Source organism: Bos mutus, chromosome 5, assembly GCF_027580195.1.
Source record: "Bos mutus isolate GX-2022 chromosome 5, NWIPB_WYAK_1.1, whole genome shotgun sequence".
Classification (NCBI taxonomy): Eukaryota; Metazoa; Chordata; class Mammalia; order Artiodactyla; family Bovidae; genus Bos; species Bos mutus.
This window is the reverse complement of record NC_091621.1, coordinates 26986660-27058748: the sequence shown is the minus strand read 5'-3', so window position 1 is coordinate 27058748 and position 72089 is coordinate 26986660. Positions and strand designations below refer to the sequence as shown.

The 72089-nt window shown below is 38.9% G+C and overlaps 1 protein-coding gene across 2 annotated transcripts; it reads left to right on the top strand.

The window, feature by feature from the left end:
• Window positions 1–40292: 40292 nt before the first annotated feature.
• MDM1 (Mdm1 nuclear protein) lies at window positions 40293–68697 on the top strand. Of its 2 annotated transcripts, XM_070370555.1 has the most exons (15): window positions 40293–40440; window positions 41487–41601; window positions 44549–44919; window positions 45980–46114; window positions 49898–50065; window positions 51340–51443; window positions 51543–51642; window positions 56597–56626; window positions 56962–57137; window positions 58151–58459; window positions 59264–59376; window positions 59474–59583; window positions 64438–64690; window positions 66583–66642; window positions 67873–68697. In XM_070370555.1, exons 1-15 carry the CDS (start codon window positions 40423–40425, stop codon window positions 67983–67985), a joined length of 2175 nt encoding a protein of 724 aa, XP_070226656.1. In that variant the 5' UTR covers window positions 40293–40422; the 3' UTR covers window positions 67986–68697. The 2 variants fall into 2 exon arrangements, with proteins under 2 accessions (XP_070226656.1, XP_070226657.1); XM_070370556.1 differs by lacking the exon at window positions 56597–56626.
• Window positions 68698–72089: the final 3392 nt, after the last annotated feature.

The following is a 72089-nucleotide window of genomic DNA, read 5'->3' as shown; positions in this document are numbered from 1 at the left end:
TACATATTTATTGTGAACTAACAAAAGTCATACAATTTGACATGTCCAGAGAATAACGAGTGAGTGAAAATGACTCAGTCGTGTCTGACTCTTTGCGACCCCATGGACTATACAGTCCATGGAATTCTCCAGCCCAGAATACTGGAGTGGATAGCCTTTCCCTTATCCAGGAGATCTTCCCAACCCAGGGATCGAACCCAGGTCTCCTGCATTGTGGGCAGATTCTTTACCAGCTGAGCCACAAGGGAAGCCCTGGAGAATAGAGTATCTTAATTAATTTTAATGTATTAGTACAATAGTTTAAAACCACTGATGCAGAAACTGCCTGTTTGAATGTTCTCTAATGACTAGGGGAGCTCTTTGGAAAATATGTACCACTTGAGTTTAAATAAGGATTGGCTAATTAGTGAAAAAAAATATTAAAAAATATGTCAGAACACACATGCAAATTAGTGTGCTTATTGAAAGCTGCTACTCTGGGAGACTGTATACTTTAATTGTCTCTGGGTTTATAAACCACCTATTACTATGGCTGCTGCTACATTTATTATTACTATTGCCACTACTACCAATATTACTGTTTATTTAGTAAATAGTATGTATCAGCACCATGGAAGTATTTTATGCACGTTATCTCATCTCATAGCAACATTATCAAGTAGGTATCATCACCATCTGCTTTTATAGATGAGGAAACTGAGACACAAAATGATTTCATAACTTGCTTATATCCACAAAGCTCATGCAATAGTGGAATGGGGGGGCACTGGGGCCCAGCTTGATTTCAAAGCACATACATCTGATCAATACTTCAAAGTCACATCTCATTTTTGACTAGAAATGGAGCATTCTTATTGATTAACCTTCCTCTTTGCCAGATTTAGTTCCAAATGATGTTTGATTCTATCAACAAATGAAATCCATCTTCAAAAAGAATAATGCTTTGTTAGCACGGTGGCTTTTCAAAAGATATTGTGTCAGTTGCTAAAGTAAATGTAAAGAGAGGAACTCCCAAAATGGTTTGCATCATTAAAATTAGTGATCAGCTTCCTAAGTTTTCTATTTTGAAATGGGTAATACCCATTTATGTGTGTATACATGCATGTTTTTTTTTTTTAATCCATCTTTACATTTATGGTCATGTCTCATGTATTCACTTAAATAACAGGGAACTTGCGGAGTTTCCCTTTAGAGTTTTATAATTAGAAAACACCAAATTGCTTGTATTTCTTCACATTTCATCACTGGGGCTTTATAATCCAGACAGTCCTAGGCAAATCTGTGAATTATGCAAAATGTATCTTGCCACATCCCTTTCTTTCAGCACTTCCTTTTAATTATTTCTCCATCTACTCTCTCCTCTCCTCACTCAAAAATGTTCAGTGAGCATCAGCAATCACATGTAGAGCAAGTTCAAGGTCCCACTCTGTCCTGTCCTTTCTGGGTGCTCCTTTCATGTGCTGCAAAGTTATCCATCTTTTTAGTTATCGGACCAAAATTCTATTCTTACAGGATCACCAATAGTAATTTTAGAAGAAAAGACAGCAGAGAAAAACTAATCCACAGCAAAGGGTGAATGACTGACAGCTAAATATGGACGTCGTGATAGTAGTACTGGCATTCAGAAAGAGAAATCTATTAGGCCAAGAGGAGTATATTCATTCTGGGTTAAATACCATTCTTGTCCTTCCTCAACTATAACAGATCCTACATGGGGACCTTTCTTGTCCTACCTCAACTAAAGCTTATCTTACATTTTTGGCTGGACATTAGCCTAGTCTAAGACGACCCTAGCTACTTGCTTCCACTTTTGGAGTCTTGTGAAGACACTTACTTGGGTTGGCAAAGGACACAGATGGAGAGGTGAGGGGATGCAAGTCTTCCAAGGAGACCTTCAGATGAGTCCATGAGAAACACACTGACTTTATTATTCTGTACAAGACTGTTTGTTGTGGTGGTCATGATTGTTTGTTCTGGTTTTTAATAGGGAGGAACTGACAACCTTAAATCGTCTTTACTTTGTTGCTTCTAACAATGCTTTTGACTTACTGGATGTCTGTGGTTCCCTGACACACCAACTTTTCTGCCAGTTTCAAAGTGAAATAGTATTTGGGGCATGCCACCTAGTGGTGATAGCTTTTGGTTGATTGCTCAATGGAAGAAAGGAAACCAAACCTTAGTCAGTTAGTCTCCTGGGCCTAAAGCCACATAGAGACCATCTGGGTCATCCTTTAGCTTTTATGTAAGCAGGCAAGTACATCACCTTTTCTATGGACCCGAGACATAAAAGACAGGCAGATCAAAGCTGCTGGGGCTCAGAAACCCACCGACTCCCAATTCCCTGGTGAGATTTAAACTTTGGCAGCCCGCCTGCCTGGGGACACTTATATCCTCACAGGTTTTTTGGCAGTCCCAGCAACAAATGCTAGGGAGACGACAAGTCTCTCTCTGAGTCTTAACCTCAACTTACTTCCTGTCCTCTCTCTGACCTCTTTTCTTTCCTCCCTCCCCTTACCCACCTTGGCTTGCTCCACATTCCCTTCTGTGTTTACTGCTTTTCTCCTTTGGTCATGGTTTATAGCCCTAAGAATCACCATATAATACTTTTAAAAACTTGCCATAATTTCCTTTTTAAATTGCATGTTTACTTTTTCTCCCTTTATTACATATCTGTTATGTTCTGTGTTCCTGCATAAGGCAGTTTTCATATTCATAATTACATTTAACTTTCATGGGGTCCCTTGACCACCTATGAAGCCCTATGATGTTATTTTGCAGAAGAAGGAATTGAGGTCTGAGAAGTTAAGCAGTTTGTCCAAGAATACACAATCTGTAAGGGGGACACAGAGAAAGAAAACTTTGATCCTTGGATCTACAGCCTTGTGGCCATGTCCTGATGTCTTCATAGATCCCAAGCATGAACATAGCTTCTCTTAGCACTTTTGTCTTCAAGATATGAATAAAGAGAACCCTCCACAAGGAGGCTAGTGTAAGCCTGAGAGCCAAGGTGAGAAATTTGAAATAGGGTATGAGAAAGTGGAAAGAGAACTAGCTAGGGAGGGACTCTTGGATTTTCATAGCCCCAAGAATAATAATTGCTAACTGCTCTGTATGTGAAAGTGAAAGTCACTCAGTTGTATCCAACTCTTTGAAACCCCATAGATTGTAGCCCTCTAGGCTCCTCTGTCCATGGAATTCTCCAGGCAAGAATACTGAGGGATTTTCCCGACCCAGGGGTCGGACCCAGGTCTCCTGCCTTGCAGGTAGATTCTTTACCATCTGAGCCTGTATACATTCTCCATTTTATTCTCATAAAATTCTGTGAAGTATATACTGATATCATCTTATTTTAAGGCTAGAGCAGTAGTTGGTCCAAGGTCATCCTGCTGGTAGGAAGCTGGGGAAGAATTAGAATCCAGTTTGTCTGACTCCAGAGTCTTCTCAACTGCTGTACAAACTTCCTTTCCATGTCAACTAGATCTAAGAATTTGATAGTGATATGGTCACAGGTCTTACCCCTGGTTTTGAAGGTATGTCTGCAGGGAACCATGGGACAGATGAATGAAGAGGGAGAGAATGGGACAGAATAGAAGACTAAAGTGAAACAAAGCTCGGGGAGGGGCAGGAAGCCTGAAAAAATGCCAGTTGCAATGAAAGTAACCTCTGGGAAAGATGGACTGATAATCTTCAATGCAAAAAGTTTTGAAGGAAATGTTGATACATTGAAAAGGTTAAAATTTGGGGTTTTCTTGTTTTGTTAGCAAAGGATAAATATATGAATTTATGTTCAGGTCAGTTCTGTCGCTCAGTCGTGTCCGACTCTTTGAGACCCCATGACCCGCAGAACTCCAGGCCTCCCTGTCCATCACCAACTCCCGGAGTCTACCCAAACCCATGTCCATTGAGTCGGTGATGCCATCCAACCATCTCATCCTCTGTTGTCCCCTTCTCTTCCTGCCTTCAATCTTTCCCAGCATCAGGGTCTTTTCAAATGAGTCAGTTCTTTGCATCAGGTGGCCAAAGTATTGGAGTTTCAGCTTCAACATCAGTCTTACCAATGAACACCCAGGACTGATCTTCTTTAGGATGGACTGGTTGGATCTCCTTGCAGTTGAAGGGACTCTCAAGAACCTTCTTCAACACCACAGTTCAAAAGCATCAATTCTTCGGCGCTCAGCTTTGTTTGTAGTCCAACTCTCACAACCATATATGACCACTGGAAAAACCATAGCCTTGACTAGACGGACCTTTGATGACAAAGTAATGTCTCTGCTTTTTAATATGCTGTCTAGGTTGGTGATAACTTTCCTTCCAAGGAGTAAGCGTTTTTTAATCTCATGGCTGCAATCACCATCTGCAGTGATTTTGGAAACCAGAAAAACAAAGTCAGCCACTGTTTCCCCATCTATTTGCCATGAAGTGATGGGACCGGATGCTATGATCTTAGTTTTCTGAATATTGAGCTTTAAGCCAACTTTTTCACTCATTTTTCAGTAATTGCTGAAATAGCTTTTCCTCCATACAATGCTAGTACATTTTCCAAACATGATTAACTCAAAATACTTGTATTATTTATCATAAAACCAAGTGAATAGTCTTTCACACTAATTATTTCACATATTTATGTAAGATGAGTAGAAATATTAATTTTCAGGGACTGTGTCCATTTAGACTGCTTCTGTCTTGGTTTCTTAATCACTGAAATAAAATAGATAATACTCTCTACTTCACAGGCATTGTGAAAATTAATGAATAAATACTAAGAACTTGGGGAGGAATTAAAGGAGTATGTCAGTATATGCTATTATTATACCCTCATTCCTATTCTGAAGTCATAATGCTCTGACGGTGACACTGATAGTCATCACCATGGAAACCAATGATATATGCTATCTTTTGCTCTGGGGCCTCTTTCCATCCTCCAGGCAGTTGCAGAGACTGCTGCAAAAATAAGATTAACTCCCTCTTCTTACTGTTTTTAAGTTCTTTCACCGGTTTACAAATGCCATCTCTACTAAACTTTTCCTTCAATGCTTCCCTATACTTCCACCACCATCTTTCTATTCTAGATTAGCCCCCACTCATTTCCGTGAGGGTAATTCTGGGCAGCATGCTTTTCTATTCCTTTGTTCTCTTCTATTTTAGTCTTCCTTTCCTCCTTGTAGGTGGGAACAACCTTTAATGATTCACCAAGTTGTCCTTTATCCCTATTAATGTTTGCATGGAGAAGCCAAGCCAACTTAAAGTTATGAACTTTGTTATTGTGGCTAGTTACTGAGATTTCAATGTCTGTGTGGTGTTTTGCTTCAGTTATTAAGAAACTACCATAAATAAATGGCTTAAATTCTTGAAGATGAGTACAATCAAATTAATAGTAGTTACTTCACCTATGGGGATATCCACCTTGATGGTTATTAGGTTGTCTCTATTAACATTTTATAAATGAGTTCAATTAGATTTTTGAAAATCTGATATTCTTTGTTTCTTGAGAGATTATTTGGCACATTAAAGTATTCTTATTACAACATTTAATCTGGAGCAATGAAACATATGAATTCCCTAGTGAATATTTCAAATGTTTTTCCATACTACCAAGTATTTTTCAGTTATCAAACTAATACAGTGAAACCTGACCCTACAGTAACAGAAAATGGTATCTTGCTTTGGAGAGAACATCCTGAACCACTTCTATTGAAACTTGCTGCCAGTAGTCATTTTTTCAGTGTTAAATTGAACCCCCGCCCCTTTTCCCTTCCCTCCTTTTGAGTCACTTAAGATGAAAAACAGGAAAAGAAGGTACGCTGATTTAATATTTTTCCCATCCTTCAGATAATCCTCTTTCAACCATTCTCTTTCACTTTAGTTTCTCCTTCCCAGCAGGCGGCTAGCAGCTAAGCGGCTGATGTCTTGCTATGGAGTAGCTTTGAGGATGTGAAAAGCACTACAAAACTGTAGGAGCCTCTGGCTAAGCCTCTTTGACAGGAAGGAAGGACTGGGCACTGGGCTGTGAAGTGTGTGCCCGGAGGACAAGTTTCCCTGTCTTTAAACTCTGTGCCTGGTGTGGTTCTCATTCCAGCAGGCCCCGGTAAAGAGCAGGCCTGTAAGTTTCATGAAGTTCCAGGCAGCCCCCGGTTCAGGGGGCCAGCGGGGATTGTCAGGCAGGATTTGAGGTGCTAACCTTCTCTTAGCTTGCCAATCTGGGACTGGAAGTGAAAGCCTTGAGTTGATATTTATGTCTGGCTTAACCCCCTGTGCCCATCGTACTTCCTCTCTCTCTCTGCCAGGTGACCTCCCTCTCACTGCTGGTTCTCATCTCAAATGCTAAGCTGAAGGTAGAATAGGTCACTGCTTTGTGCTACCATATCCCAGGATTTTCAGGGGGCAGGTAACCAGAGGCTAGCCTGGCTGAAGCCTCATTTAGTTCTTCTGGTTTTGAGGGCACAAACGAACCAGAATGAGTTGAACCTAAAGTTAAATTAAACTAGAGTACAGAAAGACATTTGCTTCGTGGTCTCTATGGTAACCTGCCCTGTTAGAATAAGGAACAAATGAGTGGAAGTGGCTCTCATGGCTCACAGTGGCCCCAAGTTCTTCAGCATTTTCTGTGTTTCCCTTCCGTCTCCTTTACTGGAATGAACCCTGTGACACTCCATGCCAGGCACTGTATTAAGTGCTTTACGTACATCTCAATGGCATACCTACAATAATTACTGTTATTAAGCACTATTATTATGTGTTGTTATTATTTCATTTTTACAGGTGAAACTGAGGTTCACTAACCATTTTGTAGCTCAGAGCTTGATACATATTGAGGGCTCAAGAATGTTTATTTAACTGAAATTTGACCAATTCTAAGGAGTTAGTCCCATCATGGTGGAAATCCTTGACTGGGATGAAAGCAAGTGTTTTTTTAAGACTGTCGAAATAGTGGAAATTCCCTGGCTTGGTGGTTCAGTGGTTAGGACTTGGCAGTTTTCACTGCAGGGGTCTAGTGGGAAACTAAGATCCCACATGGTGTGCAGTGTGAAAAAATTTTAAAAAATTATTTAAAAAAAGAGAGTATGGAGATATTGACTCATCACTAGTCTCTAGGAGTTTTGGTGAGGGGGTACTTTTTCTTGATCCTTTTAGAGTCCTTGGCTAGGTCTGAAAATTAAACTAAGACAGATGAACATACCAAAAAAATAAAAGCATTACAAATTTATTGAATGTAAGTTTCATGTGACATGGGAGCCTGTGATAATGAAAAGAAGATCTGAAGAAACAGACCTATGTAGTTTTATGCTGGGTTTGATGAAGTGTGGTCAGTGTAGAAATATGATAGGTTAGGGAGTATGAAGAAGCATGTATAGTAAACTGCAGCAGACTTAGCAAAGTGTATTTGTTGGGATTCTTTAAGGGTCCATTTGTCTTCAGAGATAATCATGCTTCTTTCCCCTGGGTATAGGGAAGGTACTTCTCACATAGGGTTTTATGACTTTTCCAGGGAGAAGGCTATGGAGAGAGAACGTCAGAGTGACTTTCTTGTTTGTTTTCTCAAACTCCCTTCAGCTGAAAATGTTCAATATACCAAGGTGCCATATATTGGGTTAGCAAGTCCTGAACCTCATCAGGGTCAATCAGCCTTCTTTTTGCTGCTACCTGATTATAGGGTGTCTGGAAAAATCCCTTCCAATTACTTTATAATGCTCAGATTTGTTAGGTTCTATTTCAGCATATCCCAACGTGTTCACAGGTGCAGCTTGTAAAGATATCTGTGTGGCCCAATACATTGGCTTCAATCAGGAAAGATGGTTTCTTCACTGTGGGGTGTCCTCCCACCTTTAATATGCTAACATGCATTGAAAATCTCCTTAAGGGGGACATAAATATTTCATCGATTCTAAGCAGCACTTTCCTCCCACATTTTATGGTCTCCAAAGCTAGGATGCTTCTCATGGACAGAGGCATCTTCCAGTGGCTGTTGGTCAAGCAGCAGTTGTTGGTGGAGGTCACTGTGTGGGCACATGTGAACTTGTCACAGCTGTTGTTGTCGTATGTCAGTTGAGTTAGGAACATTCTTAGAACAACATATGTACGTTTAATTGCTCTTTAAAATGTCTTTATAAAGATCACATCATGATTTGGCAATGGAATGAAATGTTACTGTATATGCCAGGAGGTTTGAAAACAGAGCGGTAGGGGTATACGTACGATGTTACAGCAGCCAAAATTCATCATACAGGGTTAAAAGTAATGCCACATTTTCTTGCAAAACAATAATCATGTGCTTGATAAAACTTAAAGGAAAATACCAAGTGGCGGAGGATATATTTTGTTACTGTGTTGTCCTTTCTGTTGAGTCACTAAGTTGTATCTGACTCTTTTGCAATCCCCCGGACTGTAGCCCACCAGGCTCTTCCATCTACAGTATTTTCCAGGAAGGAATACTGGAGTGGGTTGCCATTTCCTTCTCCAGGGGATCTTCCTGACCCAGGGATTGAACCCGTGTCTCCTGTATTGCAGGCAAATTCTTTACCATTTAGCTACCAGGGATTGAGGTAGGGGTAAAATGATTGCCCGCCACTTGCTGGAGAGCAATGCAACAAAATTCAGGAAAACTGCCAAATCCCTGGAAGAGCAGAATGGCCTGGTTTAATTGGCACTGCTTTTTCTTTTTTAGTGGTACATAAGCAATCCTTTATAGGTTTGATGAAATATGTTAATATGAAACATTTCCAATCTTATTCAACCACAGATTCTTGTTTCCTCAGGAACATCTCTTGGAACTCGTGTTCTGTGAACTATAATTCTAATAATATCTACCACTTATGATTGGCCAGTCACTATTTAAATACTTCACCTACATTAACAAAATGAATCCTCACTATCATCTCATGAGGCAGGAACTATTATCTCTATGTTGCAAATAGAGGAAAGCAAGGCATGGGGAGACTGAGAAACTTGCCTTAAATTACACAGCCAGTGTAGCAGAGCCACGATTCAAACACGGACAGGTGCCCAGTGTGTGAGTATTTTACTGCTGCTGCTGCTAAGTCGCTTCAGTCCTGTCTGACTCTGTGCGACCCCATAGACGGCAGCCCACCAGGCTCCCTGGGATTCTCCAGGCAAGAACACTGGAGTGGGTTGCCATTTTCTTCTCCAATGCATGAAAGTGAAAAGTGAAAGGGAAGTCAGTCGCTCAGTCGTGTCCGACTCTTTGCGACCCAGTGGACTGCAGCCCACCAGGCTCCTCCGTCCATGGGATTTTTCCAGGCAAGAGTACTGGAGTGGGGTGCCATCACCTTCTCCGGAGTATTTTACTACCACAGTATACAGTAGGGGAAACTGTCCTAGCCACAGACTGGAAGAGAAGAGTGCTGCCAATCTGACCCATGGTTAAAAAATGATTAAGTACCACAACTCCTACTGACTCTTAAAATATTCAGCAGGAATCTACAAGGAGAAAAGAAAGATTTCCTTGCTCCTTATTGATACTGTGAATACATTATTTCCTTTTGTATATACCTAGACAATCTGCAGTCCCCCCAGGTTATTAAGATTAAGAAAGAAAGTCACTATCAGTGGAAGATGGAAGCATTACAAATTTAACCTGAATAAAATACCAGGAACAAGACAAATAAATATCAGCCCCAATTCAGGTCATGTATGAATGCTCTGAAAGGGTCAATGGACCTTACAGGTTGCTGCTTCAATGAAGGGTAAGCTATTGCTTCTTTTTTACAAAGTTGGATGGTGAGGCAGGATTTTCAGAAGTTAGACTACTTTGTGCCACTCTTCCTGTCTTTTAACTAGCTACAATTTGTGAGATAAATTTCAGTGAACCAGATGGACTTGCTGATAGGTGTAACAATCTCCTAGTAGCTTAGCCCCTAGGGAAGAGGCAGGTGACAGAAGGATTTAGGCAGTGAAATGAAACCGAGAACAAAAGGTGGTGTCATTGCTTGGAGCCGTGATGCTGTTCAGGTCCAATCAGCTTAAGTTTTCCAGGCAGGTAGGTGACTGTGAGGATGATTCTGCATAATCCGTCTCCTAAGAGATTTTGCACTCTGCAATGGGTTTTCTCCACATGTGAGTTGCTTCCTGAGATTAGCTTGGCCTTCCTGAGATTGGTCTGGCCTTATAAAAGCAGCAAATGAATACAGCAACTGCTACCTTATGGTAATTTAAGGAAATTATACTCTTTAGGAGATAACATGCTATTCAGTTGCTATTTATCTGTGCCAGCTGGGTAAGAAAGGAAGATGATTCATAGCCAATCCAGTGGGACCAGTGAAAGGCTTGATTACACCTTGGTTCCAGGCTGTCTTGTGGAGCTAATGCCGTGGCATATGTGGGTTCCAGAAAGACCGGAATGATTACACACAGTCCAAGATTTAATGTGGGATTGAGTTTTCTGAGAGAGAACACACAGGTGTTAGGCTAGTTGTGGACAGATCTTTTCTGTTCATCAACCAAGGAGATGAAAGATGGATTCTACTTTAGTATGTGAATTGCAGCTCCAAAAGAAATCATATGGAGATAGCTATCTTTATGGCAGCTGGCTAAATGGCAGCTACCTAAATAAAAATGAAGGAGACATTACAATATCTGAGTTAAGAGAAAGCTTACAAATGGAAAATTCTAGTGTATTACAATAACTCATCCTTGTGTACAAGAGCTGCTCCATACATATATCATGATACAAACCAGTTGGTAATAAAATTTTGAGAGGGTTCATTACACTAAGTTTATAAACCAAGCTTCCAGGCTTACGCATTAGGGATACTCTTTGTTCTGGAAAGCTACAAACTAGAACGACTTGATAAGAAAGTACTAGAAAGTGTCCAGCTGTTAGCTATTATCATGTTTCCTTTGAACATACTATACAAAGCGTGTATAGTTGCAGGGAGAGTATCTGAGGAGATTAAAAACCATGGTTACATTAATGCACACCTGTCTCAGGGAAACTGCATTCACCTTTCTCTCACAATGTATGCTCCCTGCAGCTTCTCTGCATCATCCAGCAGGCTGCTTTTGGAATCTGTAGTGCCTCAAGTCACTTTCAGCACTGTTGGAGAATAGAAGCCATTAAAGCCGAACTGATGCTAGAGACAAGACAGTGAATAATCCATTTGAACGCCAGTCAAGAATGCGTATGGCAGCTCAAACCTCCTCAAGCACAAATATTTTTCCAGAGGTAGAATGACATCTAGATAACTACTGTTTCAAAGTGATGTTAATTGTCTTCAATAAAATGAAATTTGAGAGCTTCAGAAGATGGCGGAGGAGTAGGACAGAGAGAACACTTTCTCCCCACAAATTCATCAAAAGAGCATTTAAACGTCGTCAGTAAATTCCACAAAACAACTTCTGAATGCGGCAGAGGACATCAGGCACCCAGAAAAGCAATCAACTCTTGAAAGGAGGTAGGAAAAAATATAAAGACAAAAAAAGACAAAAAGAGGGAGGGATGGAGCTCCGTCCCGGGAAGGAGTCTTAAAAGAGAGAGTTTCCAAACACCAGGAAACCTTCTCACTGCGAATCTGTGCCGAGCTTTGGAAGCACAGAGGGCAACATAACAGGAAGAAAAATAAATAAACAATTAAAACTCGAAGATTGCAGTCCCTCACGGTAACTCCCCCAGTGGAGAAGCAAGCGCAGAGCGCCTGCAGGCGCCATTAACAAGCGGGGGCTGGGCAGGGGCGGCGCAGCGCGGGCTGCATCGCTTAGAGTAAGAATCTGGCCTGAATACCCTGAGCACTATCTGAGCGAAATAATTTGGGCTAACAAACCAGACTGTGGGATATCTACTACGAAAAGCCAGCCCCAACCTAAGACCACCAGGCCAGCGCATTGAACAGAGATAGCGGCTGCAGACCTTCCCCCGGTGATAGGCAGCCAGAGCCGGAAGGGCAATCGCAGCCCCAGAGACATTATCTATAAAACTGTAAGCAGGCTTCTTTGCTAACTAAAACTTCTTGGGGGTCTGGACGGTTAACATCTGCCTAAGAAGGTGCGCGGTTTTGCGCCCAGATAACCCGAGTGGTGGCGGGAGGCGATAAGTCGCAGCATTGGCGCTCGCCAAACACCTCATCACTTGAGCTGCTCGGACCTGGGAAGAGCACAATACTCAGGCCCAACTGAGTCTGCGCCTCTGAGGACTATCCGAGTGCCTGAACCTGGCGGCTTGGACCTGGGAGGTACATGCAACCCAGGGCCAGCCTCGGATTGTTCCCAGCGGAACAACCTAGAGCCCGAGCAGTGTGGGCAGGGGGAGGCTACACGCGCAGTGGCGGGGGCAGACCCAGTGTGGCTGAGGCACTGCGGCGCACGCCAGTGTTATTTGCTTGCAGCATCCTCCCCTCCTCCCCACAGCGCGACTGAACAAAGAGAAGAAATACAGTTCCACCCATCAGAACACTGACACAAGCTTCCTAACCAGGAAACCTTGACAAGCCACCTGTACAAACCCACACACAGTGAGAATAGCCACAATAAAGAGAACTCCACAAACTGCCAGAATACAGAAAGGACACCCCATACTCAGCAATTTAAACAAGATGAAGAGACAGAGGAATAGCCAGCAGATAAAGGAACAGGATAAATGCCCACCAAACCAAAGAAAAGAGGAAGAGATAGGGAATCTACCTGATAAAGAATTCCGAATAATGATAGTGAAATTGATCCAAAATCTAGAAATTAAAATGGAATCACAGATAAATAGCTTGGAGACAAGGATTGAGAAGATGCAAGAAAGGTTTAACAAGGACCTAGAAGAAATAAAAAAAGAGTCAATATACAATGAATAATGCAATAAATGAAATTAAAAACACTCTGGAGGCAACAAATAGTAGAATAACAGAGGCAGAAGATAGGATTAGTGAATTAGAAGATAGAATGGTAGAAATAAATGAATCAGAGAGAATAAAAGAAAAACGAATTAAAAGAAATGAGGACAATCTCAGAGACCTCCAGGACAATATTAAACACTACAACATTGAATCATAGGGGTTCCAGAAGAAGAAGACAAAAAGAAAGACCATGAGAAAATACTTGAGGAGATAATAGTTGAAAACTTCCCTAAACTGGGAAGGAAATAATCACCCAAGTCCAAGAAACCCAGAGAATCCCAAACAGGATAAACCCAAGGTGAAACACCCCAAGACACATATTACTCAAATTAACAAAGATCAAACACAAAGAACAAATATTAAAAGCAGCAAGGGAAAAACAACAAATAACACACAAGGGAATTCCCATAAGGATAACAGCTGATCTTTCAATAGAAACTCTTCAAGCCAGGAGGGAATGGCAAGACATACTTAAAATGATGAAAGAAAATAACCTACAGCCCAGATTATTGTACCCAGCAAGGATTTCATTCAAGTATGAAGGAGAAATCAAAAGCTTCTCAGATAAGCAAAAGCTGAGAGAATTCTGCACCACCAAACCAGCTCTACAACAAATACTAAAGGATATTCTCTAGACAGGAAACACAAAAATGGTGTATAAATTCAACCCCAAACAATAAAGTAAATGGCAGCGGGATCATACTTATCAGTAATTACCTTAAAACGTAAATGGGTTGAATGCCCCAACAAAAAGACAAAGACTGGCTGAATGGATACAAAAACAAGACCCTACATATGTTGTCTACAGGAGACCCACCTCAAAACAGGGACACATACAGACTGAAAGTGAAGGGCTGGAAAAAGATTTTCCATGCAAATAGGGACCAAAAGAAAGCAGGAGTAGCAATACTCATATCAGATAAAATAGACTTTAAAACAAAGGCTGTGAAAAGAGACAAAGAAGGTCACTACATAATGATCAAAGGATCAATCCAAGAAGAAGATATAACAATTATAAATATATATGCACCCAACAGGGAGCATCGCAGTATGTAAGACAAATGCTAACAAGTATGAAAGGAGAAATTAACAATAACACAATAATAGTGGGAGACTTTAATACCCCATTCACACCTATGGATAGATCAACTAAACAGAAAATTAATAAGGAAACACAAACTTTAAAAACGATACAATAGACCAGTTAGACCTAATTGATATCTATAGGACATTTCATCCCAAAACAATGAATTTCACCTTTTTCTCAAGCGCACATGGAACCTTCTCCAGGATAGATCACATCCTGGGCCATAAAAACTAGCCTTGGTAAATTCAAAAAAATAGAAATCATTCAAGCATCTTTTCTGACCACAATGCAGTAAGATTAGATCTCAATTACAGGAGAAAAACTATTAAAAATTCCAACATATGGAGGCTGAACAACACGCTGCTGAATAACCAACAAATCACAGAAGAAATCAAAAAAAGAAATCAAAATTTGCATAGAAACGAATGAAAATGAAAACACAACAACCCAAAACCTGTGGACACAGTAAAAGCAGTCCTAAGGGGAAAGTTCATAGCAATACAGGCACACCTCAAGAAACAAGAAAAAAGTCAAATAAATAACCTAACTCTACACCTCAAACAACTAGAAAAGGAAGAAATGAAGAACCCCAGGGTTAGTAGAAGGAAAGAAATCTTAAAAATTAGAGCAGAAATAAATGCAAAAGAAACAAAAGAGACCATAGCAAAAATCAACAAAGCCAAAAGCTGGTTCTTTGAAAGGATAAATAAAATTGACAAACCATTAGCCAGACTCATCAAGAAACAAAGGGAGAAAAATCAAATCAATAAAATTAGAAATGACAGTGGAGAGATCACAACAGACAATATAGAAATACAAAGGATCATAAGAGACTATTATCAACAATTATATGCCAATAAAATGGACAACGAGGAAGAAATGGACAAATTCTTAGAAAAGTACAACTTTCCAAAACTCGACCAGGAAGAAATAGAAAACCTTAACAGACCCATCACAAGCATGGAAATTGAAACTGTAATCAAAAATCTTCCAGCAAACAAAAGCCCAGGTCAGACGGCTTCACAGCTGAATTCTACCAAAAATTTAGAGAAGAGCTAACACCTATCCTGCTCAAACTCTTCCAGAAAATTGCAGAGGAAGGTAAACTTCCAAACTCATTCTATGAGGCCACCATCACCCTAATACAAAACCTGACAAAGATGCCACAAAAAAAAAAACTATAGGCCAATATCACTGATGAACATAGATGCAAAATCCTAAACAAAATTCTAGCAATCAGAATCAACAACACATTAAAAAGATCATACACCATGACCAAGTGGGCTTTATCCCAGGGATGCAAGGATTCTTCAATATCCATAAATCAATCAATGTAATACACCACATTAACAAATTGAAAAACAAAAACCATATGATTATCTCAATAGATGCAGAAAAGCCTTTGACAAAATTCAACACCCATTTATGATAAAAACTCTCAGAAAGCAGGAATAGAAGGAACATACCTCAACATAATAAAAGCTATATATGACAAACCCACAGCAAACATTATCCTCAATGGTGAAAAATTGAAAGCATTTCCTCTAAAGTCAGGAACAAAACAAGGGTGCCCACTTTCACCATTACTATTCAACATAGTTTTGGAAGTTTTGGCTACAGCAATCAGAGCAGAAAAAGAAATAAAAGGAATCAAATTGGAAAAGAAGAAGTAAAACTCTCACTATTTGCAGATGACATGATCCTCCGCATAGAAAACCCTAAAGACTCCACCAGAAAATTACTAGAACTAATCAATGATTATAGTAAAGTTGCAGGATATAAAATCAACACACAGAAATCCCTTGCATTCCTATACACTAATAATGAGAAAACAGAAAGAGAAATTAAGGAAACAATTCCATTCACCATTGCAAATAAAAAGAATAAAATACTTAGGAATATATCTACCTAAAGAAACTAAAGACCTATATATAGAAAACTATAAAACACTGGTGAAAGAAATCAAAGAGGACACTAATAGATGGAGAAATATACCATGTTCATGGATTGGAAGAATCAATATAGTGAAAATGAGTATACTACCCAAAAGCAATTTATAGATTCAATGCAATCCCTATCAAGCTACCAACAGTATTCTTCACAGAGCTAGAACAAATAATTTCACAATTTGTATGGAAATACAAAAAACCTCGAATAGCCAAAGCGATCTTGAGAAAGAAAAATGGAACTGGAGGAATCAACCTACCTGACTTCAGGCTCTACTACAAAGCCACAGTTATCAAGACAGTATGGTACTGGCACAAAGACAGAAATATAGATCAATGGAACAAAATAGAAAGCCCAGAGATAAATCCACGCACATATGGACACCTTATCTTTGACAAAGGAGGCAAGAATATACAGTGGATTAAAGACAATCTCTTTAACAAGTGGTGCTGGGAAATCTGGTCAACCACTTGTAAAAGAATGAAACTAGAACACTTTCTAACACCATATACAAAAATAAACTCAAAATGGATTAAAGATCTCAACATAAGACCAGAAACTATAAAACTCCTAGAGGAGAACATAGGCAAAACACTCTCTGACATACATCACAGCAGGATCCTCTATGACCCACCTCCCAGAATATTGGAAATAAAAGCAAAAATAAACAAATGGGACCTAATTAAACTTAAAAGCTTCTGCACATCAAAGGAAACTATTAGCAAGGTGAAAAGACAGCCTTCAGAATGGGAGAAAATAATAGCAAATGAAGCAACCGACAAACAACTAATCTCAAAAATATACAAGCAACTCCTACAGCTCAACTCCAGAAAAATAAATGACCCAATCAAAAAATGGGCCAAAGATCTAAATAGACATTTCTCAAAGAAGACATACAGATGGCTAACAAACACTTGAAAAGATGTTCAACATCACTCTTTATCAGAGAAATGCAAATCAAAACCACTATGAGTACCATTTCACACCAGTCAGAATGGCTGCGATCAAAAGTCTACAAATAATAAATGCTGGAGAGGGTGTGGAGAAAAGGGACCCTCTTACACTGTTGGTGGGAATGCAAATTAGTACAGCCACTATGGAGAACAGTGTGGAGATTCCTTAAAAAACTGGAAATAGAACTGCCTTATGATCCAGCAATCCCACTGCTGGGCATACACACTGAGAAACCAGAAGGGAAAGAGACACGTGTACCCCAATGTTCATCGCAGCACTGTTTATAATAGCCAGGACATGGAAGCAACCTAGATGTCCATCAGCAGATGAATGGATAAGAAAGCTGTGGTACATATACACAATGGAGTATTACTCAGCCATTAAAAAGAATACATTTGAATCAGTTCTAATGAGGTGGATGAAACTGGAGACTATTATACAGAGTGAAGTAAGCCAGAAGGAAAAACATAAATACAGTATACTAACATGTATATGGAATTTAGAAAGATGGTAACGATAACCCTGTGTACGAGACAGCAAAGAGACACTGATGTATAGAACAGTCTTATGGACTCTGTGGGAGAGGTGGGAAGATTTGGGAGAATGTCATTGAAACATGTGAAATGTCATGTATGAAACGAGATGCCAGTCCAGGTTCAGTGCGATGCTGGATGCTTGGGGCTGGTGCGCTGGGGAAGGCCCAGGGGGATGGTATGGGGAGGTTTAGTTGTGTGCTGGAAACAATCTGCAGTCTTTGGCAGAGTTTTCTGACAACAGGAGGTGATGAGGGAGGGATTCCTACTTAGGCCAAGGGGAGTTCAACCTCACCACCTTAGTTGTGTGGAAATGGTCTTTGCTTCAGTGATGAGGGTTGGGGGAAGGGGAGAGCCTAGCTTCAGGAAATGGTGCTTTCAGTGTTAAGAGTAAGGGCTGTTCGGCCAGTCATAAAGGAACCACTCAGCCCTGTTGTGTTCTTCTGGAGTGAAGACCTGGAGTCCAGGTAGGTGTGGATGAGATGTTATTCACGGGGAATACTTAACTGATTTTCAAACAGACAAAGTTAATACAGCACTTCATTATTTGGATATGTCCAAACTGTTCCTCTTGGCAAGATAAAGAAGAGAGTAAGTAACTTTCACAGCACATCATGGAACATGGATCTCCTTCTAGGGCAAGGCAGTTGCCAATTTACACAGATGCTTATTTCATAATGACTGATGGTTATGGTTGGGTGAACTCTCAAAGCAATCCTAGTGACCTCACTTATAAAATGGGAGTGGGGAGGTGGAAGGTGGGATGAGATGTTTTTTAGGTCTCTTCTGTGATTCATTTAGAATTGAAGAAATAAAGGGAAGACAAATTGCTTCTTTTTATTTAAGTGATCCCTTATTTATCCCTTTCCCTTCACATCCCAGAAATGAAGTTTTTGCATAACTGAAGTGAGGATGAATGGATGAATCTTAGAATTTCTTTTCTTGGGTACTCAATATATTTTCTATAATATAATCTTCCTAGATTATATTCTGCATTCTTTCACATATCTCCATATGTGAAGATTACTCTGGGTCAGCAATCAATCATGAGCATGTTCTTAATCCCTCTGTGCCTCAGTTTTCTTGGCAATAAAATGGTAATAATATTTCTACTTTATAAAGTTATCGTGAGGATTAAAAAAGTTAATAAATGTAAAACTCCTTAGATGAGTACTTGGCATATAGTATAGTGTGCATTATTATTATTACTATTATTTTATATTATCAGAGTTTTCTGAATCTTTACAATTTACTTATGACTTCCCTAGGAGTGCAGTAGGGGATAGATGGGGCAGGAACACTGCAGTTTAGGAAACATTGCAACCTTCCAGGATCTTATAATCTAATACACACAAGAAATGACATATTTAAAACTACATGGAGTAACATGCTACAATAAGTAATCAGAATCAAATGCTGGTTTCAGTAGCAGCAGTAAAGAATGAGATTAAATGGGTTTATGCTCTTCAGGGAGAAGGTTGAGTTTGAGCTGAGTGGAAGAACAGGTAGAATGAGTTGGACAAAGCAAAGTGAGGAGGGCATTCCAGGTGAGAACAACATGCAAGAAAGCAGAGAGACCAGAAAGAGTGTGAGTTGGTCTTGGGGCAGTGGGAGACAGAGCTGGCAAGGCAGGTGAGTGGAACAGAATGGAGCTTCATTATGGTAGTTCCAGAAAGTCCTCTGTACTTAGAGGATTCTCTACCTTATGGAGTGGAAACAGAGGAGAACAGCAAATTTCTGAGTGAAGAACAGAACAACAGACAAAGACTTTGAGAAGATTTTCATAGTTCAGAGGTTGGAGGCTAAGTCTGTGAAGACCACTGAGGAGGTGGTTGCTCTGGCTGTAGTGGTGTGAGGAGATGGGGGCCAGTATGGGGCATGGCAGAGGGAAGAAGAGGAAAGAAAAAGACTGAAGTGGCATTTTGAGGAAAAATTAGGCAAGTTAGCAAGGCCTATCTGTTAACTGACTGGACTGAGGAAATGAAGTAGAGGTAAGTCAAAGGTTATTACAAATATTCAAATCTCGAGATCTGGGAATTAGAGATCCCACAGAAAACTGGAGGAGAATTGATTAAAAGAGGAGAGAAGCAAATGAGGAGCCTGGTGTTGTATAAATATAGTTGGCAATGACAATATGACCTCCAATAATGATAGCTGATACTTGTCATTTACTGTGTACTAGACACTATGTGTTTTACACTGTAAATTCATTTAATCCTCATGGAAACTGTTTGCGATAGGTACTTTTATTATCCCCCTTTTATGAAGGACAAGAGGATGAATAGTTAATACAGTTTATGCAGTTGGACTGGGATTTAAACCCAAGCCATCTGATTCTAGTGCTTGCGCTAGACCACCACTGTGCTTAGTTCTCTCAGGAAGTCCAAACTCTGACAGGAAGTGAAGACTGAAAACAACAGTTGGGATTGTCAGCATAGAGGTGTTAATTGCAGTTATGAGAGTGGATTAGCTTTCTGAAGCAGAAAGCAGGCAGACAGGAGAGCAGATGGCCAAGAATGCATCCTGGGGGAGGCCCACACTGAGAAGTCGAGCACTGGAACATGCAGAGCGTGCAGAGCCTCCGTGAGGGTGAACAGACCAGAGAACAGGCTGCTGGCTTAGCCTTGAAAGGACTGGTTCAGGGATGGGTCTAGGGATAGAAATCAGGGCTAAGGAGAAAAAGGCTCCTCAGAGACTAAATGGAGAAATGATAGTTTTGTCAGGGAAATGAAGAAGAAAGGGCAGGATGGTCAAGTGAAAGGATTTCTTTTCTTTTTTTCCAAAATAAGAGAGACTAATAAGAGAGACTTATACTTCAAGAGGGTTTCCCTGGCAGCCCAGCTGGTAAAGAATCCACCTGCCATGCAGGAGACCCCAGTTTGATTCCTGGATTGGGAAGATCCCCTGGGGAAGATAGGCTACTCTCTCCAGTACTCTTGGGCTTCCCTGGTGGCTCAGCTGGTACAGAATCTGCCTGCAATGTGGGAGACCTGGGTTTGATCCCTGGGTTGGGAAGATCCCCTGGAGAAGGGAAAGGCTACCCACCCCAGTATTCTGGCCTGGAGAATTCCATGGACTATGTAGTCCATGGGGTTACAAAGAGTAGGACACGACTGAGCGACTTTCATTTTCATACTTCAAGAAGCCAGAGGCAATAAGAAGAATGTAATGTGGAAAAGGAAGGGCATACACATAGGGAAGAAAAGATCCTACAGGAGTTTTAAAAGAAGAGAATCAATGGCTTTTACTTAAGTGTGAGGAGAGGACTATTGGATTGTCAAGTCTCAGGACTGGAAATGGTCCTTAAAATCTGGTCACTTGTCTAGTCCTTGAGATAGATGCAGGGTATTGAGGAAGATAAACTTGAACATGCCACACCCCTCCCCAAATTTATTTATTTAACAGAGAAATATATGTGCTATCTCCACTTATATGTCTCTTCTTAGAGAGACATATATGTCTCTAAGTGGCACCCCACTCTAGTACTCTTGCCTGGAAAATCCCACGGATGGAGGAGCCTGGTGGGCTGCAGTCCATGGGGTCGCTAAGAGTCAGACACGACTGAGCAACTTCCCTTTCACTTTTCACTTTCACACAATGGAGTAGGCCATGGCAACCCACTCCAGTGTTCTTGCCTGGAGAATCCCAGGGACGGGGGGAGCCTGGTGGGCTTCCGTCTATGGGCTCACACAGAGTCGGACAGGACTGAAGTGACTTAGCAGTAGCAGTAGGCATCTTAATCAGAGAAGGCAATGGCACTCCACTCCAGTACTCTTGCCTGGAAAATCCCATGGACAGAGGAGCCTGGTGGGCTGCAGTCCATGGGGTCACGAAGAGTTAGGCAGGACTGAGCAACTTCCCTTTCACTTTTCACTTTCATGCATTGGAGAAGGAAATGGCAACCCACTCCAGTGTTCTTGCCTGGAGAATCCCAGGGACAAGGGAGCCTGGTGGGCTGCCGTCTATGGGGTCGCACAGAGTCGGACACGACTGAAATGACTTAGCAGCAGCAGCAGCAGGCATCTTAATATTAATAAATCCAAATGACCACCAATTTCTCACCCTTGCATCTAGTCCCTGCATGTGCACCTTGCATCTAAGAATTTCCTCCTCCATTCTTTTAGTTGTTTAGGCTAAAACCTTTGGCCTCACTTTAGTGTTTCTGTTCCTCTCACATATGGCCTCCAATATATCAGCGAGTCTTGTCCAATATATATTTAAGATTTATCAATAATCGGCTCATGTCTCACTATCTCCACTGATACTATCCTACTCTAAGCTACCGATGATGTTTGCCTGGACTTGCGTGGTCTCCTGGCTTCCACCCACCCTAGACCTTGTACAGTCTGTTTTCCTCACAGTAACAAGGGTAGTTCTTTAACAATGTCAACTGCATAATGATACTCTGATGTCTAGAATCCTACAATGGTTTCTTGTCTGTCTCAGAATAAATGCAAAGTCCTTGCCGTGCCTACAAGGTCACACCTATCATTTCCCCACAGGCTTCCTCTACTCCAGCTACACGGGCATTTCCGAAAAAAACCAAGGATGTTCTCATCTCAGGGCCTTTGCATATGCTGCTCCTATGCCTTGATTCATTCATTCAATTGTTTGGGTTCCTATTATTCTATTCAAGGTAACTGGGACTTATCATAAACAAATGGAAAAAGAATCTTGCCCTTGCTCTGCTTACATTTCCAACATGTCTGCACTTATCACTCCTTTGGCACAGCTTTGCTGACCACCTGATCTAAAACAGCAATCCCTTCCCACCACCCCATTGTTCCATATTCCTCTGTCCGCATTTTACTTAATAACACCTATACCCTTCTGATATATCATGTTATTATTTCATTGTTTATTACCTATCTCCTCCCAGTAGGATGCAAGCCCCTTGGCAAGAACTTTGCTTGTTTTAGTCTTTGCTGTAGTTCTAGAATATGACTAAGCTCATAAGATATTTTCAAATATTTGCTAAATAATTAATATATGCACTTTTAATTTATAAACCCGTATTTTCATTTCTGAAAATATTTCTAACATTTTTTTTCCTCTACATTTCTTCTCCTTTATTTCTTCTTTTCAACTCCTATATTATGTCAGATTTTGGACTTCTTTGATGACTGTAGATTTTTATGTCTTTTATATCATTTCATGGATTTTTCTTTTTGATCCAACTTCCAGGAGGTGTCCTCAATTTTATTTTCTAGCTCTTTATATGGCATTTTATGATTCTGCTATAATGTCTTGAGTTTCTATGAGTTCTTTATGTTCTCCCATTGTATTGGTATAATCATTTTACTTACAAGCTGGACTGAATAGGATAAAGCATAAATCAGGTTTATTCTTTCCCATTTCTTCCTGTTAAATCCTCTTTCTGGACAGAATATTCTTTCCCATTTCTTCCTGTTAAATCCTCTTTCTGGACAGAATCTCATCTAGGTCCCAAACTTTTTCAGTCACTCAGAAAAAAAATCCCTTGTTTGCTTTTAGTCACAAATCAGCCTCCAATGAGTGATTTTAAAGTTCTCACGAAATACAAAACTCTTATTCACTTCCCTTTTCCCTTCCTCCTGCCTCTCTCCACCCAGACATGTGCCTGACTGAGGAGAGATGCATAACTGATTTCTCTCCTTCAATGTTGTACCTTCTTTCCCTTCCTTATGTTCTAGATGCTGTTTCTGACCTTTTCAGGGCCAGGCCCAAAAGGAGAGAGGATTAAATGAAAAAAAAAAACCTTTTGTAGCTTGTGCAGTTTGTAACCTGATGATTTCCTCTGATGGAGCAGGTGCCCAATTGCAGGCTCTGTCCCTCAAGGGATGTACTGGAGGTGTGCCCACGTCTGACCACAGCTTTCTTGGTGCAGGTGGGGCTGTACAGCAGTAGCCACCGCAATACCACCCTCAGCGCCTGGACTTCTGGCCATCCACTGTTGGGTCACATTTCCCCTCCAATCTTAGGTAGGAGTGAACATGACGACTGTCAATTGGCTCCCTCTCATCTGTTCAACTTGGCTCACTATGAAACTCAAACAGTCTTGCCGTACTGTGGGCAGAAATGTAGTCTGTTCCTGACGCAGCTGCCTCTCATCATTCTGCCATTAAACCAGAAAACTTAACTGTAATCTTTCACTATTTTGTGTGTCCCAGGCAGGAATGAGACAATAGCCTTTCTGTGTCATAGAGTCCAAAGAGGCTCTCCACGTCAAGCTCTCCAAATGTTCCCTTGAAGCTCTTCTCACTCATCTTGAGGTAATGGAAAGCATTGCCTCTCTCCAAAAGCAGGTTCAAGGTACATTGTTTAGAGCATAGCATGTGGAGAAAACTGGAGAATTGAGTAACGTAGATATTATTTTTTCTCCAATCAGAAGAAGAAAAGAAAATTTCTGACAATGTAGTTCTGGAAGCTGCCTAGCAGTTCACTTGATACTGCAGCCAGGAGAAATGTCCCATTAGCCGCAAGGAGACAGGCAGCCCTGACACATCACTTTAGTTCTGAGATCTGTATCTCTTACCCACAATGTTTTAGACTAGGCATAACATATGCCTCCGGTACTCATACAGACAGGAAATAATACAAAAAGAAATATTATGACAGATAATCAGTATTTCTATTGATTTTTTGAGGGGCCATTAGAGAATAGTTATCAGAACAAACTTCCATTTGAGTTTTAGCTCTGCCACCTATTAGTATGTGACCTCAAGCAAATTACTGAGCATCTCATAATTGTTTGCTGTTGTTGTTCAGTTGCTAAGTTGTGTTTGATTCTTTGTGACCCCAATTTTAACTGCCCCTAGATGTTAGCAGCAATGTGTGCTTTGTAGATAATCCAGTAGTCTGTGTGCTGCATTGCCTATTGGTAAGTTGGCACCACGGACATCATTTTTATCTAAGGCTGGGAACTGCCTTTCCCAGAATCCCCCTTCCTAGTGGTTCCAGGTTAGAGTTTGTGAGACTTTGAGTTTGTGACTTGTGCAAGACTTGGAAGGTATATGAAGGGAGTCCATTGTTTTGGGGATAATAGTTGCCGAGGTTCATCAGGGCTTCACCAGACACAGGGGCTCACAGCCCTCTTCATGAGCTCGCACTCTGGGTTTTGGCAGCATTCTCAGAGCTCTCCCATGAGCTAAAATTCTCTACCCACACTCCAGGGCTTCAGGCTGAAGTCACCAGTGACTCTCCATTCCTACAGCTGCCACCTTCTAGACCTTTACTTCCCCAGCTCCTCTCTATTTATGTAAGCTGTCATTTCTATATGAAGTTCCTTATTCCTATACCACTTATAGTGGCTCTGTTTCCCTGACAGAACCATTCTGATACAGTATATATAGTCCTAAGACATGTATCAAGCACTCTAAATATTAGACAATAATAGTAACACTAATCATAAAGGGTATTGTTTACAATAAATTTGAGATGAACAGATTAATGATGTTAGAAATGGGTGAAGGGGGTCAAAAGTTACAATCTTCTAGTTATAAAATAAGTCATGGGGATGTGATGCACCATATGGCAACTATAATTAATAACACTATATTGCAATTTCAAAGCTGATAAAAGAGTAGTTCTTAAAAGATCTCATCATAAGATAAAAAATTTTGCAATTATGTATGGGGATGGATGTTAACTTATTGTGGTGATTGTCTTGCAGTACATACAGTTATCACATCATCATGTTGTACACCTAAAACTAATGTAATGTTATATGGCAATTACATATCAATAAGAAAAAAGAAAAATTGTTAAACCATGTGAGTTCTACTGTTTAGGAACAGCAAACATGAGCAGTTGTATAAAAGGAGACCATTCTTAATACCTAATAACAAAAACTGCTCATTTCTATAACACTTTTCAATTCACGACGTGTTTACACATACCTTACTGCATTTGTCTAAGATAAAGCATATATTTGAAACACTTACTTTCTTAACAGTAAAAGCTCATGATCAAGAGAATAGTACAACTACAATGACAGAGTGATTTATATTGGAAAAAGAACACTTATTTAAAACATGAATGTGTTCCACAGAGTTCTCTCTCATCAGAAGAGAATGAAGCTGCCCTCTGGCTCATGTGTTCCCTAGTGCTAGGGTGTGAGCCTTGGATCACAAGGAAGTAGTAACAAATACTAACAACTGTCTACAGAGTTGCAGAGTTTAGCTTTCCAATTAATATATTGAACACACACGTTATGACATGTATATGTGCTATTGTACTTCATGGTACTCAGTTGCTTCAGTCATGTTCAACTCTTTGCAATGCTATGGACTACAGCCCGCCAGCTCTTCTGTCTATGGGATTCTCCAGGCAAGAACACTGCTGTGGGTTGTCATGTCCTCCTCCAGGGGATCTTCCTGACCCAGGGATCAAACCCGCATCTCCTGTGGCTCCTGCATTGCAGGTGGATTCTTTACCGCTGAGTCACTGGGGAATTAGGCATAAATGGTAGTACAAGTTTATAAATGACTATAGTTGTAATTAATTTTAGAGAGCCAATATTTTTTCTCTTTTGGGCTCACTAATATTGATAATTTTCCTTAATGCTGTGGTTTACATACCTATAGGTAGAAAGATGAGTTCTGGGCCCAGATCTTCAGATTATTTCTGTTTTCCTTGCTCCCCTATAGAGTAGGGGTTCCTGTGCTCTTCTCATGTCTAATTCCCATCCTTCTTCTGCCTTTTGTCCAATTCCCCACATCAGAATGTCCTGCTGGCCCCTGGATCTGGCTTTCCTAATTGCCTTGCACCAACTCTGCTTGAATCTCTGGAAATACAAGGCTATGGGTGATATTCTGTGGAGGTCAAGTATAATACCATGCCACATGGTAAGGCAGGGGAGATCAGCATAGGGAATGAAAAGTGCACAGCAAAATCCAGGCCTAGTGCCTGAACGAAGGGAGCCAAGTGTTGGCAGGTACCCTTCTTCACTCCTGAAGGTTTGGGGTCTAAGACTCTAATAGCTGCACTGAGACTAGTTGTCAGTGGGAACAGACATTTTTTGGCCTATGGCTTCAAATATATGCTACTTGTTAGAACACTGACTATGTAGTGGGAAGATGCTTACAGTGATGCACTGTCCATATCCTGCTGCTATTGGCTGTGTTGAGCTTGGCTCAATAAATATAAAAAATATAATAATGTATAAAGTATCAGATCAGATCAGATCAGATCAGTCGCTCAGTCATGTCTGACTCTTTGCGACCCCATGAATCGCTGCACACCAGGCCTCCCTGTCCATCACCAACTCCCGGAGTTCACTCAGACTCATGTCCATCGAGTCAGTGATGCCATCCAGCCATCTCATCCTCTGTCGTCCCCTTCTCCTCTTGCCCCCAATCAAATAATTATATTTTAAATTAAAATAAAATTTATTTGAAATATAATTTATAAAATTATATTTTAAATTAAATTATAAAGTATTAATAATATAATAATAAAATAATACAATAATATAGCTCAGCAGGCTATATCCTGCTTTCAGCCCCATTAAGGATTACCTTCACTGCAGACAGCCACTGTGTCCAAGGCCATACACTTCCTAGGGAGGCCGATAGGGTCCAATGCAGGACAACTCTGATGGGCCATGCTAGTTTTGGACTCCCTATGGAGTTGGCTGAGGCTGTGGTGAGGCTGGTCTTGCAGCTGGACTTCTGCTCACTCCTGCTCCCTTGATCTCCCTCCACAGGTGTGGAACCCCAGGGCCCTCATTAATAAACATTTGACACACGTAACTACATCTCAGAGTCTGCTTCCCAGAGAACCCAGTCTGCCACAGACTGCTCTTCATATCACCAGTATTGTTGATATCTCTATTTCGCCATTGTTGCCTCTGCCTTTCTCTTTGACCTTTTCAGTTTATACCTGTTTTCCTCATTTACTGTCATTTTTTAGAGTTTTAAGAGGGACTGGAGATAAATGAGGATAAGGCAATGGCACCCCACTCCAGTACTCTTGCCTGGAAACTCCCATGGACAGAGGAGCCTGGTAGGCTGCAGTCCATGGGGTCGCTGCGAGTCAGACATGACTAAGCGGCTTTAATTTCACTTTTCACTTTCATGCACTGGAGAAGGAAATGGCAACCCACTCCAGTGTTCTTGCCTGGAGAATCCCAGGGATGGGGGAGCCTGGTGGGCTGCCGTCTATGGGGTCGCACAGTCAGACATGACTGAGGCGACTTAGCAGCAGCAGCAGCAGGAGATAAATGAAAGTGTCGAATCCACCACTGTGCAATTCGGAGTTAAATTGCAGAGAACATAATTTATTCTAGCAATTCAAAACAGAAAAAGTATTTTTAGTGCATTCAGTGTTGAGGCAGATTTATTGCAATGATGGCCCCAATTATTTCATTCCTCCTTTACAATGTGATTTTGTGACTCCTCACATCAAAGGATTGAGTCTGTTTCCTTCTCATTGAACTTTGCTTTGGCCTATGGAATGTGGTAGTAATGGTGTGCTGTTTCTAAGCCGAATCCTTAAGAGCCTTGTACACCTTGTTCTTTCTCTTGAAACTCCATGAGAACAATCCAGTCTAGGCTGCTAGAAGATGAGTGCCCACATGGGGCAGTGATGAGTTGTCCCAGCTGAGGCCATCTGAGACCAGTCAGCTTCTGGCTAGCCCATCAGCTGACCACAAACACGTGAGCAAGCTCAGTAAGATCAGCCAAGCTCAACCTGAACCAGTAGAACTGGCTAGCTGACTGATAGATTCATGCAATAATAACGGTTATTGTTTTAAGTTGCTGCATTTAGAAATAATTGCTATACAACATTATTATGGTGACAGATACAAGTGGCTTAAAGATTCACTGGGACATCTGAAGAAGTAGACTCTGGATCCATGCCACATGACAGATTCACTAAAGTCATGAAGTTGTAGAAGCAGGAGACTCCCTGCTAAATTAACAAGCCCCTGCTACAAACCCTGTTTCCAGAGCCCTGTCACCTCTCCTGTAATCAGGAAGCTGTTAACTCAGAATCATACCGCTGCTGTTACTGCCGTGATTTATGTCATGATAGCAGATGCCTATGTTTTCCCTTTCTTCTGCTTAATTCATCTTCTTCCATCGAATTCATTCAGATCAGATCAGTTGCTCAGTCGTGTCCAACTCTTTGCGACCCCATGAATCACAGCACGCCAGGCCTCCCTGTCCATCAGCAACTCCCGGAGTTCACTGAGACTCACGTCCATTGAGTCAGTGATGCCATCCAGCCATCTCATCCTCTGTCGTCCCCTTCTCCTCCTGCCCCCAATCCCTCCCAACATCAGAGTCTTTTCCAATGAGTCAACTCTTCACATGAGGTGGCCAAAGTACTGGAGTTTCAGACTTAAATTGAAGAAAGTAGGGAAAACCACTAGACCATTCAGGTATGACCTAAATCAAATCCCTTATGATTATACAGTGGAAGTGAGAAATAGATTTAAGGGCCTAGATCTGATAGATAGAGTGCCTGATGAACTATGGAATGAGGTTCGTGACATTGTACAGGAGACAGGGATCAAGACCATTCCCATAGAAAAGAAATGCAAAAAAGCAAAATGGCTGTCTGGGGAGGCCTTACAAATAGCTGTGAAAAGAAGAGAAGTGAAAAGCAAAGGAGAAAAGGAAAGATATAAACATCTGAATGCAGAGTTCCAAAGAATAGCAAGAAGAGATAAGAAAGCCTTCTTCAGCGATCAATGCAAAGAAATAGAGGAATACAACAGAATGGGAAAGACTAGAGATCTCTTCAAGAAAATCAGAGATACCATAGGAACATTTCATGCAAAGATGAGCTCGATAAAGGACAGAAATGGTATGGACCTAACAGAAGCAGAAGATATTAAGAAGAGATGGCAAGAATACACAGAAGACCTGTACAAAAAAGATCTTCATGACCCAGATAATCACGATGGTGTGATCACTGGCCTAGAGCCAGACATTCTAGAATGTGAAGTCAAGTGGGCCTTAGAAAGCATCACTACGAACAAAGCTAGTGGAGGTGATGGAATTCCAGTTGAGCTGTTCCAAATCCTGAAAGATGATGCTATGAAAGTGCTGCACTCAATATGCCAGCAAATTTGGAAAACTCAGCAGTGGCCACAGGACTGGAAATGGTCCGTTTTCATTCCAATCCCAAAGAAAGGCAATGCCAAAGAATGCTCAAACTACCGCACAATTGCACTCATCTCACACGCTAGTAAAGTAATGCTCAAAGTTCTCCAAGCCAGGCTTCAGCAGTATGTGAACCGTGAACTTCCTGATGTTCAAGCTGGTTTTAGAAAAGGCAGAGGAACCAGAGATCAAATTTCCAACATCTGCTGGATCATGGAAAAAGCAAGAGAGTTCCAGAAAAACATCTATTTCTGCTTTCTTGACTATGCCAAAGCCTTTGACTGTGTGGATCACAATAAACTGTGGAAAATTCTGAAAAAGATGGGCATACCAGACCACCTGATCTGCCTCTTGAGAAATTTGTATGCAGGTCAGGAAGCAACAGTTAGAACTGGACATGGAACAACAGACTGGTTCCAAATAGGAAAAGGAGTTCGTCAAGGCTGTATACTGTCACCCTGTTTATTTAACTTATATGCAGAGTACATCATGAGAAACACTGGACTGGAAGAAACACAAACTGGAATCAAGATTGCCGGGAGAAATATCAATAACCCCAGATATGCAGATGACACCACCCTTATGGCAGAAAGTGAAGAGGAACTCAAAAACCTCTTGATAAAAGTGAAAGTGGAGAGTGAAAAAGTTGGCTTAAAGCTCAACATTCAGAAAACGAAGAGCATGGCATCCGGTCCCATCACTTCATGGGAAATAGATGGGGAAACAGTGGAAACAGTGTCAGACTTTATTTTTCTGGGCTCCAAAATCACTACAGATGGTGACTGCAGCCATGAAATTAAAAGACGCTTACTCCTTGGAAGGAAAGTTATGACCAACCTAGATAGCATATTCAAAAGCAGAGACATTACTTTGCCAACAAAGGTTCGTCTAGTCAAGGCTATGGTTTTTCCTGTGGTCATGTATGGATGTGAGAGTTGGACTGTGAAGAAGGCTGAGTGCCAAAGAATTGATGCTTTTGAACTGTGGTGTTGGAGAAGACTCTTGAGAGTCCCTTGGACTGCAAGGAGATCCAACCCTGGGATTTCTTTGGAAGGAATGATGAAATGCTTTTTATGAGCAGAATGTAAATTTTAACTGGACTTCAGCTGCAAAGCCCTCTAAAGTGTTAGTCATTCAGTCGTGTCTGACTCTTTGTGACTCCATGAACTGTAGCCCGCCAGGCTCCTCTTCCCATGGGATTTTCCAGGCAAGAATACTGGAATGGGTAGACATTCCCTTCTCCAGTGGATCTTCTCAACTCAGGGATTGAATCTGGGTTCCCTGAATTTCAGACAAGCCATCTAAGGTCAAAGGGAGTTTTAGCTTTCTAGTTCTGCAGGACATGAGAGGGAGGCTGGAATGGACTTTGAGTAAGTCCTCCTGAGTGTCTGCCACAGCTATGACTAACTAAAGTGAGGATTATACAACTTATTTCTCAGGTAGTTCAATAATACTGAAACAACTTCTTTAAATTCAGGTAGTTCTCAATAATACTAAAACAACTTCTTTAAATTCAGTGTATTTCACAATTGGGCATATCACTCACTACACTGTCAATCACCATTAATTCAATAAACAGAAGTTAAGAGTAAAGGATGAACAACACAGTACCAAGAATTTGTGAACTCATTGCTTCAGCAAAATTCAAACACAATTTCTTAAGGGAACCAACAACTATCAGTCACTAAGGAGAGGAAAACTGATTTATGTGCTGAGAAATTCTTGATCCCTTATTGATACTTGATATAGCAATGCTAATAGAAAGAACAGTGATTTCAGAAACAATATTTGGTCTTGATCTGTAATTATCAAGGTATATACACAACTATGTGATAAAAGACCATTTCAAAGTTTATGTGGGCATAGACTAGAAATTTACAAGATTCTAAGGAAGGCAAGTGGGTAGCATCCTTCGATCTGATCTTTAAGATATGACATCTGGTTTAAGTGGTCAGAAAATTAAAGCTTCCAAATCTGCTGAATTAGCAACTCTAGAAAAATCTGTAGGGATGGTGACAAGACGATGAGTAATCAGTGAAGATAAGAGAAGGTAATTCTTAGATAACAGGATCTTAAACTGTGAAGGCTTTAAAATGGAAGGAATTTCATCCCCCCCCCATTTTGTTCTCTGCACCTTGTTCAGTGGAGGCACAATGTTATTATGGTATGTAAGGCTTGCAGTGGTTTATGCCTTACTGAGAATTACTGTACTCAGCCACAGCCTTGTATGGCAAGGAGTCCCTCAGGCTTTCACACACAAAAGTCTGTGTTGTTAGAAGAAACTGGAGTCCCTCCAAAAGGTGCCCCACTGATTCAAAAGCTAGACACTTCTTTGTCAACAAAGGCATACGGGGCTAAAAGTCTGAAGGGCATATTGCATTTGGCTCAGTCGTAAGCCTTAATCACAGACTGTTTATTTGGTTCTTGCTGACAAAAATCGTGAAGCATCAGCAATTTTGCTTCTAAGGCAGAATCCATTGACTTAATATTTTTTACTTTTTTTCAGTTGTGCAATCAGAAATTCATTCATATGAGGAAAAGGCAGTTAATACCTATGGGAAAATGCCAAAGAAAGCAGTAGTCAGACTGATTGCTTTTTGGCAAAGGCTGAGCTGATGCTGAGGCTGAAACTCCAATACTTTGGCCACTTCATGCAAAGAGTTGACTCATTGGAAAAGACCCTGATGCTGGGAGGGATTGGGGGCAGGAGGAGAAGGGGACGACAGAGGATGAGATGGCTGGATGGCATCACCGACTCGATGAACATGAATTTGGGTGAACTCCGGGAGTTGGTGATGGATAGGGAGGCCTGGCGTGCTGCGATTCATGGGGTCTCAAAGAGTCGGACACGACTGAGCGACTGAACTGAACTGAACTGAGCTCAAGATTTACCAAGGGAAGCCCTTGTAAGTGTGACCTGAGGGGAAGTTACAAGTGCCAGAGCATTGCTGAGCCTGGAAACTGGAATTTCAGCTACCTTGTAAGGTATTTCAGAGAAAATTACACACATACATATGTGAGGATGATGTCTCACCATGTTGCTAAAATGATGATTTCTAAACCAGTTTACTCTCATTTCTGAAGCAGTAAGAGAATAAAAGAGAGACAACAGACAGCAAGTAATTTACCTTTTGCGGCAAGAATCTTGAGCGAAAGTTAGTTAAAATCTTCCTGATCTCTGGCCTGGATTCAGCTCCCTGAGGGCATAACAAAAGAGAAAGCGAAACATCCTTTAGATCAGGTGTTGCCCATGATGGAATTTATTTATTTATTTATGAGTATTAAGTTCACAGATTTATTCATTTGTTTAATAAAATCCTTATTTTCCTGGGCAAGACCTACTTGTTTTAAGAGCAAACATTCTATGGCGGCTTGTTAAGTTATAATTTCAGATATTTTATAACACAAGGATTTATAAATTTTTAAAATTCTGGTCAGTTGAAAAAAACATTGTTTTAATATATTTCAACTGTGACTCATTCAGGGAATTTTTTTTTTTTGGTTTCTTTTTTTAAAAATTTATTTATTTTAATTGGAGGCTACCTACTTTACAATATTGTAGTGGTTTTTGCCATACATTGACATGAATCAGCCATGGGTGTACATGTATTCCCCATCCTGAACCTCCCTCCCCATCCCATCCCTCTGGGTCATCCCAGTGCACCGGCCCTGAGCACCCCGTCTCATACCTCAAACCTGGACTGGCGATCTGTTTCACATATGATAATATACATATTTCAATGTTATTCTCTCAGATCATCCCACCCTCACCTTCTCCCACAGAGTCCAATAGACTGTTCTATACATCTATGTCTCTTTTGCTGTCTCACATATAGGGTTAATGTTACCATCTTTCTAAATTCCATATATATGCGTTAGAATACCGCATTGGTGTTTTTCCTTCTGACTTACTTCACTCTGTATAATAGGCTCCAGTTTCATTCACCTCATTAGAACTTATTCAAATGTATTCTTTTTAATGGCTGAGTAATATTCCATTGTGTATATGTACCACAGCTTTCTTATCCATTTGTCTGCTGATGGATGTATAGGTTGTTTCCATGTCCTGGCTATTATAAACAGTGCTGCGATGAACACTGGGGTACACGTGTCTCTTTTAATTCTGGTTTCTTTGGTGTGTATGCCCAGCAGTGGGATTGCTGGGTCGTATGGCAGTTCTATTTCAGTTTTTTAAGGACTCTCCACACTGTTCTCCATAGTGGCTGTACTAGTTTGCATTCCCACCAACAGTGTAAGAGGGTTCCCTTTTCTCCACACCCTTTCCAGCATTTATTGTTTGTAGATTTTTGGATAGCAGCCATTCTGATGGGCATGAGATGGTACCTCGTTGTGGTTTTGATTTTCATTTTTCTAATAATGAGTGATGTTTCTTTTCATGTGTTGAGCATGATGAGCATCTTTTCATGTGTTTGTTAGCCATCTCTATGTCTTCTTTGGAGAAATGTCTGTTTAGTTCTTTGGCCCATTTTTTGATTGGGTCATTTATTTTTCTGGTATTGAGCTGTAGGAGTTGCTTGTATATTTTTGAGATTAATTCTTTGTCCGTTGCTTCGTTTGCTATTATTTTCTCCCATTCTGAAGGCTATCTTTTCACCTTGCTTATAGTTTCCTTCATTGTGCAAAAGCTTTTAAGTTTAATTAGGTCCCATTTGTTTATTTTTGCTTTTATTCTCATTACTCTGGGAAGTGGGTCACAGAGGATCCTGCTGTGATTTATGTCGGAGAGTGTTTTGCCTATGTTTTCCTCTAGGAGTTTTATAGTTTCCCGTCCTACGTTTAGATCTTTAATCCATGTTGAGTTTATTTTTGTGTATGGTTTTAGAAAGTGTTCTAGTTTCATTCTTTTACAAGTGGTTGACCAGTTTTTGCAGCACCACTTATAAAAGCAGCTTCCTTAGCCTGTCTGCTCTTTAGTTCCCAGTCTTAGATAAAAGTTTCTGGCTCTAGATTTATAAAGCATCTTCAGAATACCAGGGTGCTCACATTAGCCCCTTCCTAGCTTCCTTCTCTATCATTTCCTGTGGTCTTTGTATACATGTCTGTCCTACTGTGTCTTACTCATCTTTGTATCATTTTTCTTCAACTTCTGTTTTTTGTTTTGTCTTTCGTTTTGCTTGTAGATAATACATTTGTTGGTTAAATGAAAATAATAGTTAGAGGCAAATACAAATTCTCTAATGTTTCAATTGTTACCAAGAAAATGATGGGATGTTGCTAGCTTTGTGAAGATGATTGACTTCCTGTTCTTAGTAAAATGAGTAGCATATTTACACTTCAAGTACAAATAATTGCTTTAAACGATTTTGATATGTTTTTGTCTCCAAAAGAATCAAGAGCCGTATTGGGATAGATATAAATCAAAGTGACTCTAGAAAGGCTCAATGGAAAGAGTCATTTTAAGTAGAAGGATAGCCCTAACGATAGCTATCACTACCATAAAACTTCCGTATATTGAAAACTATGAATAAAACATTCATCTTCATAGCTGCTACTAATGGAGTTAGATTTGTGAAGAAAAAAGTGTTTATGAATGATACCATCTTTCTTTTTTTGTCCTTCTTTTATCCCAGTTAACAGGTATACCACACACACTCTTCTACAACTTGCCTTTTTTTGGTGAGGGGATGAGGGAGAATCATTCCAAGTCAGCTCAAAACAATGCTTATTTCTTTTTAAGAGTTGTATGGGAGTGTGTAAGTTAATAACTTTTGTCTCAATTCTAGTCTCACCCTTTGGAACCTATAGACCCTTTGGATTCTGCTAGTTCCCTGTTAGGTCTGCTAAGAGAGGACACTAGAGAAATAGGAAAATTCTCTTTTGCTACCTTTTCCTCTCTGCGGCTCCTTAACAATGACCTTTACCTCTGTGGTGGCAGTTGGTACAGTCTCTTTGTTTCCTTCCCTCTTTTTTTTGGCAGCCTCATTTTGTCCCCTCAGAGGCACCAGCACCAGCTAGGCAATGACTGTTTTTCAGCAGTCTGACCAACTCCCATGAAATTTCTCCAGCCAACCTGGAGCTGTGCCCCATTGTGTGTGTGTGTGTGTGTGTGTAAGTCGTTCAGTCACGTCTGATTTTGTGACCCCATGGACTGTAGCTCACCAGACTCCTCTGTTTATGGGATTCTCCAGGCAAGAATTCTGGAGTGGGTTACCATTCCCTTCTCCAGGGGATCTTCCTGACCCAGGGATCCAACCCATTTCTCCCACATTCCCGGCAGATTCTTTACTGTCTGAGCCACCAGGAAAACCCTATGCTCCAGTAACCTCAAAATTTTCCCTCTGTTCTTCCAGCTTCAGGATGTGAGGCACTTCCTGGAATTACCATGCTCTCATTCTCTTTTTAGATTTTTTAAGTTTTCCAATAACCCATAGCTTATATTTTCTCTGTTGAAATGCTCCTGGTAGTTTCTATTTTCCCTACCAGACCCTGACAGATACACATAATATCTACTTGACATCTGCTGAGTCAGAAAGCCAGAAGGAACACAGCAGCCTGAACTGCTGTGCAGACCTGTTACATGACCAGTTCCTGCTCTGGCCCTGGAGGACCCATAATGTATGTAACTAGTACCCTGCAGATGGACATATAAGTTGCTTCCAACTTTTGTTACTATAAACAATGCAGTAAACAACATTAAATGAATTGGTTTTTCACATATGGGTAAGTATATCTGTAAGATAATTTATAAAAGTGGAATTGCTGGGTGAAAAGCATCACCAAGTTGCCTTTTAAATTCCTGATGTTCAAGCTGGTTTTAGAAAAGGCAGAGGAACCAGATATCAAATCGCCAACATCCGCTGGATCATGGAAAAAGCAAGAGAGTTCCAGAAAAACATCTATTTCTGTTTTCTTGACTATGCCAAAGCCTTTGACTGTGTGGATCACAATAAACTGTGAAAAATTCTGAAAGAGATGGGAATACCAGACCACCTGATCTGCCTCTTGAGAAATTTGTATGCAGGTCAGGAAGCAACAGTTAGAACTGGACATGGAACAACAGACTGGTTCCAAATAGGAAAAGGAGTTCGTCAAGGCTGTATGTTGTCACCCTGTTTATTTAACTTATATGCAGAGTACATCATGAGAAACGCTGGACTGGAAGAAACACAAACTGGAATCAAGATTGCCCGGAGAAATATCAATCACCTCAGATATGCAGATGACACCACCCTTATGGCAGAAAGTGAAGAGGAACTCAAAAGCCTCTTGATGAAAGTGAAAGTGGAGAGTGAAAAAGTTGGCTTAAAGCTCAACATTCAGAAAACGAAGATCATGGCATCTGGTCCCATCACTTCATGGGAAACAGATGGGGAAACAGTGGAAACAGTGTCAGACTTTATTTTTCTGGGCTCCAAAATCACTACAGATGGTGACTGCAGCCATGAAATTAAAAGACGCTTACTCCTTGGAAGGAAAGTTATGACCAACCTAGATAGCATATTCAAAAGCAGAGACATTACTTTGCCAACAAGGGTTCGTCTAGTCAAGGCTATGGTTTTTCCTGTGGTCATGTATGGATGTGAGAGTTGGACTGTGAAGAAGGCTGAGTGCCGAAGAATTGATGCTTTTGAACTGTGGTGTTGGAGAAGACTCTTGAGAGTCCCTTGGACTGCAAGGAGATCCAACCAGTCCATTCTGAAGGAGATCAGCCCTGGGATTTCTTTGGAAGGAATGATGCTAAAGCTGAAACTCCAGTACTTTGGCCACCTCATGCGAAGAGTTGACTCATTGGAAAAGATTTTGATGCTGGGAGGGATTGGGGGCAGGAGGAGAAGGGGATGACAGAGGATGAGATGGCTGGATGGCATCACTGCCTCGATGGACGTGAGTCTGAGTGAACTCTGGGAGTTGGTGATGGACAGGGAGGCCTTGAGTGCTGCGATTCATGGGGTCGCAAGGAGTCGGACATGACTGAGCGACTGATCTGATCTGATTGGTTTAGTTGCTCATATGCAAAAACAGAATCTATCTGCAGGAGAAACAGAGAAATCAAGAAAGGGAAGAGGGAGCCAGCTGTGACACCCTTATCTTACTGAATGCTACCCATCCGTTAAAATAATTACTTTCTGGCCTAGATTTGAATTATGGACTTAACTTTGAGCCCTTTGGAGAGGAGGAAGGCTAAAACATAAGTGGAAGAATTCTGTAAGACACTTTGGTATTCCTTCAATAAGAGGGGTAACACAAAGTGTAGGGAGGTGCTTTGCCACAGATTGCCAGCAGGGCTGAGCAGGCCAAGGAAACTCCAAGCTGTCTGCCCAGTAGTGACTCAGTCCCCAGTAAATGTTAGTGTCTACAAGAAGAGTGACACCTAGAGATGTGTGACTATTGTAAGAAGTGACAGTGCTGCTGGGCAAATTACATGTGGTAGCTGTAAGCACATGTGAGACACTTCCTAGGGACTCCCCAGAACATATGGGTGGAACTTTGTAGGGAACTGGGTCTGCTGCCTGCAGCAGTGAAGTGTTAAAAGCTGGTAAAACAAAAAACTGGTTACAAAACTCTCATTTACTAAGGTTGTCCTTTTTTTCACGTCTATATCTTTGGCTCATAAACTGAAGTAGCTGTGCTGTGTGTGCTGTGCTTAGTCGCTTAGCGACTCTTCCCTTCTCCAGGGGATCTTTCTGACCCATGAATCAAACCAGGGTCTCCTGCATTGCAGGTGGATTCTTTACCAGCTGAACTACCAGGGAAACCCCAAAGTGAAGTAGGATTTTCTTAAAAATAACAGAGTAAAACATTCTTCTTCCCTGGGTCCTTAATAACACATCTCAGCAAACTCAGGTTGTGATGAAGTAATTTTTTTTTACCGTCTGCTGTTTGGTTTTCTTGTCATTTGTTTTCTGCTCAGCAGAGCCAGATTAGTTATTGTCCTTGTTTGGCAGATAGGCTACATTCTACATACATACTTATTTCACCTTAGCATTAAGTAGTAACAGAGCTTTGTGTACAATCAGAGCTGTATCTTTCCTATCCTATAAGATCTGGTCTGCCTTCCTGCAGAGGATTTTATGTTTCATTGCATCTTGTTTGTGCCATTCTTAATTTACACGACAGAGATGCTGTCATCACCAATTAACATTTATCAAGGGCCCCTTGGATGCATGGCTGTACAGGGACTAATTTAATATTCTCTTTGTTTCAGATATCAGGTGGCTCCTTCAAATGAATATTTAAGTATCTCAGATGATGAAGAAGAATAGAGATATCAATTAGGATTCAGAAGACAAGCCTCTGCAGAAAATGCTTAAAGGAGGGCATCAAGGATTAATATTAATATTTGAAAGTTTACAAGAGGGTATCCTTTTCTTCAGTTAACAAGTGACGAAAGTAAAATGAGACTGCATTTGTTGTTCCTGGAAGAAGCCTGGCAGCATTCCATCCAGACATCTACCCTTTAACTGTTCCATTTTCTTTACTCATTTTAGTTCTTCTAATCTTTAAGGCAGAGTCTGAATCTTTCTTCCTGAACTGTTTTCTATCCATCACTTTTAGGGATGACTCCTTCCTCCAATTCCTATGTTGTTAATACCACTTATTTGGCAATTTAGCACATGATACATTGTACTGCTGCTAAGTCGCTTCAGTCGTGTCCAACTCTGTGCGACCCCATAGACAGCAGCCCACCAGGCTCCCCGACCCTGGGATTCTCCAGGCAAGAACATTGGAGTGGGTTGCCATTTCCTTCTCCAATGCATGAAAGTGAAAAATGAAAGTGAAGTCGCTCAGTTGTGTCCGACTCGTAGCAACCCCATGGACTGCAGCCTACCAGGCTCCTCCACCCATGGGATTTTCCAGGCAAGAGTACTGGAGTGGGGTGCCATTGCCTTCTCCCGATACATTGTACTATTACTGACTAAATATATGTTCACTCTCCCTAAGCATATTAGAGAACTATCTGGACAATTTAGTTCTTTTCCGTTGTTAGGGTCAGCATGGCATTCTCTCAAAGGTAGAATCTTTGAGATTCTATTGATGATGATAGCAATAATTCATAAAAATCAAACGAAATTTCATTTTTTAAAAGGATGAGAGGAGAAACAAAGCTGAGGCTCTGAGAGTTGAGACTCACAACCACCATTAATAAACACATCCTAATCTAGGAGCTATATGTACATCTTCTAGGGGAAGGGGCTGTGAGAGGCAAGAACATCCCTGGAAGTCAGCAGTTTGCCTTTCGAGACGCAATAAAAAAATGGGCTTTGGCCTGCCTAAGCGCAGAGGAGCCTGTAGGGCTGCTGTCTATGGGGTCGCACCGAGTCGGACAAGACTGACGCGAGTTAGCAGCTAGCAGTAGCAGCAGCAGCAAGCTATATTTATTTTCTGGCCTCTTCCTTTTGATGTGATAGTAAACAGTGTAGAATGGTTGTCCATGGCAGGAATTGATATTCCAAAGAACAGACCTGAATATTTTCACTTCATAAAAAGAAACATTCGGTTCTGTCATACACGTTGGAATTAAAAACACACCGTGCTGTTTATGACGTCAAGAATCAGGGCCCAGCGAGGTCGGTGACTCAACGAATCCCAGCAGTTAGACCATTGTTGCATAGGGGCTCACAAACCAGACGCCATCAAGATCTCCTCAGGACGAAGCTCCCGCGGGGCCCCGCCCACTCCGGGGCCGGGAGCCTCATTGGCCGGCCTTCCGCCCGCCACTTCTACCAGCCCGCGGGATTTGGCTCGGGAGGCGGGCGTTTTCCTTTCCGACACTAATTGGTCGAATCTTAATGACGGCATGGGATTTTCGAGTCTCAATTGGTTCTTAGTCTTCAGAATGGGCGGGGAAAGGCAGAGCGTCTGGGCTCAAGGAGGGAATCGCGGAGTGCGCCGGCGCGTAGTCGAGGACGCTGGGCCGAAGCTTTTGCTAGGGAACGTACTGTTGTCGCCCCGCCCCCTCGGAGCTTTTTGTCCCGTTAACTGTCGGGGTGGCGGGGGCTCCAGCTCAGGCCGACATGCCGGTGCGCTTCAAGGTGAGGACGGGGTCCCCGGGCCCGAAGCCTGATGGGGGGAGTTAAGGCGGGGCGGGTGCGGCGTGCCGGAGCCTCACTGGCTTTCTGGGCCGCGCCCCTCGGCCCCGTAGAAGCTGTCAGCTCCCGAGCCTACCTGTCACTATCCCGGAGGATGCTCATCTCCTCTTACCTAGCCCCCTCTCAGCTCACACTCAGTTCTGAGTTGTCGAGTGGAAGAGTTAGATGGTTTGAGATGGATTTATTTGGGGCGGGACGGGGGGAGAGGTGCTCAGAGGCGTGTACATAGTGGGCGCTTTCTAATGGGAACTGTGGCGGCTTCAGATTGGGGCACCTGTGGACCACATCACAGCTTAGCACTTAACACCCTTTCCCTTTAAAACTTCAGAGTGTTTTATGTCTTTTAAAGGCTTGAGAAATGGGACCCTGACAAGATTAAAGACAGGTTATATGAAACACATTATTCATAATCATGCATTTCTTTAAGGTTTGTTAATAGTTCCAGGTAATTGGTAGCTGTCAAGGTCAAGCACCCTGCAACATAACAGTTGACCACAGTGCTCCACAAGCCCTGCAGTCTTCTTTTATCTTGAGGGTTTGTATTCAGAATGGGAGGGGAATTTTTCTTTTCTTGGTTGACTTTACAAAACTTCACAAGGAACTAGGCATAATATTGCAATATAATATTGTGTACTCAGTGAGAACTTCATTAGTTAGGATAATTATAGTGATGAGGATTTAAATTGCCACCGATTTTCAGACCAAAGCTCAAGCTTTTGATTCCAACATCCAGCAAAAGGGTAGCCACTCTGAGCCTCAGATTCCTAGTAGCATCTGCCTTAAGTGGTTGTGGGGATTAAGGTTATAACACTGAACTGCTTAGCACAGGGTTGCGTAAATATTAGGAGCTATTATTAAGGAGCTCTTCTGTGTTTAATTAGTCTTAAGTATTTCCACTTTTTAGAGGTTCAGAAATGATTTTTACTGATACATACTTTAAAACAACTTTCATTAATTACATTGAACTTAAATTGTACTTTGCATTACAGGGATTGAGTGAGTATCAGAGAAATTTTCTGTGGAAAAAGTCTTATTTGTCAGAGTCCTGTAATTCATCAATGGGGAGAAGACACCCATGGGCTGGACTTAGATCAGATCAATTAGGTGAGTTGAACAATTAGTTGTCATTATAACTTGAATAAACCTTGGGCAAAATGATTAAAAATATGTGGTTTCCCAGAGTGTGAAGGAAGGAGAGAGAGAGAGAGACTGACTTGATTCAACCTGCTTGCTTAATTCTCCTTCAGTAGAATATAAGATCTCTTAGATCAGAGCTCTGTCTTCACCACCGTGTTCCTGCCCAGTACCTAACATAGGGCCTTGGCACATTGTAAAGCTTATTAGAACTCTCTTTTTTAAAAATTGAATGCATAAACCTGGGTTTGAATCCACATTTGATGTGTGACTTTGGACAAATTGGGCCTGTTTCCCCAAGTGGGACTTGGGAAGCCCCTTGCCCAGGATTGTTGGGAGTGATGAATGAGATGTTCCTGTTAAGGGCTAGGTACTTCTACACAGATTGTGCTAGGAGCTCCTCCTGTGACCCCTGTGAGAGTGCAGATGTGTAGGATATAATTTCCTCCAATCTTAGATGTTTGAAGCCAGTAAAAGACTTAAAGAGTGGGGTGCCAAGTCTGGAAACTAGTAAGAAGAGCATATTTCCAGGATTAGGTTTGGAGAACAAAGGGAAGAGTAGACTAGAGTGGGTGGTTCTTTTAATATTCCTCTGAATTGTCAGGCTCCTTTGCCCAGAGCCTGGCTTCAAAGCCCTAGTGTCCCTGCATCTTAGGCAGGGTGGTGCTTTAAGAAACACCTTGGTGAAACAGGCCCAATTTGTCCATCAAATGTGGATTCAAACCCAGGTTTATGCATTCATTTTTTAAAAAAGAGAGTTTTAATAAGCTTTAAAATGTGCCAAGGCCCTATCTTAGGTCCTGGGCAGGAACACGGTGGTGAAGACAGAGCTCTGTTCTCAGAGACCTCTCCAGATGACCAGAATTCCACAAATTTGCGACTCTATTAGATTAAATATCCCAACATAAATCTCTGAAATGTAGCTAGCTAAGCCCATCGAGGGCCTTAAGGGATATTATGACGCTGGCCAATTGGTTAACCACATAACATTTTAGCTTAGATCAGCTACATTTGAAAGGGTAATGATGAAATGAGACTATGGGAAAAGAGCCACTTTGCAGTATGATACCTTAATGAGAAAGGAATGTCTAGGGGGAGGGGCAGAGTGGGAACTCCAGGTTGTTCAAAAAGGAGGTGGAAAGCTAGCAAGGAACAGCAGCAGTGTTACCTGAAACTGGCTAGACATTCTCTGTGTCTTTTTCCTGCTAGTGTGTGCTGAGAGACAAGGGTGGACCACTTGAGAAGCTTCCCTTTTCATTTTGCTCTTCTTCCACCAGCCCTGCTCTGTTAAAGAGGGACGTCTAGGGCAGTGGTCTTCAAGTATTTTTGGTTTCATACCTGCTAAAAGAATTTAGAAAGTCTCTTTCTCTTCACATTTTAAAGTTAATATTTAATTTTTTTAATAAAAAGTGTAATGAACAGTACAATCAAAGGATATCTTTCTGGCTTATTGTGTATACACAAATATCATACACGTTTTACATGTATTTTGTTAACTTTGGAGCTGCTAGTTTAGCTCAGTTTATGGTAAATGTTCATCATTTAATTGGTAAAGTCAGTCCTCATTGGAAAACTAATCAGATAAAATTTGAATTATTTTCCATGAGAAGAAAGTCTATCTTTATTTTTTGGTTCACATAAGTACATTAATATGCATATATGCATTTCACATAATGACTCTCTTACACTTGAATTTTAGTTTAAGATAGGTAGATGGAAAAGGCATGGAGCTAGATAAAATAAGGTACTGTTCCTTTGTTATTTCTAATCTCTGCCTTCTTTGCTTTGCTGTCAAATATTCCGTGTCAGGAGTTGTGCTTTCTTGAATTGTTCCTTTGTTTGTCCTCCCCACCTATGACAATTTTTTTTTTTTTAGTTCCATAGGGTGGTTGAGAGGCGTGTCTTTCTTTTGTAAAGTGGGCAAAGGGTGATTATGAAAGGAGCGGTGAGAAAGGAAACTACAGATGGCAGATGAAGCCCTTAGGCAGATCAGTGTCAGGAAGTGGCACATATGGAAGTGAGGATCTGGAAAGTGATTCCCTCAAGCTGCCGTTTCTGCACCCCACACCCGGATGTCTTTATATGCCTCCAGACATATATGCATCCAGTGTGAAGACCGTGGTCTAGGGGAGACTTGCACCAGTGGAGACTTTGGGTCCAATGGCCAAAACATCCATGATAGAAGCCAAAGAGCTCTGATTTTAGCTAATGCCAGATTGTCTCTTCACCTTCCCTTCTCTTCTAGTCTTAATCTTTCTTCTCCATCCTACACCATCTTCTATTTAAAGAATAGCTCCAAACTAGGGCAGTATCTCAGTGGCTGTCATTCTGCAGAGCTCCTCTTACCTGGGTAGAAGGTTAAGTTTTTTGGGCATTTGCTTTCCAGAGAGAAATATAGAGAAATAGTATCTTAGCTCTGGTTCAAAGGGTTCATTCTCTTTAACTTCTCAGGAACTCAAGGCAGATATAGAGCCAAGATCCAGCATAATGACATCTCATCCCTTCTCATCTTGGTCTGCACTGCATAAGAGAAGCTTTGTGAAAAGTTCCAAATTTTGACAGTACCAGGGCCCATTGTTCTGCTAAGTAGCACAGGAGAGTAATTAGAAACGGAGGCAACACATTCCGCCTGGCTTGCCAGGTCCATCACGTTGCAATTCTAGTGACTTGTGTTAGGATAACTTGAACATCATGACCCCAATTTAAATTTATGGTCAAACTTTTACTATTTCTTTAAAGCAAAATTAGAGATTTTACATTGGAAAACTGTACTTTTTTTTTAATCCTGTAACTGGAAGGATATTGTGTATCTCAAGTGAATTTTAAATTCCATTTCTTCTCTCATACATGTGATTCAGAGTTGTCTTTGTGGCTTTATGCTTTGGTTTCTGCTAATTTTGCATATTATATTTTGTAGGAATCACAAGAGAGCCAAGTTTTATTTCGAAAAGAAGAGTCCCTCATCATGACCCACAGATTTCAAAATCTCTTGAGTGGAATGCAGCTACCTCAGAGAATGATGTGGTCCTATCACCAGAAACTGAAGCTCCTAGAACACCAGAATCACAGGAGGCAGAACAAACAGATGTTAACCAAGAAAGACTTCTTGCAGTAGAAGCCTCCAGGGGTCCCAAGAGAACCAGATCTCACTCTGCAGACTCTAGAAGTGAGGGGGCTTCAGATATTGTAGAAAATAAGGAGGATATAAAAGCAAACGACGTACCAGCTAATGAAAATGTGGAGCTGAAACATTCTACCAAGCCTCTTTCAGAAAATGTAGATGATAGGGTATGTGTATTCACTGTATTTCTTTTCAGAAGCATAGAATTCTCTATAAATTTTATCATCATTTCAGTAATATTACATTTTGTGCTTAATTTTTTTCTGCTGTTTCCTTGTTCAAAGTCTGTAGAATAGACTATAAGGTGATAGTTGACTTTAGTTATTATGAATTAGTTCTATTCTTAACAGTTGCCATTTTGTACTGGTTATTTTCAGATATCCCTTCATTGGGAAGACAGTCTGCCTCTGGATTTCATTTATCATATATCAGCACCTGAGTCCTAAGGGAGAGATCAAGTTGAGACAGAGAAGGGGAGTAGGCTATTACTTCTGGCAGGGATGGTGAGCTGACTTATACTTAGGCCCTTTTCAATTTCTTATTGTATACCAGAGGAAAAAAAACAGAGCCTCAGTTGGCAAAATGCAAAAGAAAGGAGGGGTCTGGCTGGATCTCAAAAGATCTTGCAGTTTGCTCTCTTATGTCACAGCTGGCCTGTGGAAGGCCCCTGCAAGCACATAAGCAGAGGCTGCGGGGCCCTGTGCAGACACCTCACTGCCTTCCACAGTTTTCTCCACTCTACTGCTTCCTCCCATTTCATGTCCACCACTGACTGGAGCCACGGAGAGGCATTTAGAAGTGTTGGAAAACCAGGGGACACAAGGGAATCAAGGGAGGTAACATGTAAGTCTGATGGGCAGAGGAAGAGGTGTCCCAAAAAGCAAGGTGTGGATGAGGTGATGTGCTGTTGTTTCTTACTAGTAGATCCATTTATGCATAATTGGTAGGAAGGAACTGAGAAATGTTACCTTTTGCTGGGATGCACAATAATTCCTTGACAGTATTAAGAAAGGAATTTTAAAGAGTCACAATTTAAAAGGAACATTATCGATTGGAAGTTTGCTCTATAACAATGTACATGTGGTTAACAATACTATACTATACACTTAAATTTGTTAGTGTAGATTTTTATATTGGATGTTTTTTTAAAATCACAGTTAAAAAATAAGTTTGAATAGAAATTTTTAATAACTTTCAATGTTCTGTTTTTTTTTTCTCCCCCAACAGTTGAATAGACTTCTGCAGAAGAAAGCTGGATTGACGGTTGTTCCTTCACATAATGTCTTGAGGAATTCTGAATATCAAAGGCAGTTTGTTTGGAAGACCCCTAAACAACCTGCTCCAGCTTTTGCAGCCAATCAGGTAGTTTAATGGATACAATACATTTTTGAGTGCCATTATCTAATCTAGTGTTGCAGTTTACATAGAAAGAAATTAGATAGTAGATCTGGAGGTAGGTTCTAGAAAAGTGAAAATGAGAGTTTTGCTAAAATCATCCTATTACTTCTGATTTATAGCAGTAATATTATACTGTCCTAGGCTACTGATGATCATTGTTGCCAGATCCATCACATATACTAAATATGAGACAGGGTAATGAAAACTTGAGGACTGGTAAGTTTTTGCATGCTGTGAATTTTTTTTACTTATTAAAAAATTATTAAATTGGTTTTATTCTGAACTGTTGTGTTTCATTGACTAATATATTGCATGTTTTCTGTCTAAGAAAGGCACAACTGCTTTGGATATTTAATAAGTAAAAAATAGGTTGAGGTGATACAAGATGTATAATTTTGTCTTTATATCAAATGAACAGTGATAGGAATTGTCAATTTATGTTTATAAAATTCAAAAGCTAAAATGGTAACTAGAAGTGATATTAAGTTTCATTGTATTCTCACACAGTTTTAGTATTGGGCTACCATTACTAAAATATACTTTTTTTTTACTACTATAATTCTCTAGAAAGTTCTTAGCTCTTAACTCTCATTTATGTTCTTAACCATATTCCTAGGTTTAAGTAGGAAATACTTCCATTCAGAATATCCCCAAAGGTTCATGGCAGCTTAGTTTTTTCTTTCTCACTCACCTGTGTACTTTGTACATCCCCAGAAACTGAGAGGATAATTAGATTCAGAAAGACAATAACATGTCATCTTATACTAAGATAATATTTCCACTGTTATAAATTGTAGCAGATTTAGGCTTACTTGTTATTCAGTTTTGAAAAACCTGAAATATATATAACATTTTAGGAACACAAGAAATAACCTAAAGCAATACATTTCCTTTATAAACCTAGTGAATAGAATCAATACTTCTTTTGCTGGCTCACAAGTGTTCTTAGATAGAAAATGTACCACAAAATACAGCCTGAAAATTGTGATTGTTTACTTTTTATGGAATATAAGCTAGAGGTAATTCAAATCAAAGCCCTATTGACAACTTTTACATATTTCAGTGAAAAGCATCGTGTAGAAATGTTCTTTTTATAGTATCAAGAAGTATAAGTCACTAGCAAATACCTTTACTGTTAGCTTTATTGCTTTCATTAGTGAAGACTTCAGATAATTTTTTGTAAAGAAATGCTCTGTTAGTTAAAACGTATAATCAGTTTCAGGTCTGTGGATTGGAGAGTTGTGTGATAGAAATTTTTTCCATGCTTGTTGATGGGGAAATTCCTAAAGGAGCTATTCATTTCTGTTTTATCAGACACTTGTTTTCTGAAAGGATGTCTTATATATAAAGGAGTAAGAACAATTTATGACAGAAAAGTTCTTGAGATTATACTGTACTTAAAAAGATATACTGTTTGGTTTTGAAGTGTAGGTGTATTATTCAGCATTATGAAGCAATTAAACACCTTATTTGAACTCCATATCTTTTCCGTTACTTTCTTTGTAATCAGTGGCAATATACCATAAAATGGAAACCATATCATGGAATAATAAGGATAAAAGGAAACATTTATAAATAGAAACATGATAATTACCTGATTTTTTTCCTTGCTTCAGGCTAAAAGTAAGTAAGCAAAGGAAGAAAAAATGAACAAATGCATGTCAGATATTGAAAATATTAAGAATATTTTATTGTTGCAGGAATAAAAAAGTTGCTGTCAAGGAGGAAAAAACTGCTGACAAAGTTGCCTTGTAAAGCTAATGTGTATTTTCATGTGATTAAAATTTTCCCATTTTACTTATCCTATTGCCAAACTAACAGAGTGGTAGGGAACTTTGGGGAGAAAAGATATGATTTATTATTTCTCTTGACTTAAGTATTATTTTGATTGTAATAACTATTACTCAGAACATAGTAATGAGCATCAAAAGTTGACCTTTGGATTTTCCTTCCAGTTTTATTGAGGTATAATTGAGAAAAATTAATGTAATTTTTATGCACAGTATTTTAACTGTAGTCATGCTATACTTCAGCTCTCCGTAACTTATTTATCCTGCACAGATGAAACTTTGTACCGTTTGACCAACATATCTCCATTTACCCCATCTCCCAGTCCCTGGCAACCACTATTCTATGAATTCTTTTAGATTCCACATATAAGTGGGATCAAACCATGTAGTATTTTTGTCTTTCTGTGCCTGGCTTATTTCACTTAACATGTTCTCCAGGTTCATCCATGTTGTAGCAAATGAAAGGATTTGCTTTTTAAATGCCAAATAATATTCCATTTTCTTTATCCATGCATCTGTCCATGGACACTTAGATTGATTCTGTATCTTGGCTATTGTGAATACTATAATGAGCATGGCAGTGTAGATTATCTAGAGATACTGATTTCATATCGCTTGGATATATACCTGGAATAGGGTTGCTGGATCATATGATAATTATATTTTAAATTTTTTGAGGACCCCTCATTACTGCTTTCCATATGAATTTACATTCCCACAAATAGTGGACAGGGGTTCCCTTTTCTCTACATCCTCACCAATATTTGTTATCTTTTGTATTTTGTTAATGCCCGTTCTAACATATGTGAGGTAAAGTCTCATTGATGTTGATTTACTCCTTGATGATTAGTGATGCCTTCGTGTACCTGTTGACCATTTATGTCTTCTTTGGAAAAAAGTTCTTTTGCTTATTTTTAATCAGCTTGTTTTTTTTCTATTCAGTTTTATGAGTTCTACTTTGAATATTAACTCTTTATCACATATGATTTGCAAAATTTCCCATTCTATCAGTTCAGTTCAGTTCAGTCACTCAGTTGTGTCCAACTCTTTGCGACCCCATGAATTGCAGCATGCCAGGTCTCCCTGTCCATCACCAACTCCTGGAGTTCACCCAAACTCTTGTCCATCGAGTTGGTGATGCCATCCATTCCATAGGTTATGTTTTAATTTTGTTGATGTTTTCCCTTCTTGTGTGAAATGTTTTAGTTTGATGTAGTCCCAGTTGTTTATGATTGCTTTTGTTGCCTTTGTTTTTGGTGTCAAATCCAAAAAATCATTAAGATTCATGTCAAGGAGCTTAGCCTATGTTTTCTTTTAGGAGTTTTATGGTTTCAGGGCTTACATTCAAATCTGTAATCCATTTTGATTTAATTTTTATATATGGCATAAGATAGTGGTCTAGATTCATTCTTTTACATGTGGCTATCCAGTTTTCTTAGCAGCATTTATTGATGAAACCCTTTCCCCATTTTACATTCTTGACTCTTCACTGCCTTGTCATAAATTAATGGACCATATATGCATGGGCTTGTTTCTGGACTCATTCTGTTCCATTGGTCTATGTGTCTGTTTTTATGCCTCTTTTGCCCGTTTTTTAATCAGGTTGTTTTTTGCTATTGAGTTGAGTTCCTTGATTTCTTTAAATATTTTAGAAATTGACCCCTTAAAAGATGTATGCAGGTATTTTCTTGTACTCAGTAGTTTGTCTCTTCACTCTGTTGATTGTTTTCTGTAGAGAAGTTTTTTTTTAAGTTTGACACAATCCCATTTGCCTATTTTTGCTTTTGTTGCAATGGCTATTAATTAGCCATGTGAAATCAAATTATAGTCGTATATAATTTTCCCTTTTTTGTATCCTGATGATTCAACTTTATATGTGGAATGCTTTAAGCAATTGAAGTTCTAAGTTCTACATATTTAACAAAGAAAACTAAACTAAAGTAATTTTTGTTTTAAGGTTTTCCACAATAAAAGCAAATTTATTCCACAATTCAAAGGTAACTCATTCATCCATGAAACTGAATACAAAAGAAATTTTAAGGGCTTATCCCCAGTAAAAGAACCAAAATTAAGAAGTCATTTGAAGGAAAACGGAAATTTTGAAACAATATCTCCTGAAAAGAAGGTATTTGTCAATTCTTTTTTTTTAATTTATTTATTTTAGTTGGAGGCTAGTTACTTTACAATATCACATTTTCTTTTACTTACCACCATTTGCAACTTTATAAGTTTCCATTTGAGATTTTTGTTTTTAGCTAGTTCATTAATTTGTTTGTTCACTTAATGTCAAGTGTTCATTGAGCCCTTGGTAGAAGCCAGGCACTGGTAGGTACTGAGAATACAATTATAACCACACTAAGCCTTAAGCAGCTCTTGGGCCATGAGCTCTTATTGCCTGGGGTAGACAGAGATGTAAATAATTAAGTATAATACAGTGCAACGAATGCTTAATAATATAGCATGTAAGTCTGCTATGCCTAATATCAAATGATTGGCCTTACAGTATTGTGAACTTCAGGGGTTACAGTGGTGATAGAAACACATACTTTAAACTAAATAATGGAAATTAAGACAGAAATACACATACACACATGTTATTTTAAACTAGAGCTTTAGTATACCAAATTATAGCCAGTATAATTCACACGACTTAACTCAGTACGTACAAACACCTACTTCTGTAAAAAATTTACAGCTGTTTGAATTGCATCATCAGGTTAAAACTATTGTAAATTATAGGTAGATCAGGGATAGGTCCTATTTTTGAATCTCCTGGAATGTCATACCTATTTTATGGATTCTAAGAGTGAAAACTATATGACTAAAAGTAAAATGATTTATATATATATATAATAAACATATTATAGTTATATATGTATTATAAAAATCATACCTATATATTATATATAATGTATGTGTATAATAATGTATAATACTTTTTTATTTGGACTTACGATATTCTTAAAGAGAAAAAGAATTGTTAAGTTACTCACTAAAGCAATGTGCTAACTTACTTTTTGGGACCTTCCATTTAATTATTGTAACAAGTGTAGATTTAGAATATCAAGGGGAAATGTAAGACCAATGTTCAAAAGGTAGTTGAACATCTAAATAAGTAAACTTGATGTGATTAAAACATTTTTCCTAGCCAAGTATGTAAAATTTTTACTGTTAGAAAATGAAACCATATCCTGAGCTATATACTTAAAGAAACTAACCAGATATACTAGTTTCAGAACTTGCTTGTTGACTTGTGATTTCTGCATTATCTTAGTAGTAAAATCTTAGTTTTAAAAGCAATTATAATTCAGTATCCAAGTATACTTTATGACATCTGTATTGTCACATTAATGTATAACATAAATGGAGCATGAAAAGTTCAAATTATTTTCATTTTAGTGTAATAAAACAGATGATCCTTTAAAATCAGAAGCAGAGATGGAATCAAAAGACTCAAACCAGCCTAAAAAGAAACTTACTCCTTGGAGACATCAAAGGCTTGGGTATGTATTTTGTAAGAAAAATATCATAGTATTTAGCTGATCAGCATAATATTTACTCTCATTTCATTAAAATATTTACTCTCATTTCATTTCTGTTAGGAAGGTGAATTCAGAATATAGAGCAAAATTTCTAAGCCCAGCCCAGTATTTATATAAAGCTGGGGCTTGGACACGTGTGAAGGAAAACATACCAAATCAGGTGAGTATATAAGCTCAGTAAACCCACATTTTCTCTGATACTACTTCAGTTAAATTTCAATAGTTTTACCTAGTAGTAGAGACTACAATTTGAAGATATATGATGCGGTGATAGCACCAGAAGTATCAGTTGGATATTATTTATCAGTGTATTTACTTTTTTTTTTTAAATACCAACTAGCTCCTCAGAGATTAATTACAAGGTCTTTAAAGTTAAAAATGTTTTTCAAATCAACTGTTTATGTTAATGAAGTCAGTTTATAGAATTGTAGCATTATAGACTTGATTATTTTATAATCTGCAGACCTCCACTCTCAAGTGAAGACTGATTAATTTTTCAAGATTGGTTTGTCTGACTGCACCACTGTTAGCTCAATTGTTTTGGAAAGATTATCTCTTGGCCTGAGACTTTTTAAAATTAAGATGAGTTGGTAGTTAGGGTTTCAGTCAGTTCAGTAGTGTCCGTAGCTCAGTAGTGTCCAGCTCTTTGCAACCCTATGGACTGCAGCACGCCAGGCTTCCCTGTCCATCACCAACTCCCGGAGCTTATTCAAACTCATGTCCATTAAATCGGTGATACCATCCAACCATCTCATCCTCTGTTGTTGGCTACGCCTCCTGCCTTCAATCTTCCTCAGCATCAGGGTCTTTTCCAGTAAGTCAGTTCTTCACATTAGATAGCCAAAGTATTGCAGTTTCAGCTTGACATTCAGTCCTTCCAGTGAATATTCAGGACTGATTTCCTTTAGGATTGACTGGTTGGATCTCCTTGTGGTCTGAGGAACTCTCAAGAGTCTTCTCCAACACCACAGTTCAAAAGCATCAATTCTTTTGTGCTCAGATTTCTTTATGGTCCAACTCTCACATCCATACATGACTACTGGAAAAGCCACAGCTTTGACTAGATGGACCTTTGTTGGCAAAGTAACGTCTCTGCTTATTAATGTGCTGTCTAGGTTGGTCATAACTTTTCTTCCAAGGAGCAAGCATCTTTTAATTTCATGGCTGCAGTCACCATCTGCAATGATTTTGGAGCCTGTCACTGTTTCCACTGTTTCCCCATCTATTTCCCATGAAGTGATGGGACCAGATGCCATGATCTTAGTTTTCTGAATGTTGAGCTTTAAGCCAGCTTTTTCAGTCTCCTCTTTCACTTTCATCAAGAGGCTCTGTAGTTCTTCGCTTTCTGCCATAAGAATGGTGTCATCTGCATATCAGAGGTTATTAATATTTCTCCTGGTAGTCTTGATTCCAGCTTGTGCTTCATCCAGTCCAGCATTTCTCATGATGTACTCTGCATATAAGTTAATGAGCAGGGTGACAATATACAGCCTTGACGTACTCCTTTCCCAATATGGAACCAGTCTGTTGTTCCATGTCTGGTTGTAACTGTTGCTTCTTGACTTGCATACAGATTTCTCAGGAGGCAGGTAAGGGTGTCTGGTATTCCCATTTCTTTAAGAATTTTCCACAGTTTGTTGTGATCCACATAGTCAAAGGCTTTAACGTAGTTAAGATTTAGATCTAAACATTTAATGGACTCCGAGGATTGTTACATCTGAAGTTATGATAAGGTAACAATCCTTATTCTTGCCCTCATGGAAGAGGACATTTTTGTTTTTGTTGTTAAATTAAGATCTTTCTTTAAGATTTCCTATTTAAGATTTCTCTCTTTAAGATTCCTATGGTAATGTGACTTTTCTGGGGTGTTTGTTTTATTAACTACTACTGGTGGTTTAAAGTGTTTAAATTAGTGGAATAATTTGCCTTAACTTCATGGTCAAAATCATTCAAAAAGCAAATTGGGGTTAGAAAAGAATAAGAATTTTTAGTTATGAGATTAGTGATCACTGATGGTGATAACAGTTTTAGTTGACCAGGTCATAGACATTAAATATTTTACTTAAATCTTATATACATTTTTTTCCCTGGAAGATACTTTATGTGGCTGCTTTTTGTGTACCAACAATTAGGTATACCCACATTATCCTACTCCTAACATTTCATGGAATATTATTCACACTCTTCAAATGCACTTGGACATTGGTAACTTTATTATTTGAGTATTAACTCAATTGAAGTCATGTTACAGTTTTCTAGTCCATGTGTCATCTTCATTTCCCTCTTTCTTCTTTGAGATACTGTACTTTTTGAATCTATAAATAGTCTAGTCACTAGGTATTTTAAACCAAGTCCCAAGTTCATATTCACACAACATTAAGGTAGTTGACTTTTTGGTCCAGTAATTGTTTGTTGCCTCCAAACTATAACCAGTGGCACTATTCCTCTTTAAAATGCTCACTTCAAGGGTTGTTTTTTTAATAATAACCAACAATTGCCATTAAGTCCCATCCTCAGATTAACTGCTGGATCTGTGTTAAATCCCTTTTTCCCTTGATTTTTAGGTAGTCTTCTTATCATCCCAACTACATTGGTTGACATCATTTTTTTCTGATGTGCTTCCAGAAATTGGACTTTGTTTCAAGATGAAGTGCCACTTTTGAGAGACGTTCTATAATTTGACAGACTTTTAAGCACTTTTAGGTATAAGATGACTCTTCATTTTCAGGGGATGAATTTTGGAAAAAAGAAGTATTTTATTCCCCAATTTTCTGAGTTTGAATTTTTACATTTAAATTTTAAACAAATTTAGTTGTGTTCTTAATTTACAAAGAGAAATTCAGAAAGGAAGACATTTATAGCATTTATGTCATGTAATCTGATTGTATTACTTGACCTGGGAAGGGGTGTATGTATTGCTTTAATTGTTTGGCATGGCTTATTCATATCTTTTTTAGTGACTCTGGTTTTTGACTGTGAGGATTGTTTTTAACACTGAGTTCAAGCCACTGATTTTTTTACACTTTCTAGCGGAACAAACACCTTACTTTGAAAATATCAGCCTCCTATTTTTTCATATTAGTTTAGGATTGCAGAAGTTTAAAATTATGTATTTGCAAAATATTGCAACATTAGCATGAAGATTATTAACAAAGATTGCTGATAAAGTCAATTTAAAGCACTGAGTTTTAAATGTCAGTAACAGACAAAGCTGAATAAAGTTTTTACAGAATTTCTGTATCTCCATTCCCTTTTTAAAAAAGAATCAGTGTCAAATAAAACTGGGTCATTGTGTACATGGAGGGGATGTTTGTCCATCCTCTCATTCATCAATCAGTGATGTCCTCCCCCATGGACAGAACGCAGCCTTCTCCGTGGCTCCTTCTTGCTCGACCCTCACTCAACTCAGGACTGGTAGGACCCCCTTTGAAACCTTCCTTCAGTGTATATCTCATTTGTTTATTATGGCATAGATCATACCAGTGTTATGATAATGACTTATCATATAGGAGGAAGTCTGCCTCCTCTACCAGATTGTGAGTTCACTGAGTGCAGGCCCTTTCTTGCTTAGCTTTGTTTGCTACCAGCTGTGTAGCTCAGGCCTAGCACTTAGTCCACACTCAGGAACAGGTTGTGGAATCAATGTTGAAAGGCTACATTATCCCTTACCTCAAGGGATTTGTAGGTTCGTAGGGGAGAATGACACAAGCAATAATTCCAGAAAAATGAAATAAGTACTAATGAGGGTATTCATGAAGAGCTTTGAGAGTGCAGAGGAGGAAGTGATCCTAAGACGTGAAGATTTTATCATGCAGGTGATGATAAATCAGGGTGACCATGATACATTTGAAGCATGCAGGGACTTATTAGAAATAAAATCTGGATTCTATCAAGGCACTTTATTACAAGGTTCCTGTGCATTCAGAATACCCTGATTATGAGTTCAGACTCAATCCATGTGTCTCAATTCTACCTGTTAAATGAAAAAAACGTTAACTAGTAATTTTCTGTAAGTTAAAAAAAAATGGTAAATGAATCTGGCTCAATTTTTTTTGACAGTGAAGAAAACATTTGAAGAAAACAATGTTTTGAATTATCCTTTGGGAATGTTTCAGGTTTGGTTCATTAGAGCAATAGGATTCTATTGGGATTTCGTGGGTTTTTTTTTTTGCCCTGGCAGGTGCTGTCCTTTGCTTTGGCTGATTCATTAGACGTAGCGCTTGCCTCCCTCTGCATCAGTAGTATCCTTAAGGAGCTGAGGATATGTTTCTCCAGTTGCTTTCACAGTGCTAATTTCATTATATGCTTTTTTGTCTTCAAGTGAGAGAAGAGCAGCTTTAGCAGACAGCATCCAGATAGCCTTTTCAGGCTAATACTCTGTCTTTATGTTAGGAAGAAATTACACAGTTTTTTGAGAATAAATCAAATAGATTATTGAAAATAATTTTAAGCTGCAACTTAGTTTTTTTACATTGTGGAATTGTATTTAAGAAAGTCAGAAGGTGGCAGTATAATGTATAAAATGAAAGAGTTTCAGTGAGTATAAGAGACTCCTTTTCATGTGAAAATATATTATTTGCATATGAGGGAATTAATATGTGAGTCACCTCATATATAGTTCATCAGAATATTTTGGGGGAGTATCCTGTTACTTTGTCAAATTTATTACATCTATTATTGTGATAGTCTTTTAAATTATGTATTTAATACTGGTTTGGCTGATTACAAGGGAATGTTGAGGAATTTGGAGGGGGAAGTCATGAGACTGTCTCAGTGGTGCTTCTGTGGTAGTAGCAGCTGTATGTAAGCCAAGAAGTAATGACTGAGGCTAGGGCTTTCTGGCATGTCAGTACTATTCCAGAGGTGGGGAAATAGTCATTAGGTTACCTTGTGGTGGACAGCATTCCACTCATGCAAGAATGTCATTGGTTTTCAAGGCAATGTTAAGGTATCTTGGTTACCAAATTAAATGTTAAAAATATATAAAAAATATTGATTGACAAGTTTTGGTATATATTTAGAAGGAAGAATAATAAGATATTTCACTGATTCCCATTAATATTCAATTATGGCATTAACCTGTCATTAAGTATGTTTCTGTATTCCTCCCCTAGGCTTCTCTAAATGCCATGTGGTATGCGGAGGTTGGTTGCTTTCATGTTTTTAAAAATTGTAATAATGCATAGAGTACTTGTGTAATTTCAGTTGAAGAAAGAAGTAGGTGTCAGTGTTTTTCTTAGCTGCTGCAAAATTTCTCCCTGCCTGCTGGCCTGAAATAAAATAATTGCATTGTGCTTAAGCTTGACTATTTTAATTTCTGCTTAAAAATGCACATAGCCTTATGAATGTATGTGGCTATTTTTGCCTTTCTTTCTCCTTGGTTTCTGGCTGTATTTGTGCAGTGTCTTGGATATGCTACTTGGTGGTATTTGCAAGGAGCGTTTAAAATAATACATGGTATCTCAATTCTCCTGCATAGGTTAAAGAACTCCGAGAGAAGGCTGAGTTTTATAGGAAACGAGTTCAGGGAACCCATTTTTCTCGGGACCATCTAAATCAGATTCTGTCTGAAAACAACCGCTGTTGGGATGTCTCCTCAACCACGAGCTCAGAAGGAACCATTAGCAGCAACCTCAGAGCACTAGATCTTGCTGGGTGAGATGTTCTTAGTGGACAGTGGAAAAGTATGTTTTAGAGTAATGTGGATCATAGAATTACATAGGAACATGATATGAAGACTCAAATTTTGTATAGTCAAATGGAAATATATCAGCCACTAACTACTTTTAGTTTATTTTTTGTGAAAAGTAAAGCTATACATACTTGCTTTACACACCTGTGTAAAAATAATGCGTAATTTAAATCTGGAAGTTTAGATTTTATCATATTCCTTGTTAGCAATTAAGAGTAAAATGGGGATGACTAGCAGTAGACATAAAACTTTAAAAGTAAAACAAAAAGACAACAATAATTAAAACTTAGAGAATATTAGCTATTAGTACATATCCATTATCATTCATTAATGGATTTTTGTGATTAATATGGAATTCTGGCCCTGATTCTGTGAAACACTTCTATTTTAGGTTTTAAAGTGAACACAAACTATTAACAGGAATAGCACATTGATTTGCATCAAATAAAATAGTTTTCTGTTTTCATAGAGTATTAGTATGATCATACATACCAAATTGAACTGTAAATTCTAACTATGTGACATCTGATTTTAAAAGTCCACAAAATTTGTTCTTTAACGGTGACTCAAAAAGATTAACCTAATCTAAAATACAAAATTTGAATTAGCTTATTTGGTGTATAAGTACACACGAGTTTGTGCACAAACCCTAATTGAGTAACTGAACAAGTTAAACCATCTCGGGGGTCCTAGTTTATGTATGCATTTATCAGTTGAAAGATACATAGGAGTTTTGTCAGCAGGAGTACAGGCATATATGTGTGATGGTAGGAGTAAAAGGACATAAATTTATTTTGGAATATTGTAACTTCTATAAAATGAACTCTTAGTTTGATTTTTTCCTTCAATATCTGGGCAAAGCAATATCAGTGGGAAACATAGTTGTGAACCATGGAAGGAAATGACGGACTTAATGAGTATCAACTAGAAACCTCAAAACTACTAAATTTAAAATAAAACTTATTTTGTTACACAGAGATCCTACAAGCCATAAGACTTTGCAGAAATGTCCTTCTACACAGCTAGAAGAAAAAAGAACTGTTTTGGAAGAACAGCCCCAGAAAACTACCACAGAGAAATTGGGTGTGTCAAATGCTCCCATACCTGTTAGAAGGCGTCTGGCGTGGGATGCTGAGGACACCACTGAAGACGTACAGAAACAACCAAGCGGGGAGGAGGAGAAGGAGGAGGAGGAGAAGGAGGAGGGGGACAAGCAGGTTAACGTGGAAGAGCTGGAGAAGCTGGAAGTACAGGAAAAGTCTAAAGCAGACAAGATCAAAGAAGAGTAAGTGTTTAAAATTAATCAGTATTTAGACGCATTATTGTTCACAGATAATAAGTATTTCATTTTGTCACTAATGATAGTGGTTTACATTTTTGGTTTCATGACTAATAAAAAGCAGATTTTATTTTAATGTCATGAAATAGACATTTCTACATGGTTTATATAATTTGATTCACTCAGGGATTTGAGTCACTCAAAATCATTAGTCCCACTGCACTAATTGGGAATTGAACACTTGAACACTGAATTACTTGGGGAGGAAGTAGTTAGTATTCTTTTTATTTATATCCTACTAATTATGATTTTCAAGATATGATTAACTAGATATCTCTGAAAGAATGACTTCCTTTATGACTTAAGGAAAAATAACTAATATTCTTTACTATCAGATGGTTATACGGAAAAAGAAAGAATTTTTGTGATGTTAAAATAAATGATTTCTGCGAATAGCTAATTTCTCTTGATTTATATGCCAGTTGTTTTGGGGAATGGTTCTCTACCATTGGTTATGGTGTTTTTTGTCCATAGTCCAACCCCCTTATTATTCATTCACGACTTTTGCAGCTAATGGAAGCTAGGCTCTGACTCAGGGGAAGAATTCTCCAGTATGTTGCTTACTTGCAGTGATCTCCCTTCTTTTCCAGTAGTCAGTTTCTCTTAACTGCATGTGGATTTGTTTCTTATTTTTTCAGAAGCAAAATGGCCTTCTCTTACAGGTTTATGCTTTAATTGCATAATGATGGCACAGTATTTTTTTTTTAATATTTTCTAGAGGACATGCTTCATAATTGTCTTAATTTGTAGGTCGGAGTCGTCTTCTATGTCTTCAGGGAAAGGAGGCAGGCTTCCTACTCCAAAGCTGAGAGAACTGGGTGGAATCCAGAGGACTCATCATGATCTTACCACTCCAGCTGTTGGTAATAGGCGGACACTGTACAGTTCTTACTTCACCTGCTTCCTCTACGTGATAATTTAGTTTAAATTGAAACAGTGGCATCTTCTGTATTTTTCCAGGTGGTGCTGTTTTAGTGTCTCCATCTAAAGTGAAGCCTCCAGTCATAGAACAGAGGAAAAGAATATCCTCTCAGGATGGCTTAGAAACTTTGAAGAATGACTTTAGGAAGGTAAATATTTACACTTTGGAGAAAAACATCTCTTTAGGAAGTGATTATTTTAGTCATATGCAATAAATACATGAGAGGTTCAGATTTTAGAAAATTCTGTCCGTCATATGTGGAGGTTATTAACTTACTTTGAGAAGGCAAAGGCATTGAATTGTTCTTGAGGGTAGTGCCATTGTATTTTGACTGCATACTTTCAAATATTGTCAGTAGTGACAACAGAGAGAGAGAGAAGAAAAACTATACTGTTGATTGTGCATCTACTCTGACAGTTTTGTCCAGGCACTGATTTAACTGGAGATGTAGCAGTGAAAGATGAAGGTAGAAATCCTGACCTTCACTGAATTCACATTCTAGAGGAGGAGGGAGACAGTAAACAGGATAATTAGGTAAAATACACAGTATTTTAGATAGTGATAGGGGCTAAGGAGAAGAATAAAGCAGGGGAAGTGAGTGGGACTTGGCCAGGGAAGTTCTCACTGAGAGGGTGGCATTTGAGCAGAATCTGAAGCAGGTAAGGGACTGACCTATATGCATATCTAGGAAGGCATTTTACAAAAAGAGCAGCAGGTGCAAAGTCCTCCAGTTGAGAAGGTGCCTGATTCCTTGATGAACAGGCAGGGAGTCAGCATGGCTGGAGATGAGAGCAAGAGAGAGAGTAGAATGGGCAGTGAGGTCAGAGGCGTAATGAGGGATTAAATTGTGTAGGGCCTTAGCGGTCATAGCAAACATTTTGCATTTTATTCTGAATAAAATGCAAAGTCTTTGGAGGAGCAGAGGAATGATATGATTTGACGTAGGTTTTTCCAAGCGTCACTCTGGCTACTGTATTGGGAATGGACAATAGAGGTGCAAGAGCATGTAATTGAAACTAGTCAATTACAGTATCCAGGAAAGAGGTGACAATCATTTGAATCATAATATTAGGTAGCCATACCAGGAGCTAGATTTGTTTTTTTTCCCCCATTGTTTACGCTTTGGTTGCTGGTAGGTAGAGGAGTCATTAAACCTGCTATACACAATGATTTCCCCCCCTTTTTTTCCTTAAAAAAGCTACTATCATAACATTAAATCCATAAGTCATTAAATTATCAATAAATTGATATCGATAATTCATTTAGCAATTGAATTAGCAGTATATTCAGTTAGCAATAAATTATCCCTGTCATTCAGTTGCCATTGTTTAATATCATTCTATCTTTTTTTACCATAGGAGTTAACAAGAATTACTATCATAATATCCAGAAATATTTTTTGCTGGTAACTTTTAATGACATAACCTTGAATATGGGGCAGCAGCAATTTGGGAAACTTACGTGCAGATGATCATAATAGCTAGCATTTACTGAACACTTACTATGTTCTAGGCTCTGTGCTAAGTACTCTACATGTATTAATTTGTTCAGTCTTCATAATGAATCTGTGAAGTAAATATTGTTAATACTCCCATTTAGGTGAAACTGAGGTGATACAGCTGCCAAACAGTGAAGCAGAATTTGTCCCCAGGCAGTCTCTTCTCAGAGCCCACATTTTTAACTCTTAAACAGCACTGTCTCGTAAGACTTGAGAGTAGAATTTTCATGGTATTGGTTTGTCAAGTACCATCTGTACATTTTGTAAATAATATTAAAAACCCAAGTGTTTGTTAGCTCACTTTATTCAGCAGATGTTTCTTATCCATTTACTTACATGCTAGATTCTGTGCTTGTGATAATAAGCGAAAGTAGACATGGTGCATTGGACTTTCCATGTAGCTCAGCTGGTAAAGAATCCACCTGCAATGCAGGAGACCCAGGTTCGATTCCTGGGTTGGGAAGATCCACTAGGGATAGGCTACCCACTCCAGTATTCTTGGGCTTCCCTGGTGGCTCAGCTGCTAAGGAATCTGCCTGCAATGCAGGAGACCTGGGTTCGATCTCTGGGGTGGGAAGATCCCCTGGAGAAGGAAAAGGCTACCCACTCCAGTGTTCTGGCCTGGAGAATTTTATGGACTATAGTTCATGGGGTTGCAAAGAGTCGACATGACTGAGTGACTTTCACTTTCAGACATGGTACCTGATTTTACTGAACCTACACCCCCCAAAAAGTAAAATTAAAACTAGTAATTGTTTCAAAGAAGTATATACTGCTATTCTGGAAGAAATTGACCCAGTAATGGAGATCAGGAAGCTTCTTGAAAGTTAAGGATGCTTCTTTGAAGAAGTCATAATTGAGTTGAGATACAGAGGAAGAAGAGCTAACTAGGTAAAAAGAGTGGGGAGAAGCATAGCATATGCCAGGATCTGTGGAGAGAAAGGACATAGGGTTTTAAGAAACAAAAGCCAGTCCTGTGTGTGGCAGGAAGCAGATGCAAGATGAGGTTGGAAAAGAGAGCAATAGTAAGAATTTCTTTCACCTCAAGTAAAGTAGAAAGCCATTGAAATATTTTAAATATGGGAATGTTGTGATTGATTCATGTTTTGCAAGTTCTGGCTGCCATGGAAGGCAAGAAGAGACTATGGATACCTCTGAAGGCCCATTGCAATAGTCCAGGTAGGAGCTATGATAGCTTGGACTAGGAAGGTGGGCACAGACATGAGTGAAATTAAAGAATTGTGTGAGGGGAACAACATCAAGGCCTGGTTCTGGGTTGGATAATGACTCCTAGGTTTCTGACTTACCCAGCAGGATTGATGGAGAGTGCTATGCACTGAGTAAGAGAACTCTGCACCACAGCCATCTTTGGAGGGGAATATCAGGAGTTTCATTTTCATTCATTCAGTCCACAATTTACTGTGCTCTTACAATGTGCCAAGCACTGTTAGGATCTGGGGATTCATTGATAATCAAGATAAAATCTCTGCTGTCATGAAACTTATATTTTCATTGGCAGAATAGACAAATGATTTTTTTTTTAAAGAATTTCAGATAGTAGTGAGTGCTGTGAATTAAATAAAACTGCAGACAACCTCCAAGGGGTGGGTGAGACTGTTTTTAAGTCATCAGAACAGGCACCTCTGAGGAGGTGACATTTTAACAAGACCTGGCTAATGAGGGAGGTGCCCAGTGCGGAGACGTGGGCCAGAGATTGTTTTCTAGATAGAAAGGACAGCAGGGGCATGTGTACAACAGTGACAGGTTCATAGAGTGAGAAGGCCTGTGGAGCCTGGAGGAAGGAGGCAGAGGAGAGGTGGGGAATGAAGGTGGGAAGGGAGGCTGGGTAAGGAGTGCGGATGTTATTCTAATGTCAGTGGGAAGCTCTTGGAGGATTTCAAGCTGTTAAATATAAATCTCTGATACACTTGATAAATAAAATTACTGGCTACTTAGTGGAGAGCACGTTATACTGGGGGAGAGTAGAAGCAGTGAGGCCAGTAAGGAGGTTTTTAGGTTCAAGAACAGATCATGAAGTCAGTTAAATTAAACCTGGGGACCCCATGTACTACAAGTATTCTATGGATTTAATTCAGGTTTTAACAATAATAAAACCAATTTGACAGAAATTCCAAATTCTCTATAAATATGTACAAAAAGAAAAAAAATCAGTTTTCATAAGACATCTTCATGATTAAAAAGGGAAGCAAGTGGAAGATTTGTATTTTTTATCTTATTAATAGATCTTGATTTTTAAAAATTTGTGTTTTTTTGGTGAGACCTCAGGCTATCTCCCCTTTGAAGCAATAAGCCAAGCTTTCTAATTGTAGAAAATGATGCTTAAGATCAGAAAGTAGTGTTTTGAACATCGCATTGATAAACTCGAAGTTAATAACTAAAGGCAACAATTAAAAGGAGTAATCAGGAAAATTTGGAGCTATATTTGATTTTACTGGTTTACATTATTCTAAAAGTGAAGTTATACAGGGATTTTGACCCTCATGATATATAATCATTGTGGAAAAACAGAAGATACTGACCAAACCAAAAAAGTTAAAGTCATACCTACTGTAGAAACAGCCATTGTAGTGTATTTGTTTATTATGCTGTAGATAAGTTTTCATAATATATTTTCCCTCACCTAGCAGTGTATTATAAATGTACTTCCATGTCATTAATTTATAATTTGATTTTTAATTGTGAATATGATATCTGTAGTTATACTGTGGTTTTTTTAAAGGCTACATGCTTATTGCTGTAACATTTTTTAAAACTAGATGCCTATTGTTATATCTTAATTTTCCTGTTTTGAAAAATGCTGTAAAGAAATCATCCCTCCTTTACCTACATTTTTGTTCTTATTGTTGTTACCTCTTTTTATGTAAATATTCCTTAAGTATTAATTTTGGGGTCAGAGAACCACAGTATTAAGGCTTTTGCTGTGATTTACCAGCTCCCCTGTGAGGTTGTGCTACCGGTAGCACTGATGAGAGCGCCAGTTTTACTACATCTTTGTCAACTCAGGGTATTATAGTTTGTTTCTTAAAATTTATTTTTATAATTTGTTAAGTAAAAAATTAGTACTTATATTAATACTTGTATTTTGAAATTATTTGATGAGTGAGGTGTAGAATGTGTTTGCTCTTTGTAGTTTGTATATGAATTGTTGATATATGTCCTTATTTTACCTTTAAATTAGGTTTATCTTGCTACTTTTAAAGAAATATTTATGTAACAATGGTGATTCATTGTCAATCCAGTAAGTTGTGTATTTTCCCCAAGTTTGTCATTTTTTTTTTTTTTTTTAAAGTATTTACATATTGTTTTTATTTAGCTAAATATCATTATATTGGTTGTTAGTCCTATAAAATCTTCCCCACATGAAGGTTTCATAAATTTTCCCCATATTTTTCCCTATTTCATTTATGGTTATTTGTGTATTTAAATGTTTGTTTTATTTATATATGTGTACCCACATATATGCTTTTTTTTTTTGTCGTTTAGAAAGAAAGTCGTACTATATCCCTCCTGACTTCTCCAGCTGCTGGTATTAAAACAGTTGATCCCTTGCCTTTGAGGGAAGATTCTGAACCCAATATCCCCAAATTTGTTGAGACAACTCTTCCCGTTTCAAAAATGCCAGAATACCCACCTAACACACCTGGGAAATCTGCTTCTCCACCCTGCGCCACATCCTACTGGCATCCTTCTCGTCGAATTCAGGGCTCCCTGAGAGATCCAGAATTCCAGCATAATGGTAATTATTTAGGTTTTAATTTTCTGTCTATTAAAAGGAAAGTGCTATATTGATAGATACAAAGGCTGTAAGTATACCATTTTATTTAGTTTTAGTTAACATAGTAGATCCGGAGAAGGCAATGGCACCCCACTCCAGTACTCTTGCCTGGAAAATCCCATGGATGGAGGAGCTGGTGGGCTGCAGTCCATGGGGTCGCTAGGAGTCAGACATGATTGAGCTTTTCACTTTCACTTTTCACTTTCATGCATTGGAGAAGGAAATGGCAACCCACTCCAGTGTTCTTGCCTGGAGAATCCCAAGGATGGGGGAGCCTGGTGGGCTTCCATCTATGGGGTCACACAGAGTTGGACACGACTGAAGCGACTTAGCAGCAGTAGCAGCAACATAGTAGATCTCTTTAAACAGAAAAAAACCCTCATCTTTGACACACTAAGTTGTGCTATACCCAAGTTCACTTTGGTCTAAGTGTGAGATGTCTCTGACGTTCTTTTCCAAAAATGTATAGGCAACCCATTAGATGCCAGAGCACCTCTTCCCCAGGTATGACAACCAAAGATGTCTTCAGACATTACCAAATGTTACCTGGATATAGAATCAAGTCATAAAATATTTTCCTTCGGTTTTATTAGCTATTGCTTTGCTCTTTTTTTATGTCCATTATTATTGTTGAGAAATCTGATGCACTTTTTATTTTTGATTTTTGTGGATGACTTTTTTTTTCCCTGACAGCTCTTAGCATCTTCTCTTTATTCCTAGTGCTCTGAAATTTTATGGTGGGTCCCTTTTCATTCATTTTGCTAGTACTCAGTAAAGCTCTTCAATCTGAAAAGTCATGTTCCTCAGTTCTGGGAAATTTTCTTAAATTATTTAGTCAGTAATTTCTTCCCCTGCAGTCTCTCTTGCTCCCTTCTGGCACTGTTATTTTTCAGATGTTGGACATGTTGAAGATGCTATTTTCTTATCTTAGCTGTCATATTTTCCATCTCTGTCTTTTTGTTTTAATTTGAAAGGGTTACTATTTTTTATCTTCTACTTGAGTTTTAAAATATGTTGCTACATTTTAAATTTCTAAGTTTTTTTTAAAAACATTGCATACTCCTTTTATATAAGCATTCTCTTATTATTTCATGGATAGCATGTTTTACCTGGTTGAGGAGATAAATGATACATATATATAATGCCCCTATTTGGAATATGGTTTCTCCTTTCCCCTAATTGAATCTGGTGTCTTTCAGTCATAAAGTAGCTGTGATAAACCTTCTTTAGCAATAAGACCTCAATTCCTCTTTTGGAAGATGCGCTGTTACCCTGCTGTGCAAAATTAAAGATGGATCTGGTAGACTATTTTGTAGAAAGACAATTAGATTCCTGATTCAGTTTTCCCTTCCCTTCAACTTTCAGTGGTACTCAGTACTCCCAACCACCCAGCCATCAGGGGAGCAAATTGATTGCTTCTTGGTTTCCCTTCTCTGCTGCCTTAGGATTCAGCTCCATTGGCTATGATAACCACACACTCACTGCCTTCCATTTGCTTTCCACTTTTCAAACTTTTGTTTCTGTTTTCTTGTTTCCCATTTTCTTTTTCCTAGGTTTATATTGCTTTTGTACATGTGTATAGTCCAACTATAATCTTTAAAGAGAAGCTTATTATATTTCCTTCAAGTTAGATTAGTATTGTCATTGAGAAGAATCCCAGGAGGTTATCCCCTGTTTGTTTACATATTTGCTAAGCATATTATAAATTAATGAATGACCCTTTGGCAGGAATTTCTATTAAAGGTATAAAATTAAACTTTTTGACAGTCTACCTTCTCTTCAAGTTGACTGTAAGATACATTGTTGGGTGGCTTTGAAGGATAATTTCTTATGGCTTTTGTTTTTTTTTAAAGTGGGAAAATCAAGGATGAACAATTTCCAGTTACATCAGCATGAAGCCTTTAATGATGAAGGTATTTCAGTAGTCAAATAACACAAGATAACAGTATATTTTATTAGATAGTAGTTTATAATAGTATAATGATTTGACATTCAGTTAGCACTTTATAGTTTACAGAGTACTTCCATAGATGTCTTTTCATTAGATCCTTAAAACTCTGTGAAGGGGGTAAACTATCCCCATTTTATACATGAGTAAACTAGGCACTAAGCCTTGAAGAATCTGTTTTAAAGCAAATGGATGGCAAGAGATGCATCACACCCACCATCAGTACTCTGTTTTCCACCCTGGTTGACTGGTGGCTCAGGAATTGGCTTAGCATTACATCCATCATTTTCTTCAAATGTCTGTATATTCTCAAAAAATACATGATTAGGGAAAATGAGTGTTTTTCTCTTGTGTAGTTTTTATTCTGAAAAATTTGGTTACTGATATTGGTGGCAGGAGGAATTTTGAATTCTTGATGTTGAACAATTGAAATTACTATTTTAATGCAACCTAAGAAGTATAAAATTACTGTTTATAAGTTTTGAATTTGAAAGTAAATTTGAATACTTTATGTATTATGGCTTCACACACATTGATGGTTCTTTCCTCTTAGCAAGTTTGACACTCCTTTCAGAATTCAGTGAGCTAGAAATCAAGTTGTTATGTTTTGAAATGCCAATATCTGGACACTGAATCCTATCTTGTTTTCTTTTTAATGGAAAAACAGTGTTTACAAATAACTTGATAATTGATTTGCTTACTCAGAATGAGAAATTTCAGTAATAATGAAGGGTAGCATATTAAAGTCACATCATTTCTATATTAAGTGAAATTACTTTAGAAATGTGATGTGGGTACCATGTGAAGGTATGACATTTTGTTTTTAAAATGTGAGGGTTTCTTTTGCTCAAACAGCTGTGCTTTTTAAAGTAGGACAAGATAGTATGATGATGAATTGTTTCCAAGTAATACCAAAATCACAGTCCATGTGTTTGTGTTAATGACATAGCGGGAGTTCAGAAAAAAAACAGAATGCTCATTTAATATTGAAATGTTTGATTTCTAAATATGATAAACTTGGAAAATTACTGTGAATGATCCTAAAAATACTAATCTTATATTTTAATAGATTATGTGTTTCTGATAGTCAGTATTGACATTACAGAGCTTGATGCTTTTAATTTTCTTTTGATGTTTTGAAACATAGTATTTTTATAAGAGATTTTTTGCACTGAATATAATTCTTTCATTGCAGATGAGGACAGATTATCTGAAATTTCTGCTCGCTCTGCAGCTTCTAGTCTTCAGGCTTTTCAAACTCTGGCACGAGCTCAAAAAAGGAAGGAGAATTTCTGGGGCAAAACATAACTAGGCAGACACCTAGTTGAGTTGCTTTTATCTGGGGGAACCATTGGCATACTTTTTTCATTATTGCTTTACTATGTTAAGACTTCAAGTATTTGGATTTTTTGCTAACATTTCCCACTTAAAAAGAATTGGTTTTTTTTTTTTTGCAATACTCAATTCAGTCTACTGGAAAATTTTTAACACAGGTTCATGAAATTTTAACTTTTGAAGGATTCTTTTTGCATCTGTTCCCAAAGTATAAAGACATAGATTATGTAGTTCTTCACATGTTCTAATTTGTATAATGTGTCAAGGCTAGCTGGTAGAATTGTGAATTTCCCCTATCCAGAGAATATTCATAAATATGAATAAAGTAAAGTAAAAGTTAAAATCTAAATGTGAATATAGATTACCTGAAGAGTGGCTTTATGTATCTTTACAATTGTAGATGTCATAAAATGAATTTGTTGTTCCTTTACCTTTTGCTGTGGTGTTTATTTTAGTACCTTCTGTTTGTGGTTGCAGTGTTAAAATAATTGTACTTCATATTGAAAATACTAGCTTTTGTATATACTTTTCTTATTTATGTAACAGAGTTTGCTGAGAGAATATATTTTTTATCTTTGTGTGTATTCTGTTTGTATAAGGACTTTGGCTTACATTTGAATAATGTCTGAATTTTGAAAAATTTGTATAATGGAAAATTAAAACTTTGTAGATATTTTGAAATAAAACGATCAACTGTTTCAGTTCTGTTTGTTTCAAGTGTTTCAAGGGTTTGGCTTCTCTAGAGAGTTATTACATGGAACAGATGATTATCTTTTAAAAACATTTTACTCACAACAGCTTAAGCACTTCATACTTGTTTTGCATTTATCCAAATGCAGCAAAACTGAGTCCACAATGTTTTTGCACAAATATAGGAAAAAACATAGAATTTCCAAGGCAGACTCATTTTTTTAAAATTTGACATAAACTTTTTGATTATACTTCTTTAACTCTTAGGACGTGTTCTGTGGTCTTACTCTTTATCTTGCTTGTTTATCATTTGCTTAATTTTCTAAAAAATACGGATTTCATAAAATATAATGCATAAAATATTTACATAAATATTTACAATAGACAGAAGTTACTGAAGATAATACACAGAATATTGATGCCTGCTGGTTAGAAAACAAATGTATAGTCTGTGTTCTAAAGTGCTTAATTTGGTCAAGAGTGGTTTTGCAAATCACTGGTTCACAGTAAGGGCCTTAAAGGTCTTATGTTATCATGAGATTATAAAGAACTGTAGGCATACAAACTATTTGCTTACATTCCACAGACCTTTTAAAACTGTTGATTTAAAAAGTTACTAAGCCCCAGCAATCTCACTACTGGGCATATACCCTGAGAAAATCAGAATTCAAAAAGACTCATGCACAATTATGTATAATAAACTGCAGTTATTAAAAATTTTACAGTTCAGGGACTTCCGTGGTGGTCCAGTGGTTAAGACTTTGTCTACCAATGCGGGAGGTGCAGGTTCGATCCTTGGTTGGGGAGCTGAGCTCCTACATGCCTTGTGGCCAAAAAACCAAAAACATAAATGATACTGTAAAAAATTCAAAACAGACTTTAAAAATGATCCACATAAAACAATCTTTACAAAAGTATATAAAAATTTTACAGCTCATTGAGTTTGGAAAGAATGTATACATCTGCGAAACCAACACCACAACCAAGACACACTGCATTTCCATCATCAAAAGTTTCCCCATTTCGCTTTGCAGTTCAATCCATCCCTCCCACCCCAGTCCTCAAAGGAGATCACTAATCTGCTTTCTGTCAGTTTATAATAATTTTATATACATGGAACCATCTTTTTTATCTGACTTTCATTCAGCATGTTTTTGGGTCATCTATGTGTTGGGCACCTATGTTCCTTTTTATTTATTTATTTTTCTATGTTCCCTTTTAATCCACTCACTTATGGTGGACTTTTGGGTTATTTGCAGCTTGGGACTATAATGAATCAAGTCTACTGTGCAAATCTTTGTATAGAAATAAGATTTTTCATTTCTCTGGAAAATCCTAGGTAATTCAATTTTTTTTATCTTTAACTTCAAGTATATGGTACACCCTATTATAAATTGGTGATTTGGTTTTTTTGTTGAAATTGGTATCTCAAACTAGACAGGGGAACAAACATCAGGATCACAACGGAAGTAGCACACCAATTGCCTCTGTTCTTTGTCCCTATCTTCACCCCAGATGCTGAGATGCTCATATGTCCCTGGTTGAGAGCTCAGACAAAAGTGCACATACATATAATTCAAATTTTGTATATATGTATGGGAATGGATATTCATGTTGAATCTCATCTCAATCTTGTGGGAGTCTGAACTCCCAAGTTAAGAACTCTTCAAGGATGATTTTTGAGGATTAAGGGTAAAACATGATAAACACGCTTAGTGGGGCTTCCCAGGTGGCTCAGTGGTAAAGAATCTGCCTGCCAAGCAGGAGACCTGGGTTTGATCCCTGGGTTGAGAAGATCCCGTGGAGGAGGAGATGGCAATCCACTCCAGTATTCTTGCCTGAGAAATCCCATGAACAGAGGAGCCCGGTGAGCTACAGTCCATGGGGTCACAAAAAGTTGGACATGACTTAGTGAATAAATAACAACAACAAAACTTGCTTAGTACTTGGAATGTATTACCTCGAGATTTAAGTATATATATTATCATTTTACAGATGGGAAAACCCACTTAAGTGGCTGGACTAAAACCTGATAGCTGGTGGGTTCGATCTAGGTCTTCTTATTCGATCTATCCACACTGCCTACTCTGGAGTGTTTATACTAAAATTGTGAGTCCTACTGTGATTCAGTTTTCCCTGGTTGATTCATTTGGAAGTTAATTTTTTTTTTTTTTTTACTTCATCATCTTAGAAGATAAACACTTTTCTTTCTAGTCAGATAAAAAAGTATATGGGAAACAAGTTATTGTACTGGTAGAATCAATCAGAATAAAAGCGAGTTAACATTCAAAACAAACTTGTTCTCATATAAGTAGTGTTGCAGCTGGTTACTCAGGGAGCTCAGGATGGATTATGTACCTCTGTTGCAGTTGCAGACACCCCCAAAATATTTATCACAACTTCTAGAAGTTTACCAAGGGAACAAATACTCTAAAATGGTGAATGATCCCAGAATCATTTATGTTTGGTTTTGGAATATGTTTTAGGACCTTTACATGTGGTGGCATTAGTCATGATGGCGTGCTCAGGGCACAGTCTTTGTCATCGCTGCCATCATCGCTCTTTCAAAATGAGTCAGTGGTGCAAAGGCTACCACAGGCAGAACAGTCCCTGTCATTGGATGAGCTAGGGTTGTGCCCTGCCTGAGAAAAGAGCCTGCAGTCTAGCCAATCGAATTAAAAGCAAGCCAGTGGTATCTTCACTAATGGTGATCCTGTAATCTGAGTTGACCTTATGCATCTTTCTCCTATGGTGAATGGAGGCATAGAAAGCTCCAGCCTTTTTTGTTCCTTCCAGATTCAAACTGTCTTAAACTCTGTTTCATATTTCATTTCCACCTGATCCTACAAGTCCTGCTAAGGGTAGCAGCCTCTCTCAAACAGAGGACAGCTCTCCTGCTATACTACACCTGCTATGATACAGGTAAGAAGAAAGAGTAGTCATCCTAAACCTGGCATCCATTCCCTGGTGGTGCAGTAGATAAGAATCTGCCTGTCAATGCAGGGGTCACAGTTTCCATCCCTAGTCCAGGGATGTGGACCTGGTCCACATGCTGGGAAGCACCTAAGCTCCACAACTACTGAGCCCACGAGCTGTAACTACGGAAACCTGAGTGCCCAGAGCCTGTGCTCCACAACAAGAGAAGCCATCGCAATGAGAAGCCTGAGCACCTCAACCAAAAGTGGGCCCTTCTCACGGCAACTAGAGAAAGCCCACACAAACAACGAAGACCCGGCACAGTTCTAAATTAACTAAATAAGAATTCTTTTTAAAAATGACTATATATAAAAATGGAATCTGCTTCTCTTCCACTAAATGCTCCTTACCCATTACTCCTCAGGACCATATTGAAGTGTGTTCTTGGCAATTGAGAGAGGCGTGGGGTCA

Bases quoted from the DNA above. Each gene is read 5' to 3' on its own strand.
- MDM1 (XM_070370555.1), top strand. The intron at 51,643-56,596 runs GTGAGTATATAA...TTCCTCCCCTAG, and splicing joins AGGAAAACATACCAAATCAG to GCTTCTCTAAATGCCATGTG. The intron at 59,584-64,437 runs GTAAATATTTAC...TTTGTCGTTTAG, and splicing joins TGAAGAATGACTTTAGGAAG to AAAGAAAGTCGTACTATATC.